The 60,948-nt window shown below is 34.8% G+C and overlaps 2 pseudogenes; one reads left to right on the plus strand and one right to left on the minus strand.

The window, feature by feature from the left end:
• Positions 1-15,700: 15,700 nt before the first annotated feature.
• Positions 15,701-39,573, minus strand: LOC127804395 (ER membrane protein complex subunit 8/9 homolog; annotated as a pseudogene).
• Positions 39,574-46,164: 6,591 nt separating this feature from the next.
• Positions 46,165-48,494, plus strand: LOC127804396 (uncharacterized; annotated as a pseudogene).
• Positions 48,495-60,948: the final 12,454 nt, after the last annotated feature.

A 60,948-nucleotide genomic window follows, 5' to 3' on the forward strand; every position in this document is an offset into this window, starting at 1 on the left:
CTTGAATAAAAAGAATAGTACTCAAGTAGATATATCTCTTAATTGATTAATTTTTTAACTCCTTTGCTGCTTCAATATGTTACTCGATTATGTGATTTATGATACTCGACTAAAGAATTTCTTTACTCAATTAAAAATTTCTCTTAAGCAAGATATTACTTGATTAAAGAATAACTCTTAGTCAATTAATTTTTTTGAGTACTTTTACTACTTGAGAATATTACTTGATTATTCGAATAGATTACTCAACTAAAAAAGATATTATTCGATTAACAAGTAAATTTTAGTTGATTAATTTCTTGAGTACAGAGAAGTAATACTCAACTGATACACATAATATTTGACTAATATAACTCTTAGTCGATTAAATCTTTTAGTATTGTGTTTTACTTAATTAATTAATGTTCATTACTTAAGTAATGTTTGAATGTCAGTTAAAATTAAATTTTTCTCAGATAATTACTCAACTAACACAAGGTTGTACTTGAGTAATATTTGTATAACGACCCACCTCCCAAAACTCCCGCTAGTATAGTAGGTCGTGAGAGAGTCGCCATGGAGAAGGCATAGAAACAAAATCCATAAATCAAGCACATAATCTCCACATCATCTATAAGATTTCAAAAAAATATACATCACCACATAGCATTATATCATTTTTTTTAACTAGGCATATCAGCCCATACATAACAAAATAATGAGAAGGGCAACATAAAGTACAATCAAAGTAAGATCTCAACCCTACACTCTCAAAACAACCCTCAAGGATCTCAGGCTTGGAGTGACTCTATACACATATCTATCCCTGCTTAGGCATGATTAGACTCACCACCCTTATTTACCTTTCCTTTACCTGAACCTGAAATGATGCAAGGAAACAACATGAGCTACAAAGCTCAACAAATATAAGCAACAAAGGAAGGCATGATAAAGCAATAACAGGAATAAAAGAATATCCCATAGCCCAAGGTGGAATCCCAAAGGTTAACATCATAGTCAAAATCATTTAAATCATACTCATATACCAAGTTATATACCAACTCATCAATAAATTTACGTCATGTAAAGTGTGGACCATCATCCACCCATGCCCTAGTCCAATCTAGGCGGCATTATGAGCCAAAGCTCTCACGGGCAACATAAGTCCACCGGCATGATAACCACGGTCAGGTATAAGCCCACCAGCATGATAACCACAGTCAAGGCCAGCCCTAAAATGTTAGGGGCCCTAAGCAAAATTTTATATGGGCCTCTAACATCTCAGGGCCCCTAATATTATATAATATTATATATATATATAAGTGGCACTGGCAGCCCGAGGAGAAGAGGGGGTGGTTTTCAAATTTCTTCCAAGCGCATGATTACACCTGTCGCCTGTCGTTTACATCAAATCAATTTATTATCTTCTTTTCATTAGTTTAATTTTTTTAATTTAAAATTAATTAAACATAAAATGGCCCAAACTAATTTATTAAAATGTGAGATGGGCCCATGCCTACAAGACCATCTGGGCCCATGCTAACAAGGCCAGAATCGACCTTGGTGGGCGGGGGGGCAAGGCAACTGCTTTGGTTACCTACCCTCAGGGCCGGCCCTGACCATAGTCGAGCATAAGCCCACCAACATGATAGGACATCCTTAGCTACCTCATAACACCTCATCTCTTAAAACTTAAATGTGTATATGTATGACCAAGTATATAACATGCAATATCATGAACACTTACCACTTTCTTACTCCGAGTTCATTTATAAAAACATCTTTCCCTGTTATGTTCATATGCATTAAATAACACCCATAGCCCTTTTTTTCCCATCTTCATACAAAATATACCCATAAATGCACAAATGTTTGGATCCCTCTCAATTCCCACCCTCTATTAACAAATTTCAAGGTTAAACATGTTGGAGGGTTTTTCCTAGGAGTTTCCTCAATGATTTGGGGAAAATCGGAAGCATTAATTAAGAATTCAAGCAACAGGGGTAACAATCGATCAACAGGCAAAGATGAACTGTCGACAGGTTTATGGGTTTCGGGAGGAAGCTGTCGACAACCATAGCCAGCCTGCCGACAATTTGAAAAACACCCTCTCAGTATCTAACGATCGACAGCTACTGCGCGAGACCTTTCGACAGTTTCTTAGAAATGGAAACTGTCGACAATCTTCCTAGGGCTGTCGACAGGTAAAAGTTGAGAGCTGCAGAACGACCCCAAAATGCATGTTATCTACACCAAACTCATGCATGCTTCTACACCCTAACAACAAATGCATCATTCTTTTTTAAAAATATGGGGAGAAACAAGTCCCCATCTAGATAATATGAACGGTTATCCGAAAATTCAACGAAAAAGACACGAAATGCAAACAACTATATTTCTCAAAAATAACCCCCTTCCAAATGAAAGGTGTTTCTAACCCTCACCCAAAGTTGGGAATTTCAATGATTCCAAAGGAAGGAAAAGACTCAAAATTTCTAACAACAAGAATCCCCAATGAAAACTTGCCCTTTTAAAGAAGATAGAGAGAACTTGCTTTTGATTCAAATGGATGAGTTTGGAGAAGAAGATAAGCCTTTGAATCTCCACCAAAAGCCCTTAATCTAGGCCACCAATTCCTTCCTTGAGGCTCCAAGTGAAGAATAAGATGATAAGGAGTGAAGAGGGAGAGAAGAAGAAATGAACAAGAGAAGAGGAGACAATGTTTGGCTTTCTCTCTGAGGCATCCTTTTATATCACCCATTCTTTCCCATTGTGCCCTCATGAAAATATGCAAATGCCCACTTAGTCCTTTTTCCCTATCTTTCTTTAATTACTTGAAAAATCATATATATATATATATGCATACACAATACTTAAAACATCCATTTCAATTAATATCTCAAAATTTCACTCACATATCTTTAATACCTAAAATTCCAAAGTAATCCAAACTCATAATCGAGTCCTTACAATTTGAATGTCAGTTAAAACTAAAACTAAAACTAAATTTCTATCAAATAATTACTCAACTGACACAAAGTTATATTCGAGTAATATTTATGTTAATCTATTAACTTGGTCTATTACTCGACTAACATCTTTTTTTTAGATTTTATCTTATTAGTTTGTATTTTTATTATTCGATTAGCATATGTTTTGAAATAAGCCTCAAAATCAAGAGTTTAATAGTCTTAAAATGAGCCCGTTCAAATTATATTCAAGTTCGAACTAGTTTATCCAATCAACTCGTTATATCTTTCAACTACTTCAAATTGAATAACTTTCAATTCACTTGACGATTTCCTATGAATTTGGGTTTTAACGGTTCGTCTCAATCCAGTCAACAATGCCTAATGTTGGGCTCAACTCAATTTGCTCATTTTATGCTCGAAGTAACTCCATAACTTAGTAAACTTGGTTAATTAATATAATTTTAACAAAATACACTTATGCTCAAATTATTCGTGAATTCATGTCTAATTCTTTTTACATTCCTCTCAAGTGTGGATAAATTACAAAATTATCACTAAACCCCCCTTAATTCAAAAATAATTTTTTAATATATACAATTTCTATTAACCAACCAACAATCTAACCAAATGGGACGTAGGCACTAGACTGTCGTTCAAGACATTGAAATTCAATAATGACAAACGTTGGTTTCAAGCATCACTAACCAAATGGGAACATGCTTAATTAGCACCAAAATTAGCTTGAAATTTCTAAATCCTAATTATTATTATATAACTTGTCAAGAAAATATATACTCATTTTCTTCTTATTTCTCCTTTTCCTAGTAAAAAAAATAAGAAAATAATTAGTTTCTTTCACTCTGCTTGCCAATCCATTATCCAAACAATATATTAGGGAAAAGAAAATAAACTCTCAATATGTCAGTTCATTTCTCTATGTTTCAAACAAGATTTTTTTATGGGAAAAAAAAAAAAGAACAGAAAACTTCAAACAACATATCAACTAGGGTCGTCTACATAAATCCCAAACATATATATATATATATTACTTACACTAGTCATGAATATAATTGTAATATCTTGTATTATATTGTATTTTTAAAGATGTTTATAGTTAAAAGTTTTAATTTGGAAGGTACTATTCAAGAGGTTTCAAGTAGACTTGGTATTAGGGTAAATTGCACTTAAATTTCTTGTGATTTAGGTTACTTGTCCAAATACCTTATATAATTTAAAAATAATTTTAGAGGTTCTTGGGATTTAATTTTTTTTTTTTTTTTGGCACGTACACCCTTCTACAATAAATCCATTACCTAAGTCTTAATTAAGGTAATTAAGTCATTGAATTCAAAATGCTAAAAGTGTTTTGAGAAAGGGGCTAAGGTTTGATTTGTGCACGCTTTTATCTTTAGTTATTATGAAAATAAACATGACTTGAGGAATTTAAGCGTAAAACTCAATAGTGATCTTATGGTAATTAATAAAGTAAACTAAACGTGGTGTTAAAGTAACTTGTAAGCAAAATTTTATATCAACTCCTAAAACTTGAACATATTATATATTTTATTATATAATATTATATATATAAGCAAGGCCCCTAAAATTTTATATTAGGGCTTCCTTCTTTCATTTATTATATAATATTATATATATATATATATAATATACATAAAATTCATTCTACTGTCCATTAATTCGACTTTGTCTCTCACGAAAGTCACCTCCCTTCTTTCCATTATTTTAAATTTTTTAACTTAAAATTAGTCAAATATGAAATAGGCCAGACCCTAGGCAACTGCCTTAATTTTTTACTCTCAAGACTGGGACACACACAACAATCCAGAACAGAAAAAAGGCCTTATATATGGAAAAGTCCATGGAATTCATCTCAACAATCCCCACCCCTCGCATTAGACCAAGAAAGGCCTCCACAGACATGCAATAATCTCTATTGATTTGTTGCTAGCAAGGCCGGCCTAACCCTTAAGCCATGTATGCCATTATATTAGGCCCCAAAATTATAAGGCTCCAAATTTTAAAAATTTGTAATATTTATGTATATATTTTTTTTAATAATTAATATTTTATTAAAAAAATTAAGTACAAAACATTATAATTTTTTTTTAACTTCTCTGCACCTTTTTTCAATTTTTAACCGTTACTGTGGTGTTTCCAAATCTTAATATCCCATAAAATCTATATATTTATAGAATAAAAAGTTGCTCATTATTAGTGAATTTTATCTTTTTAATGCTATCAGTTTAATGTTTTGTTTTGTTTCTTTATGTAAGAGAATCATGAATGTATAATTTTCACTCGCACTAATCTTTTTAGAGTTTCAAGAAAAATTAATTTTGTTTTTCTTTGTTTATTGTTGTAAGTTGTTTGGTTTTTTTTTTCTTATCTCTAAGACAATATATTTTAGTTAAAAATTTATTATCATTAAGAGATTATTATATTTTATAGTTAATTAAATTTTAATTTTTTTATTTAATAAAATAATAAAATATTTATATAAAAAAAATATTTTTAAAAAAAAAAATTAATATTTGAAGGCCTCGACAAATTCTTTTGCTTAAAACCCCCCAACTCTGCTCTGATTGTTAGTAGTCTACCGAAAGCAAATCTGAGTTAAATCCTTGGATCTCATAGAGAGCACTTTCGAGGGACACTCATAGCATCAACCAGGTAGCAAAGAGCAAGGGGAATTGAAGGCTGTCGTCCATCTAGTAGGGTGAGGTCATGGGTGGTGGTGAGCAATCGATGAGGCGAGGTTTTGGAGGAAAAGGAAAAGGATGGGTGAAGCTCTTGACATCTAGAGTCTAAGTGTAGGTAGAGTTGGTAATGATTTGATTTGATTTTAATTTTTGTTAAAATTATAATTAAATTAAATTTAAATTACTAAAATCAAATCAGTATTCATTAGTTTTAAAAATTAAAAATTATAACTAAACTATTCGATTTCGGTTCGATTTCGATTTTAACAATAATTTTTTTAGTTTGATCCATACTAACAATAACAAGTAAAGATAAACTCTTGTAAATAGTACTCATAAAAAAATTTGATCATAACAAACCAAAACAAACTCTAATAAAATTATCTTCTTCTTACATAAAGTTACAAATTAACTTCAAACTTCTTGAATAAAAATCACATCTCTAAACCTATACATTCGGTTTTAAATAAATAAATATATATTATATATATGTATATTCGGTTCGGGTTTTGATTTGAATTTAATAAAAATTATAACTAAACTATACCCATTGAAACAGTGTTCGATTTTTTTTCAAATCAAATCATTACCCAGTCAAACGATTTTTAATCGCGTTAACTAATTCGATTCTCTACGATTTTAGTTACAATAGTCATCTCTAAGTGAAGGGGAGAAGAAGTTAGTGATAAATCGAGAAATTTGGGGGAAAAGGGCTTTTATCAGTCCAACACATCGTTGGGAGGATAATTCATATTATTAAATAATCTAAAAATAAAACTCTCTTTAGTTGTGGGTTGTATAATGAATCATCAAATAATGACAATAGTCAAATAAAGTAAAATTGGACTAAACAAGATTTTATGTGCAAAACTCTTGAAAGTAAAGGGAAAAATCACATGACAAGCTTCGACCAAAATTTACTACCAAGAATCGACAAATTAATACAACTCATTATAACTCCACAATTGATATAAAAGAAACCCAAGAAAAATTAGAATAATCTCAGCTAATTGACTGAAAAAATAATGATATCACAAAAATCTGAGTAGAGATTTTCACTATGGGATTTTACTATGCAAAACCAACCTTACGATGACTGAACAATTTCCCAAATTCTCAACTCAATCGAACAAATTATCAACCACTTAATTATGGTCTCAAAGCCTCAAATCAAAAGCACCCAATACACAGAACAAATAAAAATTCAGTGATGCATATACTTAGGCAAGCTAACTGAGATTTTGTAAGCTAGAGCAATAATTTTAGGTGAGAAATCACTTGCAAGCCTTCTCCCTGCCCACGCAAACCAAGACATATATATATATATATTAAGCCTTCAAGTCTAAGTACACTTCAATTAATTTTTCAATTCTAATTTAAATTGAAGGCACGCAAATTATAATTCCAAATTAATTTGGAGTCATGTATTATATATACAACTTGTGTCAGGATAGCTTGGAGCTCAAACTAAGATGATCTACAAGTGGACTGTCAATTGATTTTGTCTTCTCCATACAAAATCTTGCAAGTAGCTTCTCAATATATTTTTCTTGTGATAATCACAATTTCTTTGTTTATCACGAGTGATTTTCATACCAATTACTTGCTTGGTCTTCTGATAATCATTGTTCATCTCTTTCTTTAACCTATCAATTTTCAACATATCTTGGTTAATATTCAATATATTATCAATGTAGATAAGTAAAATGAGAAAATCACCACTTGAGAAACACCTCATAGGAACACAATGATCTAAATAAGTCTTCTGATAATCATGCTCCTCAATGAAAGACAAACTTCTTATACCATTGTTAAGGTGCTTGTTTTAAGGCATAAAAACTTTTTTCCAGTCTGTAAACTAGGTTACTGAAAACCTTCTTATTGCTCCATATAAATCTCTTTGTCCAAAAATATCATTGTTTTCATATCCATTTACTCAATTTCCAGACCTTGCTAGTAGTTAAATCAAGTATAGTTTTAATGGTGACATAGTCACAAATGGAAGAAAGATTTCTTCAAAATGTACTCCTTTCTAACTAAAGCCTTTTCACCATAAGTCTAACTTTATACTTAGGTTGTGAAACATTCTTTTTAGTTTTCAACTTGTACACCCATTTATTTTTTCTTGTTTTCTTTCCCTTAGGTAGCTTTACTACCTTATAAGTCTCATTTTCATGCAAAACTACATCTCTGACTTCGTAGAGTCTCTGACCACCTTTCTTTCATCTTCATGTGTTATGGTTTCACCATAACTCTCTGCCTCTCTCCCATCAATTAGCATCACATAATCAGATGAAGAATACTTGCCTAAAGTTTGTCTACATCTAGAAGACCTCCTCAATTGATCTTATGTTGGCAGTTTTGTAACAAACCATTATTATTGTTACTCTGAATCAACTGCTGGGCTTTCAGATTCAGTTTCATTTTCTCCATTGTCAATTGCATGATCACTCTTAATATTAAATCTCACTGCAGTTTGAAAACAACTATCTGAATCACCTTTTTCAAATGTAGAATATTTATATTTCTACGCATATCTTATATCTCCAATAGCTTGACCCTAAATAAAAAAAAAAACATCTCTACTTACCAATTTCTTAGCAACTAAATCTTACAGTCTGTTGCTAAAATCATCACGACCATAGCCGAAGAGATAGATTACTTTGGAATGTACAAATAAGCAATGCAACCAAATACTTTCAAAGTTTCTTTTTAACTATACCCTATTTGAAAAATTAGTATTCAAAGGAGCTTAAGGTGAAACATTAATTAGTTCACTGTTATCCTTATTGTCTCGCGCTAGAAGGTCTTTGGCAACTTCACATGTGAAACCATACATCTCTCTTTTCAATATGGTATAATTCGTTCTTTTTGTTACACCATTTTCTTAAGGCATCTTTGCAGTAATCATTTGATGCTTTATGCCTTAACTTTTGCAGTAGTTAGCAAATGGTCCCCTGTACTAGTAGTTAGCAAATGGTCCCCTGTACTCACCTCCATTATTTTTTCAGATGCACTTCAATTTTTTTGCTCATTTGTCTTTCAAACACTTGCCTAAAATTCTTTAAACACATTTAACACAATCTTTAGATTTTAGTGCATATCCTTGAACTTTCTGAACAAATCATTAATTAATATGACAGTACAAATATTAGAATGTAATTTCTGTGAAGAAATTAATTGTCATCGAACCACACATATTAGAATGTACCAAATTCAAAGCATGTAATTTCTGTGAAGAAAAAAAATTTAAAATTAAATATGCATTGCTTACTTGCCAAACCATGTTCACAATGCTTCAATGCAACACCTTTCGTACCTAGCAATAGACGATTCTTGACCAGCAAATCTGGACATTTTGACTTTGTGCCATAACAGAGTTATTTAATCTCAATCTAAAATAAGACTGCGTTCTCTTTACTGTTTTCAAGTCATTTTTAATTTTCTAAAATAATGAAAACGTGTTCTCTTTACTATTTTTAAAAATGTATTTTTAAAAACAAAAAAAAAATTATAAAGAAAACTCAAAACAAAAAGTTGTTTTGAGTGTTTTCAACCAAAACAAACTTAAAACTCAAAATACATTTATTTATTTATTTATTCATATTTTATTATTGTAATGAAAAAAAATATTATAAAATTTATTAACTTTAAAATATATATATATTTAATAATATATTAACATTAAATATTTTAAATTTATTAAATAATCAAATTTATTGAATAAAATATAATTAAAAACGCGTTCTCTTTACTTTTCAATTTTTAGTTTTGAGTTTTGAATTCATTTTCAGTTTTCTATTTTAATAGTCTGTTTTTAGAAAATTAAAAATACGTTCTCTTTGTCATTTTGAAAAACTATTTCTCAAAATAGAAAATTAGAAAAAGGGTTCTCTTTGAAATTTGAAAATAAGTTTTTAATTATATTTTATTCAATAAATTTGATTATTCAATAAATTAAAAATATTAAATGTTAATATATTATTAAAAATATATATATTTTAAAGTTAATAAATTTTATAATATTTTTTCCATTACAATAATAAAATATGAATAAATAAATAAATAAATATATTTTGAGTTTTAAGTTTGTTTTGGTTGAAAACACTCAAAACAACTTTTTGTTGTTTTGAGTTTTCTTTATAATTTTTTTTTTGTTTTCAAAAATGCATTTTTAAAAACAGTAAAGAGAACACGTTTTCATTATTTTAGAAAATTGAAAATTAAAAATGATTTAAAAATAGTAAAGAGAACGCAGCCTAACTTTTTCACTATCCCCTTCCCCAAAGATATTACTATACCCTTGTCATCAAACTTGAGTGTGATTTTGTTCACCCCTTTAACGAGGATGAACATAACCCTCACCACTTTTGAGGGTTAAAAGTAACAAAATGGAGATATTAGACCTATATCGTTCCATTACTTTTAACCCTCAAAAAGTGGTGAGGGTTATGTTCATCCCCGTTAAAGGGGGTGAACAAAATCGCACTCATCAAACTTCCCAGCAGAAATTAAATTTAGCAAAATATCTTGTATAGGTCTAATATCTTTAAACACTAACTTAAAACTGGTGTTAGCCTCTGAGCAAATATCTCTTAGGCCACAATTTTAAAAACACCATCATTTCCTATTCTAACCCCAAAATCTCCTACTCAGTAAGATAAGAAGAATTTCATCTTTGAAGTAACATGGATGGATGCAAAATTATCAATAATCTAATCTGACTAATGGATGTGAAGGATATCAAGTTCCCGTCACTGAAAATAATAACCCCTTCAAAAGTTAATGCAACCGTCTCTTTTTCACTATTTCTTGCATTCTCGTCATCTTTTTCTTTTCTTCTGAAAAATTTAGAGAGACAAATGATAGAACCCCTAACCTTAAAGAGTCTTGGTGATGGAATAAAAAAGTACAGTTAAAAATTAAAAATAAAAAAAATTGCTATAAAGCTGTATATCAGTGCAATAATGAAGAAAATCAAAAAAATTACAAATAATCAAAAAAGACAGCAAAAAAAGCTGTTAGTGAAGCAAGATAAAAAATATACGAAAATCTATATAAACGACTTGATACAAAAGATGGAGAAAGGGATATATATAAATTAGCTAAAGCAAGAGAAAGAAAAACAAGAAATTTAAATCAAGTGAAATACATAAAAAATGAAAATCAAAATGTATTAGTGAATGAGGGAGCGATTAAAGAGAGATGAAATAAGTATTTCACAAAATTATTCAATGATGATGGCGATACAAGAATTAGATTGGGACATCTTAGTAACTCCGAATGGAACGTGAGCTATACATTTTATCGACGTATAAGTCCAAATGAAAAAAGACAAGCATTAAAAAAGATAAAAAATCATAAGGCAGTGACACCAGATAATATACCAATAGAAGCATGGAAATGCATGGGAGAAGAGGGCATCTCCTAGCTAACGAAATTATTTAACGCGATTCTTAAATCAAAAAAGATGCCAGATGAATGAAGGAAGAGTACTTTGGTCCCTATATATAAGAACAAATGAGATGTTCAAAACTGTGAAAATTACAGAGAAATTAAGTTAATGAGCCATACTATGAAACTCTGGGAGAGTAATAGAACAGAGGCTCAGAAAAGAAACAGAGATATCGAAAAATCAGTTTGGTTTCATACCTGGTAGGTCAACAATAGAAGCTATATACCTACTGAGACGCCTAATGAAAAGGTATCGAGAGCATCAGAAAGACACACATATGGTATTTATAGATCTAGAAAATGCCTATGATAGGGTCCTTAGAGAAGTATTATGGAAGATTTTAGAAAAAAATGAGTCCGAATAGCCTATATACAAGCCCTTAAGGACATGTATCATGGTGCAGAGACAAGGGTCAGAACATGCGGAGGGGATACTGAACTGTTTAAAATTACAATAGGATTGCATCGAGGTTCTGCACTAAGTCCATACTTATTTGCTTTAGTAATGGATGAACTCACTAAAGATATTCAGACAGAGGTGCCATGGTGTATACTATTTGCAAACGACATAGTGTTGGTGGATGAAACAAAAGAAAGAGTGAACACTAAGCTTGAGTTATAGAAAAACAATTTAGAATCTAAGGGATTTAAATTAAACAGAAAGAAAACAGAATATATGAATTGTAAATTTAGTAAGAATGCAAGAGTGGAGGATGTTATAATAAAATTGGAAGACCAAATCTTACAAAGAAAATATAATTTTCGATATTTGGGATCAGTGATTCAAAAAGATGGAGAAATTCACGAGGATGTCACACATAGAATTAAGGCAGGTTGGCTAAAATGGAGAAATGCATCGGGAGTGTTATGTGATGGTAAAATCTCATTAAAACTGAAAGAAAAATTCTATAGGACAGCTATAAGACCAGTTTTGTTGTACGGCATAGAATGTTGGGCAGTCAAATACCAACATGAGCAAAAAACGAGCGTAGCGGAGATAAGGATGTTAAGATGGATGTGCGGCCATACAATAAAAGATAAAATTAGAAATGAAGTTATTCGTAATAAGGTAGGAGTAGTGCCAATAGAGGAGAAGATGAGAGAGACTAGACTAAAATAGTTTGGTCATGTGAAAAAGAGACCAAGAGACGCTCATGTAATGAAAGTTGATGAAATGGAACAATTAGTCAAAAAAAGAAATAGAGGCAAACCTAAGAAGACTTTGAGAGAGACATTAAAGTTTGATATGAAGTGTATGGATCTCAATGAAAATATGACAAAAGACAAAAATACATGAAAGTCTAAAATTCATGTAGCCGACCTCACATAATGAGATAAAGACTGGATATGTTGTTATTATTGTAGTAATTTTTCTTTATGCAATTCTTCATGTGACACCAATAACACTCAACATTCTTTCTTAATTTGGATTTGCTTATGAAATTTCCTTGTGTAATTCTGACTTCTTGTTTGGTTTCTTTCCACTTTTTAGTAACTAGGACTTTTGAATGAGATGAAGAACCAACTTTTTTTCTCGTTGTATCTTCATTTAGTACATCGTTGTTCATTTAACTCATGCTAACAACACAATTTGGGGTTGAATTGTTGACTGCAACTACCAAAGTTTGCCAATTGTTTGGAAAGGAGCTCTGAAAAAACAAAACTTGCATTTCATCATCAATATTAACTTTCATGTTGGCAAGTTAATTAATAAGTGTCTACATCTCATTCAAGTAGTCAGTCATAGAAGTTTCTTTTCTATATTTCAAATTCACCAATTTAAGCATCAAAAAAGATTTATTATTGATTGTTTTTCTACCCTACAACGCTTCCAATTTCTTCCCAAAAAAGAAATTTTGAAATTTCATTGTCAATATGATGATAAACATTGTTATCTAACTTCATAAATAAACCCAACTACTTCTTTATTCAATTGTTTCCAATCCCCATCAGTATATCCCTTGTTTTATTTGCATATGCCTTATCACCAATTATAAGTTGTTGAAACTTATTGCAATAAAATAAATCTAATATCTTTCCTTTTCATAGATGATAGTTATTTCCATTTAAGTTAATCATTTTTCTAGAATTTCTCTCCATAATTAACCACAACCAAATAAAAGAACCAAACCTCTAATACTAGTTGTTGGGAAAAAAACCTAAATTGTGAAATAATTCAAACATAAAACCTTCTCCAGTTATGGCAATATAATAGATCACCAGATAGTGACAATAACCAAGTAAAACAAAATGAAATCAAACAATCACAAACAATAATAAAAAAAAAAATAACATGAAAAACCATTTAATGTGAGAAAAAAAAAAAAACTAGTGGATAAGCGCGACAAAAATTCACTATCAAGAGTCAACAAGTATAAGAAATAATGCCCAAGATGATCTCGCAATAATTAATGACAACTGTTTATAACCCCACATTAGATTGAAAGAAACTCAAAAGAGACTAGAATAATCTCACCTAATTAGTCCAAAACTATAATATCACATAAATCTGAATAGAAACCTTCATTTCACGAATCCACTGTACAAAATCTTACATGCAATAACTGAAGCAATTTCGTAAATTTTTAGCTAAATCAGACAAAGCTTAACCACTTAATCATAGGCTCAAACCCTCAAATCAAGAACACCCCATGCGCAGAACAAATAGAACTTCACCTAGGCATATAACTATGCAAGATAGCCAAGAGTTTTTGTGGAATAAATCAATTGCAAGCCTCCTACCTATCTACGCAAAACAACACACACACACACACACATAATAAGTCTCCGAGTCCAAATACACTCTAATTAACTTTTTAATTTCAATTCCAAAATGGAAGTGAGTGAACTGTAATTCTAAATTTATTTGGACTTCTGCACTTCTCATCAAATTACAATTTCATAATTATAATTTGATATCTATTATCTTTTTATTTAATAAAAATACCCTAATTGATCAAAAAAATAATTACAGGGGTACCAAATAATGTGTGGACTGTCTCCCTGTCAACCTGGCCGGCGCGCACGCACGCACACACATGGACTAAGAGATGTGGAATAACATGTACAGGGGAGGAACCACAACAAAAATTTGGTTCTCTGCAGAACTTCTATAGCAAAAAATTCAATTTTAATAACAAAAACTAATCAGCTACGAAAATTTATTCGTAGAGAAAATCGTAGCCAAAGTCTCTTAGTTAATAGCATTTAGCTACAATTTAACATTTCATAGAAAATAACACACTTTTTGCTACAATCAGGGAAACATAGAGAAAGCATTAGTTTTCTACCACGACATATATCGTAGCTATGTCGATTTTCATAAGTGATGATGCCGATTTTCATAAGTGATGATGCCTATTTTCGTAGCAAATAAACACACATTTCACTAGAATGCCAAATTGTAGAGAAAACACTTGTTTTTCACTACAACAAATCATAACTGATCATACCAATTTTTGTAGCAAACTAATTTTCTCTACATAAATTTTTGTAATCAATAGTTAAATTTTCATAGTTAATTCTATTTACAACTAATAAACCACTATGATATCACTAAATCCAATTTTGTAGCCAAAAAAAATGGGAATAATATTTTTCTCTAAACCTACACCAACACATACAATCTAGATGAAATTTAAAACACAATATATAACTTCAAAAAATTTCAATTAATCACATAAAATAAAACCAATGTCTCCACAATCAAAAGGATAACAAGTTCAGGCTTCGTGGATAAACAACTAAAATCAAAAGAAGACAATAAATTAATCTTGCCCAAAACATATAAATGTAGGAAGGAAATCAAATTTTCAAGAATTTTCCTAACATTTCTCCCAATCCCCTATTCACTATAAATGTGTTGTATGGTTCTAAGTTTACAAGGTTTTTAGCCATTCTAAACTTAGTTTAGATAATTTCTAATAATTCAACTTAGATGTCATAACCACAACACCGCCAATTCCAACATACTATGCAATTGAAGAATTTTGTTAAGAAAAGGAAAAAGAATAAAATTGCATTCAAATCACTTACCATAAGAATTATTCAGGAGAGTCAAAATGAGATCTAAGTATCTTCTTAAACAAGGGATCATGCTGCTCTAACTTTGCCTTCATACTCTCCACTTTACCCATAGCAATGTTCAATTGTTCCTTCAATTGTTCACGTTCTACTTCAGATTGTCTAAGGGCCTCTTCCAATGTATTTTGTGTATTTGGTTTTGTTGTTCTTGTCAGTTTTGATCCATATCTGAGTCCCTTGATGTATCTTGACTTTGTGCCAAGGACCATATCACAAATTTCATATGGGTTTAATGAAGCATCAACAGTGACTGATTGACTAAGAAATTCTTGCATTTCATTCAGCACAAGTATAAGAATTAGAAAGTTGGAACCTCAAAACTTATGTATTAGCTATCCAAATTAGAATGTAAAAGATAAAATTATTATTCAAACGAACTTACATAGTATGCTTCTACTATTGGACTTGTCCATCCTTTCCCTTCACTATAGTAAGTACGTTTATGGAATGTTATTCTATCACATTCCTCACCATCAAGCTCTTTCAAACTCCATATTTTGTGTCAATAAGAATAAGTTTGTTGTACAAATGATATATATTGAATAATAATTTAATTCTTACAATTTCATTACGAAAAGTGACAGGCTCGTGAACCTTGGTTATGAGATGTAGTTCTTTTTTTTTTTTTGTGCTCCCCTTATTCTTCTGACATCTTTCCTGTACAGGAACAAAATAATAAGAAATATCAAAAGGTAGGTGGAGAATTATATTTGAATATTAAGACGATTCAACCCTGAACTTTGAGACTTGACCAATATTCACAAAGATCATCCTAATTCTCTCGAGTAAGTTTAGTAGGTATGTTTTGTCTTGCATCTTCTGATGTGTTACATTTTTTAAAATGCTTATGAAGATGATATATTTGATCCCTACTTCAATTATTCAATATATCCTCCATTTTTTTTCTTATCTCCTCTTCTCCTATATCAATGATGTCCAACCTCATCTGGAAAGAAAAAATGTAAAATAATTTAAGTTGTTACTCACATAATTAAAATAACCCAAATTGAAATTAAAAAAGGAAAAACACAAAACAAAATGGTGATCATTAAAGATATAATAATAATTGAGTATAAGTTTTACTCAAATCAAGTTGATCATATGCAGAAGTTAAATCATCATGATTTTTTTTTTTTTTTATCCTTCCACTTTGTTGGTATGGACAAAAAATCCCAGGCTATAATACCAAGCTCATTTGATAGCTTTGCAAATTCCATCCTATCAATTGGTCATCTTTTATCTATGGAAATATGAATAGGCAACTTTTTCTTAATTATTTTGTTAATATTTTGTAATCTTTTGCCTTTTGTTGGACCTCGGCTTGTACTGGTTGCATTAGAAGCGGAACCTACAACAGGCATCACTATTTAGGTAAATATAACGCAAAACAAGTTACATATTACAACCACAATTTCATGTTTTAGAATTACCAGTATTGTTTGATGGAGTCAGTGAAAAGAAAAAAAATAATTCAGAAATCTAATGACATGCCTCAAGAGATAAATAGACCACCTCTTTTAACAACTTCAACTAGGCCATCTCAGCCTACTAATACCTCAAATGACTCCTCTCCACAAGTACAGAAAGGAAGTTCATATACTAACCCAACAAACGATGAACCTACTCCATGTAGTAAGATGTCTCAAGAGCCATGTGGACTGTCTCTTGCTTCAATGATAGATGGTCCTCAACTTGGTAGCACTCCACTAACTCCATCAAACAATACTAGTAATTCTAAAACATGAAGTTGTGGTTGTAATATGTAACTTGTTTTGCATTATATTTACCTAAGTAGTGATTCTTTGTAGGTTCCACTTCTAATGCAACTAGTGCAGGCTGAGGTCCAACAAAAGGCAAGGGCTTACAAAAGATTAACAATATAATTACGAAAAAGTTGCCTATACATATTTTCATAGGTAAAGGATGGCAGTTGATAGGATGAAATCTGCAAAGCTATCAAATGAGCTTGGTATTATAGCCCAAGATTTTTTGCCCACGCCAACAAAGTGGAAGGATCTCAAAAAAAAAATCATGATCATTTGACTTCCGCATATGATCGACTTGATGTAAGTAAACTTATACTCGATTATTATTGTATCCTTGACAATCACCATTTTGTTTTGTTTTTCTTTTATTTTCTTTTTTAATTTCAATTTGGGTTATTTCAATTATGTGAGCAACAATTTAAATTATTTTACTCTTTTTTTTTCAGATGAGGGTGGACATCATTGATATAGGAGAAGATGAGGTAAGAAAAAAAGTGGAGAATCTATTGAATAATTGAAGTAGGGATCAAAGATATCATCTTCATAAGCATTTTCAAAAATTAAAGACATCAGAAGATGCAATACAAAACAAGCCTACTAAACTTACTCAAGAGAATTAGGATGATCTTTGTGAATATTGGTCAAGCCCCAAAGTTCAAGTGTGAATCGCCTTAATGTTCAAATATAATTTTCCACTTATCTTATGATATTTCATATGATTTTGTTCCAGTACAGGAAATATGTCAGAAGAATAAGAAGAACAGAAAAAAAAAAAAAAAGAATTACATCTTACAACCAAGATTCACAAGCCTTTGTCACTCTTCATAATGAAATTGTAAGAATTAAATTATTATTCAATATATATCCTTTGCGCAACAAACTTTTTCTCATTGACACAATAAATATAGAGTTTGAAAGAGCTCAATGGTGAGGAATGTGATAGAATAACATTCCATAAACACACTTACTATAGTGGAGGGAAATGATGGACAAGTCCAGTAGCAGAAGCTAACTATGTAAGTTACTTCTTTGGATAACAATTTTATCTTTTACATTCTAATTTGGATAATTGATACATAAGTTTTGAGGTTCCAATTTTCTAATTCTTATACTTATGCTGAATGAAATGCAAGAACTTCTTAGTCAATCAGTCGTTGATCGTACTTCATTAAGCCCATCTGAAATTTGTGATATGGTCTTTGGCACAAAGTCAAGATACATCAAAGGACTTGAATATGGATCAAAACTAACAAGAACAACAAAACCAAATACACAAAAAACATTGGAAGAGGCCCTTAGACAATCTGAAGCAGAATGTGAACAATTGAAGGAACAATTGAACATTGTTGTGGGTGAAGTGGAGAGTATGAAGGCAAAATTAGAGCAACATGATCTCTTGTTTAAGAAGATATTTGGATCTCATTTTGACTCTATTGAATAATTCTCATGGTAAGTGATTTGAATGCAATTTTATTCCTTTTCCTTTTCTTAACATAATTCTTCAATTACGTAGTATGTTGGCATTGGCGGTGGTGTTGTGGTGGTTATGACATCTAAGTTGAATTATTAGAAATTATTCAAGCTAAGTTTAGGATGGCTAAGAACCCTATAAACTTAGAACCATAAAAAGTACACTTATAGGGATTAGTAGAAATGCTAGAAAAAATCCTAAAAAAATTGATTTCCTTCCTACATTTATATTTTTGAGGCAAGATTAATTTATTGTCTTCTTTTGTTCCTTTTGATTTTAGTTAGTTCATCCACAAAACCTAAACTTGTTATCCTTTTGGAAAAATCTATTTCTACTTACTGTTGGTTTTTTTTGAAGTTAACATACTTTTTGTTGTTACTTGTGGATATGTGTATTTGAGTGGCAAATGATTTGGCTCAAGTGTTTTGTAGTTGGTGGGTTTAGCTAGGTAGAGTCATCATTGGACTAGTTTGTTATACCTAATTCTAAGCTATGAGCGTGGCTAGTGCTATCTGTTTCTTGGTTAATGGTGAAGTAAGACTAGGATATAAAATTATAAAATTTTGAAGTGAGCAACAAATGCAGGACATGGATTATTAGATGATTAGTCAGGAAAGGGTTCATGATAAAGTTCTTGCAAAGTAGTTGAGGCCTTCCAAACTGAATTTAGGATTGATAAGAACAGGAACTAGGATGGCTCAAAACCCTATAAACTTAGAACCATACAACACACTTACACAGGGAATAGGGGATTGCGGGAAATGCTAGGAAAATTTCTCAAAATTTGCTTCCCTTCTTACATTTATATTTTTGAGAAAAGACTAATTTATTGCTTTATTTTATTCCTTTTGATTTTAGTTGGTTCATCCACAAAGCCTGATCTTGTTATCCTTTTGGAAAAATGTTCTACTACTTTTGGTGTTTTTTTTTTTTTATAATTAATATGCTTTCTCCTATTACTTGTGGATATGTGTATTTGAGTGACAAATGATTGACTCAAGTTCTTTGTAGTTGGTGGGTGGGTTTAGGTAGAGAGAGTCATCACTGAACTAGTTTGGTATAGCTATTTCTAAGCTATGAGCATGCTTAGTTCTCTTTATTTGAATTAGTTCTCTTTTTTGAGCGTGCTTTGTTTGATCTTTCTTTTACCTTTGTTTTTCAAGTGCTTGTGCATAAGTAATAGAGGAAAAAAGACGCTTGGAGCTAAATTTTCATATTGTGTTAATTTTTGGCCATTTTCATTTTAGGATTTAGTGTTGCTATTATTATACGTATTGGCATTATGTACTAGTCACATTCAAAACAGTTGGAGATTGTGGTTGACATTGGTTTTATTTTATGTGATTAATTGAAAGTTTTTGAAGTTATATATTGTGTCTTAAATTTCATATAAATTGTATGGGTTGGTGCAGGTTTAGAGAAAATGATTATTACTTAAAAAAAAGGATTTTTTTTGCTATGAAATAGAATTTAGTGATATCGTAGTAGTTTCTTAGTTGTATATAGAATTAACTATGAAAATTTAACTATTGATTACAAAAAAATCTGTAGAGAAAATCAGTTTGCTACGAAAATTAGTATGATAAGCTATAATTTGTTGTAGTGAAAAACAAGTGTTTTCTCTACAATTTGGCATTTGTAATGAAATATGTGTTATCTGCTACGAAAATTGGCATCACCACCTATGAAAATTAGCATAATTAGCTACAATATATGTCGAAGTAGAAAACTAATGCTTCAACAGTGTTTGATCGTAGCGAAAAGTGTGTTATTTTCTACAAAACGTTAAATTGTAGATAAATACTATTAGTTACGAGGCTTTGGTTACGGTTGTCACTACAAATAAATTTTCATACCTGATTGGTTTTTGCTACGAAAAGCTTTGTAGAGAAAACCAAATTTTGTTGTAGTGAGATCAACATTCAGCCAGTCCCTGCAAAACATTAACCAAGTTACTGCATTATTATTCTTTCTGGCAAATTCAATGCTGCAAGCACAATGGTACATGGAAATTGACACATCTACTCACTTGCTAATGATCAAGGTGGTCATTGAAATCAACTATTTCCTGCCATTTCTATGATGAAATATAGGCCAATCGTAGTATATTTGCTGATGCCTCCTTGATGATCAATCTGTTGCTTCCTTCTGATCCAACTAGTTTCCAACTCCTGGATGAATCTCTTGTGTAAAGCTGATAGTGAAGGGGAAACAAAATAGCCCATGAGCAACTTTAAAGATACTGGGTTTAAAAATAAACATGGGATGAGAAGATGAATCTTAATCCAGCCAAAAATAAACATGGTAGAACACGAGAAAAACGATAGCATTGGTGTGTTGAAATAGCCAAAGCAAACCAACAGTGGCAGAAGGGTAAATTACATAATGCTACTTGAACCAGTTCAAGAGACTTGCTATGTTTCCAAGTAAAAGGACGCCACAGTTGAATATTTATTTTTAGAATGAAATTCAGAGTACAAAGCTGTTGAAGAGGGACAGTTCTACATCAGATGTGAGACAGGGATAGCTGTGGCCTATAAGCAAGGGGCCACTCTCCTCTTCCAAGAGAGGACCCCTTTTAGGATAAAACCGTGCTGGTAACACCCATACACCACTGGCTAAAACTAACAATAACTTGTGACGGGCACAGCCAAAACTTTGAAGGCATCAAAAGGTTAACATCATTGCAACCACACCCCTAAAAAATAGTTTCCACATCCCTTGCAGAAGGTGCTCAACCCATGTCATGCTTTCTTTTTTTCATACTGATAGATACAGGTAGCCATATGCAATCATCAAAGAGAGTGTGCAGGATAACCTCCAAAAAGAAGGAAATACCCTTGTGGCTATTTCACAGAAACCTGACAAGTAATTATCAAACAACACAGTAGAATATTTCAGCCAAAAAAAAAAACAAATAATAGAATTACTGTTCAAAGATATCAGATGGGGTGGGTGAGGAACAAAAACATCTACAAGCCCCCAGCTATCTTATCAAGTGTCGTGTCCTAAAGGTAATTAGAAGGGCAATAATGTAATTAGTTATATTAGTTTGTTAGGAGATATTTGGGTATTTGTTAGGAGCACATGGGTGCTGTTAGAAATTAGTGAAGGAGCTAGCTAAGGCCTATAAAAAGGCCCATTGTAAGAGGAGAGGGTATGCTAAAAATTATTGAATTGAATATCTGATTCTCTCTCATTTTCTCTCTACTTCTCTCCCTCATTTCTCTCTACATCCTTCCCCCATTTCTGTCCAAATATCCCTCTAAACTTTCTATTCTTAGTTCTATTCAATCGGATTCTTCCGATTGCCAATCTAGCCCCGTTATGAACCCTAGGTTCATGACAAATGGTATCAGAGCATCGTTCCTTGGCTGTTAATGTCCGATGGCTCCTTTGTGATTGATTTCCGACGATTTAGGCCGCGATCTTTAGTGACCCAGGTTGGTTCAACGAGCTACCATTTATCGGTGGTGCTCAGCCAGTCGTTAAGATTGTAGTGAGTGAGGAGTCGATTCTTCATGTTGATTGGAAATTATAGTCGAATTGAATTAGAAGATTTCCAGCCATAGAATCCGCTGCGACTGACTCTTCCAAACGCCAAAGCAGACTCAAGGCCAGGCGATTCGGGACTGGAAGTGTTGTCGATTTTTGGAGGCGAAGCCGACAGTGACGCTCGGTTGTGAAACTCAAGCGTGTTGCCGACTTCAGTGGCGACTTTGAAGGACGGTAACGGAGCCGACCTCGGCCATCCAAGCAAGCTTAGGGAGTGATAGCAGTGAAGCGGGTTGGTCGAACGACTGGAGTGGGTGATTAGAGGGTGACGCGAACGGCCAGGAGATTGCAATTTGGACTTGGGAGTGTTGCAACCGTCCAAGGCGAGCGTAAGCCCATCGGAGGTGAAGCGGACGGCCCATACCATTACGACCCAGACCGGTAAGCTTCGTATAGGCGTGGCTGTGGCAGTTTTGATCGGGAACTCCGTTCGGAATTCTGTGGGTGTGGCCGCTGGATCGAAAGGCACGGTGGTGCTACAAATTTTTGGGTCGAGAAGCAATTCTGACCGTTCGGGTGAGGCGAGCTGCCCACCTTGTTCGGAAGGGGATTCCGACCATTATAGAAAAATTAACCCAGGGAGAATCGAGCCCATAACCAGCCACTGAAGCAACGAGCAAGTGATTTTTGTTGGTGCTTGAGGCTGTGAGCAAAGGGAAACAAAGGCAGCCAAGGGGAGCAGTGCATACATGGAGCAAATGAACCCTAGATTGCAGCAAAAGAATGCTTCATTTTCAGCTGAAATGGAGCTTCAATGGCAACCAAAGATGCTACATTTTCAGTTGACCAGAAACATCAAATTTGGGAAAAGAAGTTTGAGAATGAGACTAGCTGAAGGGACAAAGGAACCAGCAGTGGGTTTGATGAAGAGTGCAAGGAATTCGTTTGAATGTTTCACGAAAAGTTGCAAGAGTTTGCAATGATACTATCTAAGGAGTATCATTACAATTTTTCAGTGAAATACTTCGATGATTATCATGAAAGTTTTAACAAGGAGGAATTTCTCAAAATGGACCAACTAAAGGAGAAGTCAAGATGGCAGGAAGGGGATTCAGTTGCAGTGATTGAGAAGTTAGAAGAAAAAATAATACCCCAAGATGCATCTACTGAAAGGCTGCAAGGAAATAATAGGGAAGCAATTGATGAAGTGATAGAGGAAGCCAAAGCCAGCTCATTACCCCGGGTGGCTAGTGCACGGGCGGAAGGATTTGGTATTGCTCCAAATCAGAAGTTTGTGGAAAATGGGACAGCATTGGATCAAACAAATCAGACTAAAGGACCAGCCGTCGGTGTGGATGATGGTGCTGAAGCCTTTCCTCAGATTTTAGACTTATCGAAATTTGGGGAACAATCACATTCGGAACAAAATATGGGTTTGACTTGGGTTAAAATAGGCAACGAGAATGTGAAGACAGCACTAGCTGGAGGAAAACTAAGGGATATAGCGGAAGGAATCGAAGGGATTGCTGAAGAAAACAAAACTATCGCTGCTGTGTTGGTTTTTGCTCCTAGTAGAAAATCCAAGTTGCTGTCTAACATATGGAAGGATGATTTGTTGGCTGAAATTGAAGTTGCACCAGCTCCTAAGGCTAATGCTCACAAGCAGCCTTGGTATGAGTGTCCAAGGCAAATCTGCAATCTTCCATTGCTGCATTTCGAGGATGCTGATGATATCTTTCAATGTGCAACTGTGGTGCACCATGGAGGTGTAGGAACAACTGCTGCTGGTATTGAACTTGAACTCTATCAAATTGCTCCTATTGAAGTTCTAGGCCAAATTACAACGGGGATTGATCTTGGATACTTAAGAACGAGGAAGAAGAAAAGGCCTAGAAGGACAAGAAAAGAAAGAAAGAAAAATCAGATAGAGAAGGCAGGCATTGGATAAAGAAGCAATGGCTAGATGGTAATAAGTTTCTTGGGGACAAGAAACATTTCAAGAAGGGGAAATTGTCATGTCCTAAGGGTAATTAGAAGGGCAATAATGTAATTAGTTATATTAGTTGGTTAGGAGATATTTGGGTGTTTGTTAGGAGCACATGGGTGCTGTTAGAAATTAGTTAAGGAGCTAGTTAAGGCCTATAAAAAGGCCCATTGTAAGAGGAGAGGGTATGCTAAAAATTATTGAATTGAATATCTGATTCTCTCTCATTTTCTCTCTACTTCTCTCCCTCATTTCTCTCTACATCCTTCCCCCATTTCTGTCCAAATATCCCTCTAAACTTTCTATTCTTAGTTCTACTCAATCGGATTCTTCCGATTGCCAATCCAGTCCCGTTATGAACCCTAGGTTCATGACATCAAGCTACAGTCTACATGATGCTATTAGAGTATTAGTCATGCTTATAAGCAGTCCAATAAAAAACACAACAAAATGCCATTCAAGATGAGAACTAAAAGTAGTTCCATAAACACATGACACAGATGATGCCTTCAATGAACCATACAGCAGATGTAATGCCCACTGTTGAGCCAACTTTCTCCTGAGATGCTGGTTTAGGTCAGATAGTTTCATCATTACAAAGAAAATGAAAGGCTGTAACTCACTACCAAATTTGTTCCACAAAAAAGCATTGATAAAAAGGTCGAAAGAGAATTAAAATTATGGAAAGTTGCAACTTCCCAACATCTTTAAGCTGTGTAACAATCATCGAAATAAACAAACCCAAACAATATCGTGCATCTATATGAAGCATGCATATAAACAAGCAATCGCTCTATCACATGGAGCCATGAATGCCAAATCTGATGCTCTGGGCTGTTAAAACTTGCAAATACCCGGAAAGGCTGAGGTGCATCCCAAGCACGGTGTTCATGCATCGAAAAAAAAAAAAGATCAAGATCTAAAAGCAAATGGCAAACTCATATAAGAACAAAGTAGAAAAGTTCACTACAGTGATTAACAATTAAAGAGTATTGGATTTCCATAACTGAATAGGTTTATCAGAGCTCACTAAAGTTGCACCTACTCAGGCTAGTGCATATAAAAAAGGATAAAATGCAAAGAACACCCCTAAGGTTTGGCAAAATTGCAAGAAATCCCCTGACATTTGAGAAATAGCAATACCACCCCTGTTGATGAATAAAAGGGTGAAATGACCAATTTAGTCTTCATCCTCTCTCCTCCCTCCTCTAATTGAAAAATTAAAAATAAAATTAAAATTAAAAAAAATTAACCAACACCAAACAGAACCCACTGGGTTCATTACAGCACATTTCATACCCAGACAAGTTCATCACCGTGCGATGAACCCAAGCGCTAAATATAGAGAGAAAGAGAAGAAGAAAGGTTTGACGGAACCGAGATCTAGGTTTTGACGTTCCATCAAACCCAAAACAGAGAGAGAACCCAAATCTGGGTTCCATCAAAACACGGAGAAAGATAACCTGAGAAGAAGGAGAAGAAGAAAGGTTCCGATGAAACACAATAAAACGAAGAAGAAAGGTTTCGTCACAACCCAATTTGGGTTTGAACCCAGATTGGGTTCTATCAGTGCCCAAGAAGAAGAAGAAGAGGGGGGGGGGGGGGGGGAGAGATTTACCCCTGCTGCTGTTATCATCTCCATCTTTGGCCATTTGAAGAGAGAGAGAGGGAGAAATGAGCAATTCGACAAGAGAGAAATGTAAATGAAAAATGAGGGGAAAAGTATTTAAACATAAGGGCATTTTGGTCATTTTAAATGTTTAACGAGGCGGAAATTGCAACATTTCATTAAACCCCAAGGTAATCATAGTATTTTCTCAAAGGCTACTTTTTGCAATTATCCTAAACCTCAAGGGTATTTTGTGGTATTTTCTCTATAAAAAAAAAATAGTAAACTGCATACACCACCCATGGTTTGAGTTTGACGCATTCTTGAGGAAATCAGCTTCATCAGTTTTAACAACACCATCAATTTTGATTCAAAACAACAGAGTCTTGCTTTTAATATTTTTATTTAAGTTATATAAAATTAAGGCTAACTGAAAAATATCAACAAATTCAATAATCATAAGAAGAAGAGTCGTCGCTGGCTATGAACCATTTCTAGCACCCACACTTTAAAATTGGCCCTATAACTCCCTTTGTTTTCAATTTTTTGCACATACCCCTTCTGTCAATTTTGATTCAAAATGACAGTTTTTCCTTTAATATCTTTAATTAAATTATATACCTTTAATATCTTTAATTAAATTATATAAAACTAAAATTAACTGAAAATAAAATCAAAAGAATAAGAAGGGTCATAGGTTGAAAACCACAAGTCCTTGTGATTTCTTCTTTCTCTTCGATCTCCCTTTCACCAGAATAGAACCTACCACATATGGGTTTGATATAGGAACCCAAATCAAACCCATCTCGGTTCATTCTAGAACAAACCCAAATGGATTTAATCTTCAAAATCCTCTAAAACAAAGAGGAATAAACATTCTTGATTGTGTAAAATTGTCTTCAATGTGAGATTGACTATGTGAAACATAACCCGAAACTTCATCGTAAGCTGGGTTCATTCCATTGAATCGAAACTTCACCACTGACCATTACTGATTGAAATCAAAATAGAATCTAACTATCACGACCCTAGGGTTATAATTGTAATTGATTGGCATTTATCTTATATGAGCCATTGGGGGCTAACTAAAAAGGGTTCGGCAGTTAGGTATGTTAGGTGATTGAATTAACAGAGGAAGTGTACTAAAGGCTTATATAAAGACCTACACAGCACTAAGGAAGGATCATCAGAGAATAATGACAAGTCATTTTCTTTCAATCCTCTCTCTCTCTCTTGTTCTCTCTTTTTCCCTTAATCTGTTCTGTCTCTTCCTCTAATTATGTTCTTCTTCTTCTAAATTCCAATTCAAACCCTAGGACACTCTAGGGTCTTGACACTAACCCATCTGGGTTCATTCTAGATCTAGAATGAATCCAAATAGGTTTAAATCGAAAACACCAAAACCCATCTCTGTCTGTTCTATAACAAACCTAGATGGGTTCAATTCTCCCTCCCTCCCCCTCTATTTCGATCGAGAACCCATTGTCAATAATAGTCCACTGTCAATAATAGTCCACTGGCAATGAGTTCTTTGCTGACTGGAACTCAAGTTCCAACATGCACCTATTTCTTTTTTGTTTTTTATTTAAATAATATAATTAATATTATTGGAAGCAAAAATACATCGTTTTGGCTTGCAATAGATAGTGTTAGCTCTTAAAATTGACAGAAGGGTTGTGCACACAAAAAAAAAAAAAATTCAAAACCATGAGAACTTTCGGGGCCAATTTTGAAGTACAGGAGTGTTTTCCAAAGTGGGTCAGACCATATGCGATGTGTGCGCAATTTACCCAAAAAAGAATGACCTTAGCAAACAAAAAAGCCCAAATATTGATGATGAAGCAAAGGAGCTAAACCTAATGAACTCAGCCTTTAGTTTTGAGTTCCAGTGGAGTCTCAACAAATTCTGACATGAATGACAAAGCATCCTACATTAGTCACCATACTTGCCATTTCTTTACTGATATCAACAACGTGATATCCAAATGTCATAAGTTGGTAAGTTATGAAGTTTTCTGCAACTTTAAAGAAGTGATAAATTATTTAACTCGAAGAGAACAAGTGCAACCTAAAGGGAAGGCACAACCTGGAACTATACGAATCAGATTTCAGCATAGTTTTCTTATCACGCTATGGTTTCGCAACCTCAGCTACAATCAACTCAGATGTATGTGGCCTGGCAAACTTAAGACTCCTTTGATGCTGCTAATTTCAGAAGGGGTAAAAAATTAAAAGGGGTAAAAAAGTTTTATTGTATCCCCTAGGAACTGATGCTAATATGAGAAAGTAGTAATAGAAAAGATTAGAAGGGGTAAAAAAGTTTCATTGTATCCCCTAGGAACTCCTTCCTTGAAAAAGATGAACAAACTGATTTTAATTCCATCATGAATTTCCCAGCTTTTACTATGCTTTTAAATGTAACCTTTTTTACCAGGTCAAAAGCCAAATGTTTGCAATTTTCCCAAGCTCCATGTTCACTATAAAGAGATGAAGTCAGAATGTATTTGCCCCTTGCTTGTCTTCTTTCAAGCCCTAACATCACTCCACCCCATCTGTCCTATGTCTCTTAGTTTTCCCCAACTTTCAAATAGATTCAAATCATTGAAATTCTTACATAATCATGTTACATCTAGTTCCTATTAAATCACTTAGCGGCAGAGATAGTGAATAAACCTTAAGAGGAGGCAGTAACAAAGTCAATGTAAATATATCATTAGATAGTCATGAAATGAGGGATATTAACAGTTACTTCTTTTTTCATAAATTGTACAGTTTGGTCTGCAGCTAAATGTGTGAAATGATATACAGAACTGAGGGAAAAAAAGAGATCGGAGGGAAAAACTGATTCAATTCTAATATATACAAGTGTCCTTACTAAAATACTATAACCACTATGAAAAAGTTCCCTAAGCTAGGTACAGTACAACTAATATATACAGCACCTAATACATTCAATCTAATATGAATTCTCAACACTCCCCCTCAAGCAGGCACATACATATCATATGTGCCTAGCTTGGAACAGATGTACTCAATCCTTAGACCTGGAAGAGCTTTAGTACACAGGTGAGCCAGCTGACCCATAGTCCCAACAAATACTGTAGAAATCTCACCAAAAACTAGCTTTCCTTGCACAAAGTGATAGTCTATGTCAATATGCTTGGTCCTTTCATGGAAAACAGGGTTACAAGCAAATATGAAGAGTAGCATGATTGTCACATATAAGCTGCATAGAACCTAAATCACCAAACTGCAACTCCTTAAGAAGTTGTTTCAGTTAAATCAGCTCACATGTAGCGAATGTCACGGCTCTACACTTAGCTTCAACACTAGATCTAGCAACAACATGTTGCTTTTTACTCTTCCAAGAAACCAGATTGCCTCCAACCAAAACACAACTGCCAGAGATGGACTGTCTATCAAATGGGAACATTTCATATATAGTAAAATACACACCAAAGCCTGCCAATGACCATCACAAGGAGAATCCTAAAACTGGTTAACCACACTAACAGCAAAAGTAATAGCTGCTTGAGTAACTATAATATAATTCAGCTTCCCAACCAATCTCCTGTAACACCCCAGATCATGAATAGGCTCCCCTTGTCCAAGAACAAGCTTAGAATTAGGATCCATAAGTATATCAATGGATCTAGATCCAACATATGCCTCTCTCCTCCAAAATATCAAGAGCATACTTCCTTTGAGAGATACAAATTCCATGCACAGATCTAACAACCACAAAAGCCAAGAAATACCTCGATGGACCGAAATCTTTAATCTGAAAATGATAATGCAAATGGGTTTCCAACTAAGAAATCCCCTAATCATCTCCAATAACGACAATATCAACCACAGAGACAATCAAATAGATGACACTACTAGGAGAGAATGATCAACTTCCCTCCTAGTCAATCCAAAAGATTAAACTACAGAGCTAAAGCAACTCAAACCAACACCTAGGTTATTGCTTTAGGCCATACAAGGATTTCTTGAGGCGACAAACCAAGTGAGACTCTCCCTAAGCAACAAACCTAGGATGTTGCTCCATATAAAGCTCCTCAAGAAGATCACCATGAAGAAAAGTATTTTTTATGTCAAGCTGATAAAGAGTCCAATGTCTAATGGCAACCATGGAAAGAAACAAATGAATTGAAGGAATCTTAACCACAGGAGAAGATATATCTCCATAATCAAGACCAAAAATCTATGTATAACCCTTGAGAACCAAGCGAGCTTTCAATCTATCAATAGATCCATCAGGACCAACTTTAACAATAAAAATCCAGCGGCAACCAACTAAGGACTTTTCGAGAGGAACTGGAACTAAATCCCAAGTCCCATTAGCAAGAAAAGTAGGCATGTCCTCATCCATAGCATGATGCCAACTAGGATAAGCAAGGGCCCTTACATCTGTGCTAGGAATAGAAACAAAAGAAAGAGTAGAGACAAAGGCAAAATTGAGAGAAGATAAACAATGATAGTTCAAGAAAGTGTAAATAGGATAAGCGAGACAAATGCCAAGAGCAAATCGCTTGGTACAAGATGAACGAGTACCTCTGCAAAGAGAAGGCTAGACAAGACTGGAAACTAAAAGAATAATGGCACTTATAGGGAGACAAGCATCTGAAGTAACTACAGCATTTGGAGGAATAGGAGGTGAAGAAACCACCATCTGGAGGAATAGTAGCCATAAGAGAAGATGGTCGAGAACAATGTTGATATGTCAAGAGAGGACGAGGAGGAATAGAAGAGAGAGTAGGAACCAAAGAAGAAAAAGAATGAATAGGAAGAACCACATCAAGATATAAGGAAGAAGCGAGGGAAGAAGCAAACAAAGGACTGGACTCAAAGAACATAACATCAGAAGAAGGAAAATAACAATTGAGAGGGGGAAAACACTTGTAACCCTTTTGAAATCGTGAATACCCCAGAAAGACAAATTATCAAATCAAGGTAAGAGTTCATCTCTTCTTCGTGATAAAAGATCAACGAAATAGGTCAATCCAAAAATAAGAAGAGGAAGAGGATACAAGGGTTCTTGAGGAAAAAGTAAGAGTGAGGAATGTGTCCATTAAGAACAGTAAAAGGCATCCGATTAATAAGATAGCATGAAGTTAAGAGGGCAGCATCCCAAAAAAGATGAGGAGCATGCATATGAACCAACAAGGTACAAGATATGTCAATGAGATGATGATTTTTACATTTTGCTACCCCATTCTACTATGTTGTGGAGTATATGGACATGAAGTTCGATGGAGAATACCATGTGAAGTTAGATTTGGAGTAATACTCCTTGGCAGTATCACTCTGAAGGATACAAATATAAGAATCAAATGAAGTCTTAACCTTATTATAAAATGAGTTGAATAAAGACAACAATTTAGTTCAATCCTTCATCAAATAGAGCCAAGTATAATGAGAGTAATATTTAATAAAAGTAATGAAGTAAGAAAAACCTTGCTTAGATTTAACTCTACTTGGACCCCAAATATCAGAATGCTCAAGAAAAAAAGAAGAATCGACTCTTTTATTAATTCGATTTGGAAAAGGAGAGCAAACATGCTTGTCCAATTGGCAAGATTCACAATCTAAAGATTGTAAAGAAGACAAAAATAGAACCATCCATTTTAGTAAAGACATATGAGGATGGCTAAATCTACAAAGAATTGATAAAGGTGTGGTTGTCGTAACAATACAAAAAGATGGTAAAAAGAGATGATAAAGTCCTTCAACCTCATGTCCTGTGCCGTTCATTTGTCCACTACCCCAATCTTGCACCAAAAGAAAATTGGAATCAAAGATAACACCACAATCAAGAGATTTAGTCAAACAACTAATAGAGATTAAACTATAAGGACAATAAGGTACATGTAGGACTGAGTTAAGAGATAACGAATGGGAGTGGACTTAGAACCATCAGCCACGCAAATAGAAAGCAATGTATTAGAGGTCTCAATATGAGAAAACAAAGATACATTACACAAAATGTGTTCAAAAGCTGCAGAATCGAGGATCCAAGGACTAAGCATTAATGAGATACACAAACAGAAGAACCTGCTACTGGAAAAGTAACAGAACCTGTAGCTTGTGCATCTGAAGCTACAGAACTAGATGACAGCTTAGTTGGTTGGAATTAGCAAAATTCAACTAACTCCTCCCAAGAAAAAAGCCGAGAAACAACCCCTGACTCTAAACTAACACCCTGTCCAGCTGAAACTGAGGTAGAAAAAGAATCTGCAGTCAGCTGGTCAGTGGGATCATCCATAGATGCCACATTTGCTTTAGGTGGACAACCATGTAACACATAACAGGTCTCTCTATAATGACCTGCTCTGCAATAATATGAGCAAAAAGATTGTTTTCCCCTTTGACTGCTTATTTTTGGACTAATCACCAAAGGATGCAGCTTGAGAAACCATAATAAATCCCTTAGGCTATGTTTGGTATGGCAAGACTGGGGGAATGGGAATGGTTACCATGTTTGGTACAGGCAAGAATCGAACAACCATTCCATTCCCATTATTATGTTTGGTATGCCTTCATTTTGATAGAATGGAAAGATACAAATCAACAATTTGACGAAAGTGCCCTTTTATATTATATTATAAAATTTTAAAAATCTTATAAAATAATATTTAATTCCAAATAATCATATAATTATCGATTATATGTAAAAAGATATATTTTTGGCCTTTTAGCTAATAATAATCAATACAAATTGAATAAAAAATATTTTTGGCCTTTTTAACTTTCAAAAAAATATTTAATTGCAACCTACAAAGGGTGGTGCCAGCAGCAGAGGAGGAAGAAAGGAGGGTTGTTCACGGTGGTGCCAATGGCAAAGGAGGAAGAGAGGAGGGTGGTTCATAGTGGTGCTACAGGTAGAGGAGGGGCAGGTTTGGGCAGAATCCTTATCAAATAGGATTCTTGACTATAAATATGGCTTTCCCCTTTCACAATTCTTCACTTCCCCTCTCCTTAGTTGGTCGCCCCCCTCCCTCTCTTTTCTTTGTTTATTCCTTTCTTATTACAAGCAAGACAGCAAGGTGTGAAGGTTATGATTAGGAGAAAAGAGTTAAAGATCTATTTTATTCCAATCAAGTTGAAGATAAGTGCATTATGAACTATCTTTATGTTTAAATAAATTCATGAAATCAAGTTTCATGGTCCCTCATGTTATGATTACAAGCAAATTTTGAGACCAGAGTTTAGTAGCTACGCGCAAAAGTTCTTACCCCCACAAGTTGGTAGAATCTATCGTGTCTCCTCATATTACAAGTTCAAGTTATCCCATGTTTAAATACGATTAATAGTTCATTTGTGCTTATTGAGATTTATCTCACCCCCCCTTATGTTCCCCACCCCCCCCCCCCCCCTTAGGTGGCCATGAATAAGGAGGTTGGAGCATGGATGTGGCGTGTGGTGGCATGTTCAAAGAGATTCAAGAATTTAATTCCTTTTTTTTTTAGATGTCTATTGGATAAACCAATCCAAGTTTTTTTTTTTTTCCCTGTTGAAATAAAGTTTTTCAGTGTTAAACTCTAGATTTTATATAAATGCTATAAAGCATGTTTTGGAATTTCATTTAAGTTTATGAAAGTTTGATTCTCGATTTAAGTTCCAGGTGTCACACGAAAGGTTGCAAAGATGGTGGTTTCCAATGAGTTTTGGCAGAGGAAGAAGGGAGGGTGGATCGCAATGGTGGTAACAACGAAGGAGGGGCAAATTTGGGTGAATTCCAACCAAATTTGGTTTGAAGGAGGCAAATGGTCGCAGTGGCCAGCAGTAGAGAAGGGGTGATTAATGGTGGTTCTTGGCCAGATCTAGTTTAGAGAAAAGTAAAATGTCGCTCTTGCCAATGATGGAAGATGAAGGGAGATGGTGGTTCGCGGTGGAAGATGGTGAAACATGCCAAAAAAAATGGACCAACAACAGCAGTAGAGGCAAGCAACAAAAGGCGACAATGGCAATAGCAGTGGCAGTAGTAAACGACAACAGGCGGCAACAACTGGGAGAGGTTTTCATATAGTATGGTTTGATGAAAGGTGAAAAATGATTTGAGTCTTGTTTTATATATGTGGCATTTTGTAATTAAGAGTAAAACATTAGAGTAAAATTGTCATTATATTACCCATTCCATGTAATGGGAAGGCTTTCCATCCATTTTGTGATGGAAAGCTTTTCCATCATTTTGAGGGAATGGGCCATTCCATTCCTTTGTATGAACCAAACAAAGGAATGAGTAACTTCCTTTTCCTTTTCCTTTCCCTTTCCCTCCATTTCGCCATACCAAACGTAGCCTTAGGTCTTAAATCAAGGCCAGAAAATGTCCGAGTACAACAAAGCAGCCTTGCAAACACCTCTTCCATAGTAGAAATGACTGGTCCCCAGAGAATTTGTGTCCTAACACTCCAAATCAGGTCCCAATCCAGCCAATGTAAGCACCATTAACAGTTTATGACATTAAACACGTTGTTCAGCAACATTTTCAGTAAGTGGCAGCGTGACATTAAAATCTCCCTTTTGAAGATTAAACAATGAACTAATAATTGTATACAAATGAAAATTTTCATTTGTATAACGCCTCTGTGCATGTGACCATATTTCTGCACAATTTCCATAAACACGAAATAAAGGCACAAGATCTAGTTCAATTGACTGCCACGATAAAGAAACAAGTTGTGCATCAACTTTATCCCATAATGTCTTATCAGTATCGGTATATCACTCAATTTCTTAGTTAGATGATCATTAACCCCTTGGCTCAAAACCACATTTTAAGTGAAGCTGGCCAGGAGAAAAAAAAAATTCCCATTCAGCTTTTCAGTTGTAACTGCAGGACTACGATATAGACTTGGAACAACAAAAGTAGTATTGGAGATTACCTCTGAACCAGACATGTACAAACCCTAGTTCCAACAAACAACAGGACAGCATCTGAACCCCAGAATACCAGATCCCAGCTTCAGAACTCCAGAACACCAGATTGCAGCATCAGGAACTCCAGAATAGCAGATCGCAGCTTCAGGAACAATAATCAGCAGATTGCAGCTTCAGGAATCAAGATCAGATTGCCAGATCCAGAAATCAGATCACACCAAATCTCCAGATCAAGAGATGCAATGGATGACAAAATCCTCAAACCAAGAGGATACAGATCACAGCTATCTCCAAGACAAGATTTGATGGTTGAATTACATCAAATCTGCATCAGTTCTCCAGATTTAGCCCTTGATGGCTCTGACACCATGTGAAATGATATACAGAACTGGGGGAAAAGAAGAGAGGACCAAGAGAGATTGGAGGGGAAAACTAATATATACAGCACCTAATACATTCAATCTAATATGAATTCTCAATAAATGAAGTTGAGATTGTGTGTGCAAAAAAGATTTTGAGTTAGAGAAGCATATTATTCCAAGTATAGATTAGAAAAAAGTATATAACTATGTAAAATTAAACAAAGATGCAATTGCCTTCACGAGAAATAGGCAAAGATATCATAACAGTATACATCCAATCCCTGACAAACTTGAAATAAAATGGCATTAGACAAAGCAAGCTTTTTTATTTATGCAGGACTAAATAGAATAAGATTGGCAATGAAATTCAGAATTGACTCAAGAAGTTAATTTGGACAAAACTAACCCAATTGAAATATAAAATAATAAAAAATTGAAGATAAATATAGAAGAACTCAATAATCCACTAACAGTCCAGATTGGTTAATGGTTCCTGTGTGAATTTTCATCTCACTGCATCATCTGAATATTCTTTTTGCCAATTAAATCAAGTCAAACATCCATAAAGAGTTTGTATGGTAAATCAAACATCCATAAACAGGATAGTGTGGAAAAAAAATCCTTATTTTATCAAAACTTGATGAAAGTTTTCAATTTCTTTTTGTTTTGTTTTTTTAACAGAGAAAAAGGCAGGTCTGCTTTTGGTCATACTTAAAAACATGCTTTATGTTTCCATTTCTGGGAACAGCCAGAAAATGGTTTCTGGAAACTATTTGCAGATTTAGTTTTCTGAGAACACCTCAATTTGAGACACAACAAAAGTTGTTTTTACAATTTTCAGAAACATTCGTAATTTGTTCTCAAAACAGTGAAATATAAACAAACATGGCCAAAAAGTTCCATCACTACTGCCCTACAACCATTTAGCCATATTCTGAACTATGGAACTCACCTCCATCACAGGGCTCCTGTCCTTCCCTCTTAGTAAATCTTCAAGTTTCTTGTTATCTAACTGAAACCCCAGAAATCAAAATGGCATACAAATAAATATACTATAGAAACAAATTAAGTAAAATATGAAGTCCAGAATTAAATTTATAGAACTGAATAAATTAAATTGAACTTAGGCGTACCAAAAGCAAAGCAGCTTGGGAGAAGGAGCGATGAAAGTGATCACCAATGTTCTTGGCAACATTACCAAGCTCGAAATCATCGAATCTCTCGTTGGCGTGGAAGTAACCAATGATGGTCAAACCTTGAGCTCCATAGTACTCCTCTACCTAATTAAATTCCAAAAGATCAGAGATGCAATATCAGTGTGACAAAAAAACCAAACTGAGAGTGCGCGCAGAGATTAAGAGAGACCTGAATAAGAGCAAGGAAATTCTATTAGCACCGAGCTTTTTACTCTTCACAATCATAATTAAAATAAATTTAATAATTACTCTTTATATCCATAATTATTATTTATTGTAGCCACCTATATTCCAAAATTACCCTCATATATCCATACATTGCACCGTCCCCTTCTCTATCGCAACTTGGCGCCGTCGCCTTTCCTACAACTGCGTCTCTCTGTTGTGTGCTTGGTGAGGTAATTTTTACTTACATTTTTTGGTTAGAAGATTTTAACTTGGGAGAGGTTGGATGGGCGAAGGTGATGGCCGCCTGAGTTCGAATGTGGTGGCGCCGGCCTTCGAACCCTGGGTTCGGATCGATCACCACCATCAAAATGAGGCAGCCTGCGTCTCCGAACTGGGTTCGGAGGCGCCCAACGCCTTCGAAACCTAGGTTTCGGAGGCTTGGGCTACTTCCGAAACCTGGGTTTCGGAGGCACCCAGCACTTCCGAACTCTAGGTTTCGGAAGCGGCCCGTGCCTCCGAAACTTGGGTTTCGGAAGCGCCCAGCACCTCCGAACTCTAGGTTTCGGAAACGGCCCGTGCCTCCGAAACCTGGGTTTCAGAGGCACCCAGCACCTCCAAACTCTAGAGTTCGGAGGGTTGGGCCACTGGATTATATACACAATATTAAAATAATTCAACCAGCAACTTTAACCTCAACTTCAAAACTTCAAGTGGCAACAACCAATACACAAGTCCAGTTTCCGTCACTCTCATGGCTACCACCACATTCATTAATTTTAGTTTCACTGCATACAATCAATTACATATAAATTTTAGATTTTTAATTATTTTTATTTATAATTTTGTTTTCTTTCGAAGATAATCATATCTCATGTTAAGTTTTCTGTGGTCTTTTTATTTTTAGTTTTTATAAATTTTATTCATTTCATCCATTTGTTTAGTAAGTATATTAGTTTTTTTTTATACCTCACTCTCTTAAGTAATGAAAGAAAATTAATATATTTACAAAAAGCTTATTCATAAAAATGATGATTGAGTGATGTCACAGGCATGAACTTGAATAGCAAGAGACATTAATCAGATAAAAACTATATATAAAGTTTTAAATTTATATAATTTTTTATCATACTTAAATTATAATAAATAAATGCTATCAAAAGAGTCTTTACTTAAAAGAGATCTCGATCAATATTAATATATATGTAAATATATAAATATGTAGTTGAACTAATAAGATGGGTACACAAGATCAACTGCTTAATTGGGCTTACAATGTCCATACATTATTTGAATATTTGAGTCTAAGGTCAAGGAGTTTAGATTCATTCTTGACTAAGTAATTACTTGTGAAAGATTGTCAAGAATGGCATCACAGAAGATAATGGTGGAAAAGTATTTCTTTTCCTTGAAGGTTATCAGGAATTCTAGTGGGAGAGTGCAATAGAAGTGATGTGGCAGTACGAATGGTGTGTAGGAGAATCACTTGTGGAAGTTGTAAGTGATGATGTCTGTGTGTGTATTTGTATAATACATAAAATTATAAAAAAAAAAAAAAAGAAAGAAAGATAAACCCTCCGAATTCTAGGATTCGGAGGCACTGGCCGCCTCCGAACTCCAGGGTTCGGAGGCATTGGTTGCCTCCGAACTCTAGAGTTCGGAGGTGGCCAGTGCCTCCGAAACCCAGAGTTCGGAGGCAGCGTATGCCTCCAAAACCTGGGTTTTGGAGGCATCCCATGCCTCCGAACTCTAGAGTTCGGAGGCGCGATGGTTCGATACCTTCTTCATAATTTTTGTTTAATAATTTTTTTTTATTGTAATGTTAATAATTTTTTTTATTGTAATGTTCATAATTTTTGTTAATATTTTTGTGTTATTTTATAGGTATGATACGTGGTAGAAGAAGTTAAGCTTCTCCATCTTGCTAGCTTTCTTCGTCTCAAGAGCGTCTTGCTGCGTCGACGAGAAAGATTTGAGAGAAAATGGATTAATATGGATGTGAGTCTGAAATAAAAAGGATGAGAGATTTGAGGAGAAAATAGGTTTACTTGAGATATGAGCTACTGTATCAAGAAGAAATTACAGAATTTCGTCGGCGAAAGACGGCATGTCAGGTGGTGGTTGAGTATTGAAGATAAGGGTAAAATTGAATTTTTGTTTAAGGGTATTTTAGGTATATTAAAAAATGATTGTGAAGAGTAAAAAGCTTGCTGCGAATAGAATTTCCCTAAGAGCAATCTCGAGAGAAGGGAGGAGGCCGATGAGGGAAGAGTGGGATAGCGTCAGTGATCTCAACAGCGGAGGTCTCAGAGCCGGAGAGGCGGCACAGGAGGACACCGTTGACGGCGGAGGTCTTGTGTTTTAGGGCATGGAGAACGAGCTTGATGTAAGCATTTTGAATAATTCCATAAATTTCGAAGAGCCCTTCTAGTTTGCCCGAGGGCTTCGGAATATAGTTAAAAATATTAAAATCTCCTCGCTTAAAATATAAAATTACAAATGATGATATTGCCATCATATTTTTCCTCTCCTTTTCTTATGGATGCGATGTGACCGCCGACCGTTATTGCTTTCGCCTTACCAACCGTCGCCACATCCTTCAACTATCAGCGAGGCGAGGTACGGCTAGGTGACGAGGTGAATGCAGCTGCGATCGGCGGTTGCATCGTGGCCATGGGAAATGAGAGATGAAAGAAGTGAAGGGAGTGGCCATTCCTTGCAAATTTGTATTTTGTATGAAAGTATTTTGGTCTTTTTGACTCCATTCAGTAAACCCCTTAGGCAAAATAGATTAAACCTATTTTGAATAATGTTGTATATGTAGGCAATCTTCGGTCTAGTGACATGTTCTCTATTGTCGCCAATTCATTTTTTTTATTTTTTATTGGTTTTTTTGTATTATTTTACTAGTTTTATAATAAAAATTAATTATTAATTTATTAAAATAAATCAAGATTACCATATGAACATGCCACATAGAATGGAAATTGTCTACAGCGTAGATATATAGCATCACTCAACCATTTTGACTAATCTAGTCCACCAATTCGTCGCTCATAATCCGTTAGTTAAAGTGACTTATAGGTACTGCATTTAAAGGGAGTTTTTTGCTCCAGTTTGACCATTTATATGTTGTCAATTGAGCTTAAACGTTGTATAACTTATTTAGTTATGCGTTTGTTAAAAATTAAAGAACTTAAATGCTATTTTAATAGTATTTTAGAAAGCTCCTCCTCAACTTTTCTCAAAACATTGTTATTGGTTTATATAGTTGATCAAGTATTTTACAATTTTGCCCTTCAAGAACCTTAATATTTTTAACTATCTTTGCCCTTAAACATTACAAACTTCGGCCCATCATCGCTGTCACCTCCATTTCCTCCTTGAGTGCCTCCAACTTTCATCACTGCATTGTCGCCTCCATCTTCTTCATCCATCACTCTTCTCTCTCTGTGTGTATATAACATATATATTTATATATTTAACATATATATTAATGTCTATTGTATTAATATATTTAATATTTTTATGAATTAAACTTAAATTTAAATATTTTTTAATAATTATATATAATTTATCAACATCTAATGGTAAAAATTTTATTAGTTAAATATCAATTTATAATTTATTTGTATTAAAAATTATTTTTTTTATTATTCAGCAATATGTTCATTTTAGACTTTTTATTAAATTCTGATAGCTTGTCACATTTTTCAAACCAAACACATAACTATATAAATGACAACTTAAGCACATTTATCAAAATATATTTTCAATTTAAACACTAGTCAATTTAAAACTTTACACAGTTTTTAAATAATAAGACTTAAAGTCATCTTAAAAAACAGTAAGCCAAACAACCTCTAAATGATTCACACACAACTTGTTATGCATTTGGATTCGATCAAACAACCTCTCAATGATTCACACACAACCTCTCAAGTGATTCACACTTGACACTGTAGAACACGACTTTTTATGTTACTATGATAGAATCTAGCTACAAATTAAACAAAATAATTATTGCAGCTTTCATAATTAGATCGTACCCAATAGCAAATAAGACAAATAATTATATTCATAGTTGGTTTAAAATCAAAGGCTATACTTCATTCTAAATCTATTTGACTTGGCATTTTGACAGAGAAAGCAATAACCAAAACTTCTTGTTTTTGGCTTCAGCATCTATGAACTCTAATGTACAGAAATAGCTTGGAGATGTTGTTTTGGCATTTTAAAGACGTTTTCTATTTCAAAAACGTCCAAAAACATCTTCAAGCCATTTATTTAATTTCAAAAACATTTCAAGGCCTATTTCTTAATAAACTAAAACTGTAAAAAATGCGTTTCCGATTGGAAATCCATTTATGGCGATGGACCTACATATATATTATCAATTTTGCATTTATTCTCTTTACGCCCTAGTCATAATTTCTCTGAATCATCTCTTGACTCTTTGACCAATCGTCCATTTGCCATCATTCCCCCCACCAACCAATTGCTCGGTGCTTGGTGCCATTGTTTATTCACAACTCCAATTGCTCGGTTTAATTGTGCACGAGATTGCGTTTCCAATCTCAGATTGCTTGATTCACTGTTGATTGCTCAATTACAAGGTGTTCAGTGCCACCATCAATTCACAACTCTAACTACTCAATTGTTCAATTACTTGTTTCCATGCTCGGTGTTATTTCCATTTTCATACTCGATTGCTCTGTCCCACCGTCAATTGCTCACTTTAATTGGGCGATTCCTGTTTGTAAGCTAATTCTTTTGCTTTCATTGTGATATTTTAATTGTGTTGTTACTTATTATAATCTTTAATTCAGAGTGATGGTTTTTCAGATTTTCGTACTTAGGGTTGTTGATTTGTGGTTGTCTTTGTTTCCCCCCCTCCTTACATAGGTCATGTGACTCATTCCACTTCAAATTCAACATCTAGCAATGGTATTGCATCAAAAAATAGGGATGAAGAAAATAGTCCATTATGGAAATATGTGATTAAAATTGAGAATGTGGGAAGAAAGGGGTAGGTTGGAAGTGAATATGTAACTTTTTGTGGTTTACAAAAATTTGGGACATGCACAATAGTTAGGGTTTGTTTATTAAATATCAATAGGAAATGGATTGTTTTTTTTATAAAAAGTGAGTCCTGAAATTATAACTAAAATAAATAAATAAAAAAGTTGAAGGAGAAGCTACAACCAGAATGTCAAATTTACTACTTAAGCAAATTGCCTTTATCGACTAGTAGTGCTTCTTTGGGACCTTCTTTGTCTATACATAAATCTAGAGTTTTAAAACAGTTAAATAAGAGAAAAACAATTGATTTGCTTATTACTAGAGCTTCTGACTTGCAAACTAGAGCACATTTAAATGTTGAGATTGTTAGAATATTCTATAATAGGGGTTTGCCTTTTAATCTTGCAAGAAACTCATACTATTTGAGTTCTTATTCATTTGTTGTTATGCATCCATTGGGTGGTTATGTGCCTGATCAACATATTTTGCACTATTATTTAGTGGTTCAAGCTTAGCATTTAATTATTCAATGAACATGATTGCTACTCATTTTGGGCTTAATATTGTCAATATAGGTACATATTACATGCAAAGCGGACATGGAGCAAAAAGAGTGATTTTGGTGCATGATGGGAGTGAAATAAAGCTTGGAGGCATGGTCGGGTATTGAATTAAAAGAAAGTAAAAGAGTATCGAGAGCAAGAAGTTGAAGATGATAAAGCAAGAGGCTAAAGAAAAAGGCTAACGGGCTTATAGCGGTATGCATACCGCTGTAGGACCGTTGTAAGATTTAGTTTCTGGAGCTCACGGTCCTACAACGGAATGCATACCGCTTTACGAATTAGTTTTTGGAGCTCACGGGTGTGCGACAACAAGAATACCGCGGTAGGGTTCAAAGCTTCGTTTTAAGCCCGTTTCAATCCAAATAAAAGGGAGATAGACTCCTTCAAGGTGCATGACTTTGATAACCTAAAGAAGACTATATAAAGACTTATTTTGGGGAGATTAAGGAGCTTTTGGAAGAAGGAAAAAAGGCAAGTCGAGGAAAAGAATGAGATTTTCTTGAAGATATTTGGTTTTGATTTTATTTTTCTGTTCTTTCTTCTCTCCAACATCATGAACTCCGTTTTTATTATTCTTTTGTTGGTTGAAACTATGTTAGGCTAAGTATTTTGTGGCTGGGGTGATCGATGAAACCTAGTTCAATAATGGTTTAATTAAAAGTATTTGGGTTTTATTTTATTCTTGTCTTTTGAGTTGATCGTTTGTTATGCACTAAGTCCGTTTTGATGCTTGGCCGCTATTAGAACGTGTTTGTGATTTATATTGCTTTTGAGAGATTCAATATAGATTAGCACTTGATAATAAATGACATAAAGTTCGATAATAGGTAAAGATACCGTTATGTCTTGTGAAATCTTATTTTGATGATCATTATGGATAAATGCATGTTTGTATATTTGCAGATTAATTAGAGATAATTAATCTCATATGTGAGCAAAGATTCGATTAACCATCGAGAGAGGCTTTTGATTAACTTAGGATCATCGATTTTCAACTCAAAGCAAGAATTATAAAACCCAATCACTGAAAGATATTGAACCAATTATAGAACTACGGTGGATTCATGAATCCTAGTGCATTAGATTTCTATATTTAAAACCTAAAGAGTTATTTTGTGTTTTCCTTTTGGTGAGTTAGTTTTAACTTATATAAAACTTCCATTGAGTATTCTTTTCATTGTGTGTGGCTTATTAAAGTTAATAGTGGTTAAAGTAGGGATTAAAAACTAATCCTCGTGGGAACGATACTTGATTCATCATTATATTACTTGTTACGATTCCGTTCACTTGCGGGAAAGAATACGCAAACAAGTTTTTGGCGCCGTTGCCGGGGACTGGTTATTTTGATTACTACTTTAATTAAGATTAGCTTTAATACTTGGGTTGCTTCCTTTAATTGTTTATGCTCAACTATTTCAATTTTTGTTATGTTAGGATTGAAATAGTGCATGCGGCGTTCAGAACGTCTTGATCTTGTTGAGTTTGATCCGGAGATTGAACAAACTTTTCATCAAAGGCGTCGTGAACAAAGAGCAAAAAGGGAACAACAACAAAGCACAATGGATGACAACGAAAATCAGCTTGTTCAAATGGAGCGTACTGTTGAGATCAATGAGAGAGATATCTTGATGGGGGATTTCATGATGCCTCCTATCGTTGAGAATCGGTCGAGCATAGTCTATCCTCTATATGGGCATGATAACTTTCAACTGAGGCCAGATGTGATTAATTTATTCTCCAACAACATTCCGTTCTATGGAAAAAGTGATGAAAATCCTCACTATTATCTCTCTCGCTTTTTGGAGTATTGTGGAAATTTTAAATATCAAGTCATCAATGAGAAAGCACGAAGGATGCGACTTTTCCCTCATACTCTAAAAGATAAAGCTCAAGAGTGGTTGGATTCACTATCACCTGGTAGCATCACTACATGGGCTGATTTGGTTCATAAGTTCACATTAAAGTATTTTCCACCAGCCAAGATCAGCAAATTAAAGCATGAAATTTCAACTTTCCAGCAAGCTGAAACTAAGAATTTTCATGAAGCATGGGAACGGTATAAAGAATTGCTATGGAAGTGTTTGAATCATGGGTTCTCTTTACCAGCTCAAAATCACTATTTCTATGTCGGGTTAACTCCTTACAGCCGTTCGACAGTTGATTCTATTATAAACAAATCAGCTGGAGAGCTACATGATCTTTATAAAACAATGAGTGAGCAATTTGTAATGTGGCCGGATAGGAGTTCACATAGGAGAGCAACTGGAGTACACGAAGTGGATATGAATACGTTGATATTGGCCAAGATTGATGCTCTTTCAAAACATATGGAAAACTTAAAGTACTCTCAATTAGTTAATATGGTGCAAGGATCCCTTCCAGTTTGTGTAACTTGTGGGGCAAACCATCTGTCATCCGAATGCCCATTGACCGTTAGGGACCATTCACTCACAGAGCAGGCTGCTTATGCACAAAACTTCCCGCGTCAACAAAATTTCCCGCATCCATAGAATAATCCATTTTCTCCAACATACAATCCCGGCTGGAGAAACCATCCTAATTTTTCATATGGCAACAATCAGGGAATTCAAAACTCACCAAAACAAGGGAGACCACATGAGGAAAAAAGAGGATGGGAAGAAGCAATTTCAAAACTTCAAGAAAGAAGCGAGTGGACCGATGCAACCATCAAGAATATAGAGACTCAAATTGGGCAACTAGCTAAAATTCTTACTAAGAGGCAACAGGGCACATGGCCAAGCAATACCAAAGTTAATCCCAATGAGGAAGCGAATGCAATCATTACAAGGAACGGGGTGCAATTACCAGAAATTCATGTTAAAAGACCAAGTGTGGAAAAGAAAACTGATGCTGAAAATGAGACAACAACTGAGAATAAGGAGCCTGAAGATATAGTCGAACAAGAGGAAGTGGTTTCATCACCAATCAAGCCTTATGTTCCACCTATTCCATTTCCTCAAAGATTGCACAAGCACAAGTTGGATAAGCAATTTGAGAAATTTTTGGAGGTATTTAAGAAGCTACATATCAATATACCATTTGCTGAAGCTCTGTCTCAAACGCCCAGCTATGCGAAATTTATGAAGGAGATTCTATCAAATAAAAGGAAGCTTGAGGAACATGAAACCATGATGCTAACAGAGGAGTGTAGTGCCATTTTACATAATAAATTACAGCCAAAGTTGAAAGACCCAGGAAGTTTCACCATCCCTTGCACCATTGGCAACCTATATTTTGAACGGTCTTTATGTGATTTGGGTGCTAGCATTAATTTGATGCCATTTTCTATCTTTCAAAAACTTGGACTAGGCGAAGCAAAGCCTACAAGAGTATCATTACAACTAGCAGACCAGTCCGTGAAACATCCACGTGGAATTGTTGAAGATATCTTGGTAAAAGTGGACAAGTTCATATTTCCAGCAAATTTCATTATTTTGGATATGGCTGAAGATAGGGATATTCCCCTTATTTTGGGGTGACCTTTTCTAGCTACTGGACGAGCTTTTATTGATGTGCAAAAAGGACAACTCATGTTAAGGCTGAATGAGGAGTAAATCACTTTTAATGTGTTTGAAGCACTAAAATTTCCTACTGCTTCAAATTCTTGTTTTCAGATTGCTATTGTGGATAAAGAGATAGAAAACACTTTCACTTTGAATCAACCATCAGATCCTTGGGAAGCATGTGTGGTGCACTCACAAGTTGAAGATACCGACTCTGCTACGATTGAAGAATATGTCAAATATTTGCAAGGATCTGAACTTATTCAAAAGGGAAAGCAATACAAAGCATTGGGCACAGGGCCTCCACGACCTTTACCTTCCATTCAACAAGCTCTGAAATTGGAGCTAAAACAGCTGCCATCCCATCTTCGATATGCTTATTTGGGTGAGTCTTCTACTCTTCCAATGATAATTGCTAAATCCATTAGCCAAGAAGAAAAAGATAAGTTACTCTGTGTGCTTCGAGAACATAAGTCAGCTCTTGGATGGACTATAGCTGATATAAAAGGGATTAGCCCATCTCTTTGCATGCACAAGATATTAATGGAAGACACCTACAAGCTGGTAGTGCAACATCGGCGACGACTAAACCCTCATCTTCAAGATGTGGTTATAGCTGAACTACTGAAGTTACTGGATGCTGGGATTATCTATTCTATCTCAGATAGTGCTTGGGTTAGTCCGTTTCAAATGGTGCCTAAAAATTGGAGGTATTACAATGGAAAATAATGAAAACAATGAGCTCATTCCAGTTCGACCTATTACCAGATCGCGGGTTTGCATTGACTATCGTAAGTTGAATGATGCAACGCGAAAAGATCATTTTCCCCTACCATTCATTGATCAAATGTTGGAGCACTTAGTAGGTCATTCCCACTATTGTTTCCTTGATGGCTATTCGGGATATAATCAAATTCCAATGGCTCTAGAAGACCAAGAGAATACAACATTCACTTATCCATATGGTACATTCGCCTACCGACGGATGCCGTTTGGTTTGTGCAACGCCCCTGCCACTTTTCAGCGTTGTATGATGTCAATCTTCTCCGATATGGTAGAAAGATTTATTAAAGTGTTCATGGATGATTTTTCAGTCTTTGGTTCTTCATATGATGAATGCTTAAAGAATTTGACACTTGTTTGAAGCGTTGTGAAGAAACAAACTTGGTGCTCAATTGGGAGAAATGCCACTTCATGGTCCAAGAAGGAATTGTATTGGGACACCGAATTTCAGTTAGGGGTATTGAAGTTGACAAGGCAAAAATTCAAGTGATTAAGAAGCTTCATCCGCCAACATCAGTCAAGGGTATCCGCAGCTTCTTGGGACATGCCAACTTTTATAGGCGATTTATTAAGGATTTCTCCAAGATTACAAAGCCTTTATGCAACTTGTTGGAGAATGATGCAAAATTTGAATTTTCTAAGGAGTTCTTAAAGTCATTTACCACTCTAAAGGAAAAGTTAATTTCAGGACCTGTTATTGTGGCACCAGATTGGAATATGTCGTTCGAAGTAATGTGCGATGCTAGTGACTATGCAGTTGGGGCAGTTTTGGGACAACGACGGGATAAAGTCTTACATGTGATTTACTATGCTAGTCGGACTCTCAATGATGCCCAAATGAACAACGCCACTACAGAAAAAGAGCTCCTAGTAGTGGTCTTTGCTTTCGAAAAATTTCGATCATATCTCATAGGTTCAAAGGTGATTGTTTATACAGATCATGCTGTACTGAAATATCTATTTTCAAAAAAAGAGGCAACACCAAGGCTAATCTGCTGGGTACTACTTCTCCAAAAGTTTGATTTGGAAATTCGAGATAAGAAATGATGCGAGAATGTGGTAGCTGACCACCTCTCTAGATTGGAGCAACAAAATCAATCTGAAATAGGGGATATTAATGAAAAATTTCTAGATGAGCAGCTTCTAAGAGTGGAACGAGCAAGCAGGGAGACGGAGGTACCATGGTATGCTGATTATGTCAATTACCTCGCAAGTAACATTGTACCTCCTGATTATGATTACCATCAAAGAAAAAAATTCTTTTCGGAGCTCAAATACTATTTTTGGGAGGATCCCATCCTTTATCGAAGAAGAGTGGATCAAGTAATCCGGAGGTGCATTCCAAAAGATGAGATGGAAATGATTTTAAAGTAATGCCATGCCTCCCCCTATGGTGGACATTTCAGAGCAACAAAAACAGTAGCTAAGGTACTCCAATCTGGGTTTTATTGGCCAAGTTTATTCAAGGATGCTCATAACATAGTAAAAAAATGTGATAAATGCCAAAGAATGGGGAACATCTCTAGGAACCAAGAGATGCCACTGCATGGCATTCTTAAGGTTGAATTATTTGACGTATGGGGCATTGACTTTATGGGGCCGTTTCCACCCTCGTTCTCCAATTTATACATCCTAGTGGCAGTGGATTATGTCTCCAAGTGGGTCAAAGCAGTAGCTTTACCAACTAACAATGGCCGAGCAATGGTAAGTTTTCTGAAAACGAACATCTTTACTCGCTTTGGAACTCCTAGGGCCATTATCAGTGATAGGGGGAAGCATTTTTGCAATCGGCATTTTGAATCTCTTTTGGCAAAGTACAAGGTAAGGCATAAAGTTGATACACCATATCATCCCCAAACGAGTGGCCAAGTGGAAATTTTGAATAGAGAGATAAAGAAGATACTTGAGCTTACAGTGAGTACTTCTCGAAAAGATTGGGCTAAGAAGTTGGATGATGCATTATGGGTATACGGAATAGCCTTCAAAACGCCGATTGGTATGTCTCCATATCACTTTGTTTTTGGCAAAGCATGTCACTTACCTGTTGAGCTAGAGCACCGAGCATATTGGGCAATGAAAAGGTTGAATTTTGATCTCAAGCAAGCTGGTGAGAAACGGTTGCTATAGTTAAATGAAATGGATGAGTTTCAGTTGGAAGCCTGCGAGAATGCCAAATTATATAAGGAGAAGACCAAGAAATGGCATGATCAGCATGTACACCGAAAACAGTTCCAGGTGGCGCAAAAAGTGTTGTTGTTCAACTCTCGTCTCAAGTTGTTTCCAGGCAAATTATGTTCGAGATGGTCAGGCCCGTTCACTGTGGTCCAAGTATACCCCTATGGTGCAGTTGAAGTGACTCATAACACCAAGGGCACGTTCAAAGTGAATAGACAGAGGCTCAAACCCTATCTTGGCGGTGATTTTACAAAAGATACGCTTTCCACCGTGTTGAGCAACCTGGAATGAGCAGCAGCACAATCAAGCTAATGACTTTAAACAAATGATTTTTGGGAGACAACCCAATTTTCTATCATTTCCTCTTTATTTGTTGCTGTTTACTTCATTTTCCCTATTTTGCATTTGTTTTAGAGTGTTAGGTTATAGGTTAGAGAGTGCCTTGGTTAGGAGAGTTTATCACTTAGAGCCTAGGCTATAACAATGAAAATTAAAAGAAAAAAATAATAATAAATAAATAAGTAACAATAAAAATACTAAAAAAAATGAAAATAATAAAACAAAAAATATATATATAATAATAAATAAAAAATAAAATAAAATAAATTCAAAAAAGGGGCAGCTCGCGCCTTGGCCTCGACATGCATGCTGCTGCCGTAGCGCGAGGCAACAGCCTTTCTGCTGCTCGCGGGCGAGCTGCGGTATGCATACCGCGGCCAGCCCGCGCCACAGCAGGCTCGCGGGTGGGCCGCGACATGCATGCCGCGGCCGCACCGCGAAACGGGTCGGCCTCTTAAGGCCGACCCATTTCCTTTTATTATTTCCCCTCTGCTCTCTCCTTCTCTTCTCCTTCTACAAAATTTCCTCACCCCACCCTCCCCTTGCATTCCTAGCTTGGTCTCTCCCTATTTTCCCAAGTTTTCGCTCAAGGATCTCCCTTCTCCTTTCTCTCCAACTTCCTCATTTAAGGTATGTGTGTAATCATTTTAATGTTTTTGTGCGGTTTGTTACTCTCTTATGGAAATGGATGTTGAGTTGATTTGTGCATGGGAGAAAAGATGTTGTGGTTGGTGTTTTTGGTGGCTGTTTGGTGTGCTTTTATTTAGGGAATTTCAGTATATCCTAAGCCCTATTTTGCCTTCTTCTCTTTCAGCATGCCCACCAAGTGTTCACTAAAATGCCCCAACCACACATTTCCACACACATTTTTACACACATTGCACTATGAATTGAGGGCATGGAATGAGTTGAGTTTGGGGGGATCTTGTGGCACCTTTAGCTTCTCCAAAATATTTATTTCTCACAAAATAAATAAATAAAAAAAACTAAATAAATAAATATATAAAGAAAAAAGAAACAAACAAGCCAAGAATTAATTGATTCTTTCTCTTATTCATTCTCATGTTTGATTTTGTGCTTCTAGGACCGAGCCCAAGCAAAGATGGCACCCAAAACTCGCTACACTCCAGCCGCAAATAAGGGTAAAGCCATTGCAACGAGTTCAAACACTTTCAAGCGGCCGCGAGCTGATCCTTCATCATATCCAATCTACCTCACTACCAAAGCTGAAAAAAGGGCCCGAGTGATAGAGTCATGGCCTTTCCACAGCGAGCGGGAAGTTAACCTTGCTAGCATTGAGATCACTGGTGTTTCTGAAGTAATTCATACCAAGCAGTGGCACAAACTTTGTGCCAAGCCTCACAAGATCTATCCCTCCGTGGTTCGAGAATTTCTTGCCAATTTCAATGATAACATCCTTGGAGGTGATGATGAAGATGAGGATGCTCACGCTTTCCATACATATGTGCGAGGAGTATGGGTACCATTCAGTCCTGACGTCATCCAACACTTTTATCAAGTGCCATCAGGGATAAATCTCCCGGACATAGAAGACTGGAATCAAGTGGCTCATTTTTACTTTAATGAAGACATTCCACCGGTGTGGCCACGCCACAATGTGGTGCTCCATAATGAGCTTAACCTCAAGGCGAAGATGTTCCATTACATCTTATCTTCTAACATCGCTCCATCTTCACACATGACTGAGATATACCCTCCACGGATGCAACTTCTTTATGCCTTGGCTACTGGCCATGATTTGAATTTTGGCGAGCATATCTTCCAACAAATCGTCGCCCTCGCCTTGACCAAGGGTAGTAAGAAGAGGATTTACTTTCCAGCGCTCATCTCGGCATTGTGCAAGCAAGCCAAAGTCCCTACATCCACATCTGAGCTCGACAAGACGAAGCCCGCACTGATCAATCTATATACTATCCGAAAGTCACATACTCAGATTGCCCAACGCCGACATGCAGCTCGCATGCGAGACGCAGCAGCAGAGGCCGAGGAAAAAGATGAAGCCAAGGAGTACATGGAACCTGAAGCACCACCAGCAGTGAGACCACCACCCCGACGCCGCCCTGGAGGAGTCAACTTCAGCCCCATATTAGAGGCCATGCAAGCACAAATACACGAAAATTGAGAGGAGCAAGATCGGTAATTTCACATGTTGCAAGCAGGCCTGGATGTTCTCAGAGTCGACCTTCGTACCCAGCACGATGAGGTGAGATCCATGTTTGCCTAGCTACTCCGGTCCCAGCCACCGCCGCCCCCCGAAGACCATTGATTTACTCCAGCCATCACTGCACCAATTCTTTTGCCCAGGTACCTTCCTTCCTTTTTAATGCCTTTCGAGCCCTTAGGACAATGACTCATTTTAAGTTTAAGGGGAGGGTTTTGATGATCCAATCATACATGATGCGTTAGCCTACTTGGTTAAAGCCATTTAAAAAAAAAAAAAAATTGGTTGGATAACTCTACCAGCAATGATGAACACTACATGGTATTTTTATGATTCACATAATAGTTGATAGTGATGTTCTTCACATTGTTTGAATTACTCATATGTCCATGTGACGACTTCTATTGAGCACAAGTGTCGGGTTACACATTGCATAAGTTGAATACACTTACCTATATGACTAGCGGACTCTCCCCTTCGACTTAGTATTGTAAAAAAAAAAAAATAATAATAATAATAATAATAATAAAGTTTGGGAAAGGTCAAGCTGTGGTAGTGTTTATTGAGGAATGTGTTGATTCCGTGCATGTTTAAAATTTGTGTGGAGTATGTAGACAAACTAACGGAAGCTAAGCAATGACCAAATGCTATAAATGTTATCCCTCTATTATTATGTCATGCACATGATATCAATCATCCTATATATATTATGCACCTCTGTTCGTAGCCTAGTTGAATCGAGTGATTGAGTTTGTAGGGGTGTCTCAACACCTGGTGCCCTAAGGTCATCTAACATGGGAGTCATCGGCTGAAAGCTCGCTACAAGGTTCTTCTAGAAAGCTTAATGGGGAGAGGCTTTGCTAAAAAAAAAAAAAAAAAAAGGCAAATGATGATTGTGCTGATACTTATATTGTGAGGGATGAAGAAAACTAGTGGGTTTGACTGCTTGATAGAGGTTGGAATGTTAAAACACTCAAAATTAAGGAGAATCTTCACAAACTGAGGTAACATTATCTCTAGCTGGACCCAACTAGATAAAAAAAAAATGAAAGTAACCATAAGATACCTAGGGATTGAATAAAGGTATTAAGTTTGGGGGTGGTGTGCAAGTCATAAGAGGGAAAGGAAAACATGACCATTGAGGGGTTGGGTAGCAACAACCTAATGCATGATAAAGAATCCGACTATGCACACACACGTCAGGCATGGAATGAGTCCAAAAACTATGGTGGAGCATTACTTGATAACTCATTGTGAATTTTAAAAGATACCAAAATCTGAGACTAATGGCAAGGCTATCCAATGTGTGTGTGAGTGATAATCTTGTTCGGGACGACCAAGAGGCTAAGTTTGGGGGTATTTGATCAACATATTTTGCACTATTATTTAGTGGTTCAAGTTTAGCATTTAATTATTCAATGAACATGATTGCTACTCATTTTGGGCTTAATATTGTCAATATAGGTACACATTGCATGCAAAGCGGACATGGAGCAAAAATAGTGATTTTGGTGCATGATGAGAGTGAAATAAAGCTTGGAGGCATGGTCGAGTATCGAATTAAAAGAAAGCAAAAGAGTATCGAGAGCAAGAAGTTGAAGATGATAAAAGCAAGAGGCTAAAGAAAAAGGCTAGCAGGCCTATAGCGGTATGCATACCGCTGTAGGACCGCTGTAAGATTTAGTTTCTGGAGCTCACGGTCCTACAGCGGAATGCATACCGCTGTAAGACCACTTTAGGAATTAGTTTCTGGAGCTCACGGGTCTGCGATAACAAGCATACCGCGATAAGGTTCAAAGCTTCGTTTTAAGCCCGTTTCAATCCAAATAAAAGGGAGATAGACTCCTTCAAAGTGCATGACTTTGATAACCTAAAGAGGACTATATAAAGACTTATTTTTGGGAGATTAAGAAGCTTTTGGAAGGAGGAAAAAATGGCAAGTCGAGGAAAAGGATGAGATTTTCTTGAAGATCTTTAGTTTTGGTTTAATTTTTCTGTTCTTTCTTCTCTCCAACATCATGAACTCCATTTTTATTATTCTTTCATTGGTTGAAACTATGTTAGGCTAAGTACTTTGTGGCTAGGGTGATCGATAAAACCTAGTTCAATGATGGTTTAATTAAAAGTATTTGGGTTTTATTTTATTCTTGTCTTTTGAGTTGATCGTTTGTTATGCACTAAGTCCGTTTTGATGCTTAGCCGCCATTAGAACGTGTTTGTGATTTATATTGCTTTTGAGAGATTCAATATAGATTAGCACTTGATAATAGGTAGAGATACTGTTATGCCTTGTGAAATCTTATTTTGATGATCATTATGGATAAATGCATGTTTGTATATTTGCATATTAATTAGAGATAATTAATCTCATATGTGAGTATAGATTCGATTGACCATCAAGAGAGACTTTTGATTAACTTATGATCATCGATTTTCAACTCAAAGCAAGAATTATAAAACCCAATCACTGAAAGATATTGAACCAATTATAGAACTACGGTGGATTCATGAACCCTAGTGTATTAGATTTCTATATTTAAAACCTAAAGAGTTATTTTGTGTTTTCCTTTTGGTGAGTTAGTTTTAACTTATATAAAACTTCCATTGAGTATTCTTTTAATTGCGTGTGGCTTATTAAAGTTAATAGTGGTTAAAGTAGGGATTAAAACTTAATCCTCGTGGGAACGATACTTGATTCATCATTATATTACTTGTTACGATTCTGTTCACTTGCGGGAAAGAACACGCGAACAGTGTCTCCGGGTTATAATAAATTGATGAACACATTACTTTAATAAGAAAAGACAAATGTTAAATTTTTTGGAACCTATTAAAAGCATTTGGTTGGAAAATGATATTAGCATTGTTACTGATGGTTAGAGTGACCCACAAAAAATGTCATTGATTAATTTTATGGTTGCTTTTGAAAGTGGCCATATGTTTGTTAAAGCTGTGAACTATTTAGGTGAAATAAAAGATAAATAATTTATTGTTAATTTGATGAAAGAGATAATAGATGAAGTTAATCATCAAAGAGTTATATAGATCATTGCTACTAATGTTGCTAATTGTAAGAAAGGGAAATCATCGAATGTATATTTCCACATATTTATTGGACTTCTTATGTTTTCTATACACTCAATATTACTTTGAAGAATATATGTGGTAGGAATGTAAAAAGCAATCAAGAAATATATGATGAGTGTCATTGGATCACTGAACTGCATGGAGATACTTTGGTAATCAAAAATTTTATGATGAATCATTCAATTAGACTGGGCATGTTCAATTGATTTAGTTATTTGAAGTTGCTTATAATTACTAACACTCGATTTGTTTCTATTATTGTTATGCTTAAAAAGTTTAAGCTATTTAGACGTGCATTTGAAGCAATGGTTATTAGTGATCAATGGGTATAATACTAAGATGATGACCAAGGAAAAGCTCGATTTGTTCATGCATTGGTGGTGAATGAAGATTAGTGAGAAAAAATGGGATTACATTATTGCTTTCACAACACCTATTTATGACATAAATAAAGTTTGTGATACAAACAAGCCACACCTTCATTTGGTTTATGAGATTAAAAACTAACAATGATATTGAGATAAAATAACAGTAAGATGGTGTACTAGTCAACGGTGTCAATCGAACTAGTAAGATAAATAAACTAATCAGAGGAGAAGATGTCGCTGCCAATTGAACCGGTTACAAGTGTTACAGAAAGAGAATCGTCAAGTTGCCAACATTTTTTAGAAAAATACAATTTATAGAGGGAAATCACATATGTATATGTATGTGTGTGTGTATATATATAGAGAGAGGGAGAATTGGACAAGGGTTGGGTTGAATCTCAACTACTCAAGACCTTTTATATCTAATTTTTATTCCACTATTCCTATTCTAATTCCAAGTTTCCATCAGTCCGATGATTTCTTATTTATTTTCGTTACTCAATTTTCAAGCAATAATAGCTCATAGTTGGATTCTAAAACTGAAAGATAAAAAATATGAGTTGCCAGCAGCAGGTGAGACTCATTATACTCTCATGTCACTTAAAAGTCAAAATTAGTCAAGTCACACAATTAGCAAGGAAAGGGTTGGCAACGACAGTCCGACGATTGGTGTCAGCAAAGACAGCAACGCAGGTAAGCAACCCATCTCTTTCTCTCTGCTTTTCTCTCACCGATGATCATCTTGGGTCTACATCTCTCTCTTTCTCTCTCATCGGCTGCCATCATGGGTCTGTGTGTAGGGGTGTGTAATCGGTTATAACCGAACCAAACCGACCGACCAACCCCAACAAACCGATCTAACCGAACCCTAAACCGTGCTAACCAAACCGAAACCGAACTAGAAACAAACTAACTAAGAGACCGGCTTTGCTGTTGCTGCTAGCCACCTAGCTGACCGGCGATTCCGATGATCGAAACCGATCATCGGATTCCCCCAACCACGGTGACCCACATACCCAAAAACTAAAAGCATCTAATGGTTGGATTTTAGTAGATATAGGTTTCAAAATTTCAATGTAAAAAGAGAAATAAAGTGCAAACTTACTGAAAAACCATCGACACAATCTTCGTCTTTGTCTCCGGCCTTCGTCTTCTTCTTCGGCATCGACGACAGATGGTGGAGGGAGAGAGAACAGATGAAGAGAAGAAGTCAAAAAGCCTTCGGCCAATGCCTAATCTACGAAGCTTCGAAGAGCTTTCGTCTTCGCCATCGCCATTGAAGAGCCTTCATCTTTGCCTTCGCCTTCGTCTTTGTATTCGCCTTCGCCAGATCTGTGAACTCAAAATCAAATCGAAGAGAAGATGAAATGCCGAGACGCGAGATAGAGAGAGAGAGATAGAGAGAGAAAAGAACGAAGAACATAGAAAATGAAATGTCGCGCCCGTGTGCGTGACTCGTGAGGGGGGCAGTTCGGTTCGCGCAAGGGGGGGTTGTGGCCGGTTCGGTTCAAGTGAGTGAGGTTATGTTTTACAAGTTCGGTTCAGTTCGGTTTTTTTGGTATTTTTATCAAAATAACCGAACGGAATCGAATAACTAATTTTTAAACAAAAATATAACCGAACCGAACCACTATTTTTTGAAAAACCGAACCGACCAAACTTTTGCTCACCCCTATCTGTGTGAACGATGAACCTTGAGTCCCTAACCAGCAACTTGGCATCTGCCATCTCCTCTCATCTCCATCAGTTGATCGACATCTCACCGTCTTCTCCTCCTAGTCCTAGGTGGTCAGCAACCTCCCGAAATAGTGAAGCTTCTAGTTGGTCTTAGTTAGCGGCTAACCACTGCAAATTTTTGGGGGCCCTAGGCATAAACTTTAGTGGCCTATGCCTTAAGCTAACCTTTGTGTTTATGTTTTTTTTGAATGCAATATATTATGAAATTTATATTTATGTTTGTTTAAATGTATTATGAAAGGAATTTATGTTTACTTTTAAATTGAATAATTATTTTTTATAATTTTTTAAATATTAAAAATTATATTTATAAAAAAATGTATATTTTTTTATTTACACTTTTATCTTATGTTTTTATTTCTTACTTCTTTTAAAAATATCATTTTATCATTTTTATTTCCGCACAAGTTTGTGAACCTATTTCAGCTAACATGTAGGTAATTTCTTGTTACTAATAGTCATAAATTAATCCAACGGAAAGCACCAATAAGTACTTACAATACAAATAGATTATCATAGTCAAACAAATTCCTTATTTCCACAAACGCAAGGAATAAAACAACTAATACCAATCACTTTAAACTTTAATAAATGAAAACGTGAGGCAGAAATAAACTGAAAATTGAAAGAAATTTCACCCACCAATAAAGTAAAAATAAAACATCAGTTTAAAATAAAAGAGTAGACTAGAAATTTTAACAATAAGAGAATGAAGAAGATCAAATCGTCTTAAAGACATATCCACCACTTGTGAAGTTCAAAAATAAGGTTTGAATCTCCAATCTCCATACAATGAGAAACAAAAAAAATTTGTTGCCCATTGGAGACCACTTTCCATTTATAGTCAAAGCTTTCGGCGAGCCAAGCGTCGCGAGTTCTCCAAAGACTCTCCCCCAATGAGTTATTGAGCATCTATTTTTCTTATACTCTTTTCTTTGTCTTTCGGTTCAAGACAAGAGTGGAAAGCTATTGTTGTGAGATGGCCTAAAATTTTTCTAAGTCTCAAGTATATCCTCGATGAGTTCCTTAGAGAGCCTCCGGGACAATAGCCTCTTAGGCAGCCCCGAGAATGGTCTAGCCTCATCAAATTTGCAAGTTCAAATACATCCTTTAGGTTTCATGAACCAAAACCATTTGGTAGCCTCGAAGCCCTCTTTGGGACCACCTAGGGATAGCCATCGAGACTTTGCCCTGAAAATATCTCCAGGCCTTCCGACTCTCTCTACATGTCCTTTCCAATGCATCTCTCAGACCCATCCATCGAACCTACATATTTGTCTATAAATATTTGTCTCCTCAAAGGCAAACGAACCTTTTTGGATATCATTTGGACTTAACTCTTTCTTTCTTTAGAACCTATCTAGAACACCCTATTTGGGACATACATAAGATTAAATATCACTCCTACATCGAATATTGGACATTCACATACATATTTTTGGACATCATTTTTGAACTATTGTCTGACTTAAGCATCAGAGGGCCCGAGTGGGGTAGTATCTCGTGTGCCTTTTTGACGTCTTTTGTGTTTGCAAGCTAAGGCAATGTTGTGCTCTCCAAAGGCTCACCTCTTTGAAGACCCATCAGGGCATTCCTCTGTCGTCGCCCTGAAGACCCTATCCAGGTAGTCTCCCGCGTGCCTTTTTATGACTGCAACTCTGACTCAATTTAGACTCGGTTGACCTTGCTCGCAACATCTCGAACCCTCATCTTCGATGAATAACTCTACTTTACCTAATCCTAAATAAATAAATATAATTATTATATTTTTGACAACTACAACAACTATCATCTTATTTTATCACACGGATGTAAGTAGTTTTGAAATATTCATATGTCAAATCATGACATACATGAAAACTATTTTGAAGGTGCCATTAGATGATTGATCATCTAATTCAACATATTTAAACGTGTTAGATGATCCCAACATTTTAAGGAAAAGGTGGACAATTAAAAAATGATTTTCCTATGTTTCTATACTTAAAACAAGATTTTTTGCTATATTTATTAGTTTTCTTAAATTGTCGGGCTCCATATGAGAGATATAGTGTCTCACTTTTACTTAATTGATCTTTAATTTTTTATAAGGTTCAATTCAAACTACCTTTTATGTAGAACTCTCATTAATTGTCTTAATTATTGTTAAAAAGCTAAAGTAGAAATTCAATAAAATTTGTGGGTGTAAATATAACATTAAAAAAAAGTTGAATTTCCAAAGCAAAATCACGTGTTACATCTCATAATATTCTCATTTAATTCCTTTCTTATACTTGTCAAATTAAGGTGTTCATAGTTTCAAATAAATTCAAAAACTTATATAAATCAATGTGATTGAATTTATTCTAATTGAGATATTTTCAAACTTGGTTTGATTCCAAATCTATTTTTTAAGTCATTATTTTCTAGCATTCACATGAAAAGACCATATGTATACAAGTACATTTTGATCTAGAGATGTTAAATAGGTCGAGTAGGCTATGAGTTCACCTGTCCTAATTCAAGTCAATACTATAACGATTTAGATTGGATTGGGTTCACCTATTTGTATATGGTGTGGTTATGCCTAATATTTTTGGGCCTGTAATCTCGCCACTCTAAGAGCTTAGCTTGGCTTGGGGCCCATTCGTAGCTTGTTAGGCTAGGTCGGTTTTGACTTTATAAATAAAATAAAATTATAAATCATTGAATATTGAACTTGAATTTTTAATATTTAATTTAATAACTCTAATACTTTAAAATTATATAGATAATTTTATAAATTCACAATAATAATCAATAGATCTCAAATAATTTGTTTCTCATGTTACACTTTTTATAAGATATAATTTGTCTTATACTAAATGCCATAATCACCTTACAAAAATTCTAAATATATAAATGAATTATATCTCTAGAGCTCAAATTCAAAATATGTATTAATTATTATAACTTTTAAATATTTATAGAATTTAATATCACTTTTAAAAGTAGAATTGAAAACTATTAAAAGTTTTAAATCTCATACTTTCAACTTCTATGCTTTAAATTTTTATTTTACAAGTGGAATTTTTATTTTTTAAAATATTTTTATATATTAGATATTAATTAAATAAATATATTTTTTAAAATTTATTTTCAAATTGTTTTAAAAATATATCAACGTTTTTGTTGGGCTTGCCCCATTGAGGCTCACAAGCTTGGGCCCTACCTTGTTTGGGTGCCCAATGAGCCAACCTAGCCCACTTTAAGTGTGCTAGTAGCTTGGGGTTAAGCAATTTAAATCTAAGCTCAACCCATTTTATTTATGAGTTAGGTAATTGGTGAAAAAATGAACATACCTTCACAAAATGAATAAAAATAAGACCTATTTGTATCAAATAACATCATATTTTACCATTTTACTTTTAATTTGTAGATAAAATTACATGTTGTCATGTATAAAAGGGTTGCCCTAAAATCATTTCTAACTTTTTATCTACCCAATCTATTGTCAACTTTTCTCTCATTGTTGTCATCTATTATCGTGAACCTTTATCAAGCTGTGTTTTTCTTTTTTCGTTTTTTTTATGCTCTATGTTGCTCCACTTGATGTGAACCGTAATAACATTCATTAATCTAAACCTTAGCCACTACCACTCATTGTCCATGACTTGCTTCTCTTATTGTCCCTTTTTTCATCTTCTTTTTTTGTTATATTATTATGTAATTGTCTTTACCTTATTCTCGATCACAACACACTAAACAACAAGATAGAAATGAGATTGTTGAAGAGGTTTTATAGGTGTTGTGTTGAAAATGGCATTATTTGCATTAAAAGAAAGCCATCGTATGCATACTTAGTTATATTTTGGTCAACTTTTAAACAATGTCGTTCATTTATTGTATCGTTTATAGAATAAAAAAGCAAGTTGATAATTTTTTTTTTTCCTAATAGTGGACAAATGGTCAACGAAAAATGAGTTGGTGCACATATAAAAAGATCACATACGGTTCTCAAGTAAAAAATACTTACATGAAGCTAAGTCTATGGTAAGATCCATGCACCCAAAGATCAAGATTTTGACACATCACCTAACATTTTTAGATTTGTCTAAACAAAATAAAAAATAAAAAATTCACTTGGCTAGTCGATATTAAATAACATGGCCAAATCTTAGCCTTTGGGTATCACGTACTAAGCCTAAAATAGTTGTACATTTTCATTAGAGATGAGTAAGATAAAACCAAACTAATTCAAACCACCAAATCATCAAATAGCCAAATAAATGGTCATCAATGATTTAACAATTTTAAAAATCACTTTAAGTGGTGTTCATTTGGTGTTTTATTTTTTAGTTTTAAGTTTTGAATTTATTTTGAATTTTTTATTTTAAGTGTCTATTTTGAAATTACTGAAAATGCGTTCTTTTATTCATTTTGAAAAATTATTTCTCAAAATAAAAAATTAAAAAATGCGTTTATTTTGAAATTTTGAAAAAAAAATATTGTATTTAATAAATTTGATTCAAAATAAATTGCAAACATTTATTAGTAAATTATAAATTTGATTCAAAGGCTTTAAACTATAATACAAGATATATTGATAATCTAATCGTATGCAATACATTAAAATTGCAAAGTGCTTTCTAAAACAATTTTTGATTTCGTTTAACTATTAGTTCCATAATAAATTTATTTTTGACTGGTGTTAATTTCAAGATTTAGATTACCCACAACATGAGACACTAAAGAAAAGAATTATAAATTGTAAATTACAAATAACATGACATTGGTTTATCATTGACAGAATCTAAAATCTTAAAAATATTATTAAAAAGAAAAATCATATTACATATTCAGTTTAATATTCAGATAAAACAAAAAAAATCAAATCACAGAAGGAATTAAATCATAGAAGATGAGCAGCTATAGCAGTAAGAAACTAGGAAGAAACGATCAATGAAGAATATGTGAGTTGCGATTCGAACGATGGTGGTTGCTGGGGTTGTTGGTTGATGGCGGTAGGCGTTGGAGAACGCAATACTTGGCCGTTTGACAATCGATCGATGAG

The sequence above is a fragment of the Diospyros lotus genome, chromosome 6, assembly GCF_014633365.1.
Source record: "Diospyros lotus cultivar Yz01 chromosome 6, ASM1463336v1, whole genome shotgun sequence".
Lineage (NCBI taxonomy): Eukaryota > Viridiplantae > Streptophyta > Magnoliopsida > Ericales > Ebenaceae > Diospyros > Diospyros lotus.